The 72089-nt window shown below is 36.2% G+C and overlaps 1 protein-coding gene across 1 annotated transcript; it reads left to right on the forward strand.

The window, feature by feature from the left end:
• Window positions 1-1044: 1044 nt before the first annotated feature.
• Window positions 1045-36201, forward strand: LOC131152976 (membrane-associated 30 kDa protein, chloroplastic). The gene is made up of 11 exons (XM_058104963.1): window positions 1045-1397; window positions 21818-21933; window positions 22050-22160; window positions 22409-22473; window positions 22575-22656; window positions 29336-29410; window positions 31103-31173; window positions 31285-31367; window positions 34092-34156; window positions 34714-34788; window positions 35719-36201. Exons 1-11 carry the CDS (start codon window positions 1268-1270, stop codon window positions 35836-35838), a joined length of 993 nt encoding a protein of 330 aa, XP_057960946.1. The 5' UTR covers window positions 1045-1267; the 3' UTR covers window positions 35839-36201.
• The last annotated feature ends 35888 nt before the right edge of the window (window positions 36202-72089 follow it).

Genomic DNA, 72089 nt, shown 5'->3' on the forward strand with positions numbered 1-72089 from the left:
GTTACGTGAATTTTTTTTCTTTAATTCACTCGATTGGGAGCATTTTCCTATTGTAGATTAAAGGTTATTAAATCATTTCTCACTACTTCATTTGAAGCTATTTTAGACCTACCTTACCCCTTTTTGTACCAAAAACAAGTACTAACTCACTCATCCTCACACGTGCTCTATTAAGTCAGTGTTTCAAAATGTTCAAAACATATGAATAATCTCTCCTTTATCTTGTCTTTAATTAGTGTTATGCCTAAACTATTGCATATATGTTCATTTCTTAATTTATTTTTTAATATTATGCCACTCCGCTAGCTTAATGTTCACATTTTAATAACTTTTACTTTTTGTACATATTTTTTAGCCATCCAACATTTTGAACCCTAAATGATAATCGGCATTTTAGCTGTCTTATAAAACTTATCATTAATTTTAAGTCATTATTTAGTATTATTGTAAAAAATTTAAAAATAAAAAATTGAAACAAAAAATTGAAACAAAAAATTGAAAACCAAAACCAACAACGTGTTGAATTAATATTTGTAAAATTGAAACAAATTAAAACTTGAATCAACTAACAATTATAAAAATATGATTAAAATAATAGAAGTATAAAAGAAAAAAATTTAAAAACACTATAATAAAAATAAAAGTATTATAATTATTTACTTAGGTATTATATTTCAAAATAAAAAAAATCTTATTATACATGATAATTAAAAATAGTAAAAAAAAAACTATAAATGGATTTATTATTATTTTTAATTTTTTATAAAAAATTTATGGATATATATTTTTATTTAAATTCTTATGGTCATTATATTTTTATTTTAATTAAAAATTAAGTATAAAATAAATGATTAATTTAAAAACATTAGTTTTGCTTATTAAAATATTTTGACAACAGATTATCAAAATAATTAAAAATTATGAAATCTGATTTTAAAGTTTTTTTTTTTTATAAATAATTAAAAATTGATTTAAAAAACTAATAATGTAAATATATATTTTTATATTTGATTTTTATTATAAGAAAATTACCGAAGGAAAAGATGAGAATAAGACAGACATATTTTTTATTGAAAAAACCAACTGCGGGTGGGGAGGGGAACGACGAGAAATCTGATTAACTCTCACCACATAAAGAATCGAAGGGGAATAGACAATCGAAAGCACTCGCAGCTGCAAACACAGAGCGACCATTAATCCAACTCTCTTCTCCTTTCTTCCTTTTGCTTTGGAAGTTGCAGTAGCTTTGCTTGCGTTTCCTGACAATATGGCTACGAAAGCAGCCATTGCGGGGTTAACCTTTGCTTCGCAGCCATCTGCTTCATTTCAGACCTCTGCCAACAGGCTTGTTGTGGTCAGAGCACCGCCCTTCAAATCATCCTTCTTTGGTCGTGGAGGTTTGTGCCTTTAACTCGTCTATCCTAATTGCTTTCTGGGTCTGGGTCTCCTTCAAAATTTTCGATTCTGCTGTATGCTGAATGAGCTTGCACATCTTTCGCTTCTCCGAAGTTTTATGTTGCCGCTGTTATTTTGTGCTGTTTTCTGCTGTTGCTGCCTTTTTTCTTTTTCTTTTTTTGTTGCGGCATTAGATGTGTTTAGCAGGTAATTTGGGCTTGGTTTTGTATGTTGCTCATAACAATTTGAAAACTCGAGGATTAAAAATTTGGGTCTAGTTGGTTCTGATACATAAAACGTTTAAATACACAAATACCAGGTCGATTTTTAGGCGTATAATTGGTCATTTGGTGTAATATTTTCATGTGCATTTTTATATGAAGGGAATATTTAGAGGCAATGTGGTTCGACATCTTGTCAAGATTTTGGGAGTAAGACTTTATTTAGTTTGTATGTCATTTATTTTTCCATCAATTCATGCGATCGAGGGCATTTTTTTTGCCTAAATTTGGGGCTATTAAATCCTTGCTCATTACCTCATTCCATATTATTTTAGGTCAACCCCTTCCTCTTCTAGGCCAAAGAAATGGCTTTCCCCAACACCTCTCTAAGCCTCCTTGAATAGACCTTAGTGAGGATCTTGTAGATGCTAGTAACTAGACTTATCGGCCTAAAATTCTTCCCCTTTCTAGACTCTCTTTGTTAGGAATGAGAGCAATGAAAATTGAGTTAATGTTGTTACACACTAATCCATTCCTATGGAATTACCCAAAAAATCTTATCGTCTTTTATCACTTCCTAGTTGAAAATATAAAAATCATGGGAAACATGTCAAAACCCTTGTCAGTTTAAGGTAGACATGTGTGTGGCCATAGAGATCATAATCCAAACCCAACTCTTTTTCTCCCTTTATTCTACATGGCAATCCTTCTGAAGCTGCCAAATAGGTAGTCCACTTTGGGAAGGCTGTCCGCCTTTCAGGACCTCCCCTCACAGGTAGCTGCAAATCAAAAGGAGACTGTTCTGGAGCAGGAACCCCTAAATCTCAAACTAATGCCAAAAGACTAGTCCTTGTTCTAGCCTCTAGCACTGGCTTTGACACTTTTTGTGACAATCCCAACTTTGAGGATTTGATTGATAGCCCAATTTTGATACTTTGAATGACTTGGACTCAGATAGCACTTAATTCAAGAATTAGGTACCTGTTTGGGTTCTTCGGAAATTGAAATCAGTCAGCAAAACCATAGGTATGTCCTTCAAAGGGTTTAAGGACAAAGCCTTACAATTGTTTGAGGATGTTGAAAGAAAGAGAAGAGAGGAGATGGGAAGTAATCACAAAAAACCATCAAGCAATATCAGAAAGTTGGAAATGGATAGGGCATTTAAGCACTTGGAATGCATAGTGAACTATGGAAAAATAGGAGGATACTTAGAAATGGCAAAGACATGTAGCAGCCGGAGCCCTTGTGTTAAATCATGCTAAGTAAAATAATTTCCTGGAATGTGAGGGGTCTTAACGACAAATCCAAGAGGAGTGTAATTAAGTCCTTTCTTAAGGATTGGAGGGGCGATGTGGTGTTTTTGCAAGAAACTAAGGTGGAAGTGGTGGAGCAACTCTTGATCAATTACCTTTGGGGCTGAGAAGTTTGTGATTGGATATCCCTTGGCACATTAGGCAGCTCAGTGGGTATTCGTCTTGTAGAATCCTAGTGTTGTGGAATTGTTGGACCACTCCATCAACTCCATATCAGTCTCCTATTGCTTGAATGATAACTTTCAATGGATTTTCATAGGGGTTTATAGCATGGTTCGAAATCGCGGTCGCGGGTATCGCGGGACGCAGGAGACGCGGGTGTTACGTAACGGTTGTGAATTTTTTTCACGCATGCACAACCATGCCAAAATCGAAAAATAAGCATGAAATCCATTAATACATGATTTTTAATGAATTTTAAAGGTCTTCATTCAACCTACAAATGCTTTTTAATAGTCATTATGATTTTTATATTAATTTTAGTGTGCTGTTTACAAAAAAAAAAAACATATTTTTTAATAATTTACATTACTTTAAAATTTACAATTTAAAAAAATAAATATGAAATTGTAAATCTTACAATTTAATTATTTAAATGGTAATAGACTTGAACTTGAGTACTTAAGAGTTGAGACTTGACTAATTGTGTACAAATTAGAATTTATTATAAATTGTAGATCTAATATTAAATTAGTAATTGTCAATGACCTCAAGGTATTTAAAAAAATAAATATGTAGAATATTAGTTAATAATTTTTTACTAAATCTGTACTCTAAGTTTCTAAGTTCTAAGTTCTAGGTTCTAACTCTCTAAGAGTCTAAGTAACTCTATAAATTTTATATTTTAAAAACTTTATACTAATTTTTTTATTTTAATTAATAAATTCTACTTATACAATCATTAATAATTTATAATTGTTAATTTGTATTCTAATTAAATAATAAATAAACTAATTTTATATACTAATTATATTTATAAACTGAAATTATAAAACAAAATTTTCAACTTATATACTAATTAGTAATTAAATAAACTGAAATTTATAATTTATATAAACTATAAATTGAAATTATAAAACTAAATTTAAAACTGAAATTTACAATTTATATACTAACTAAATGAACTGAAATTTACAATTTATATACTAATTATATAAATTGAAATTTAAAACAAACTGAAATTTACAATTTATATAAAGCAATAAAGCATAAATTGAAGTAATAAAACAGAATAAACTATTAAGCAATAAAGCATAAATTGAAATAATAAAACAACATACATATTACATACCCACTGGCCACCACCCACTACCCAGTTACCACTTACCCAATACCCACTCCCGACTCCCACTCCCACGGAAGCTGCAAGCCTGCGACTGCGAGAGAGCTGTTGGCCTACTACAGCTGCAACCTGCAAGCCTCCAAATTTTGGAGGAATCGAAGACTTCGAATGGAGGAATCAAAGGCTTGCTGATTTTTGGGTTCTTGGACGAAGGAGATGAATGACGGACTGAGGGAGACGAAGCTGTACGAAGCAGATTTTGGGGGATTTAGGGATTTCGTATGAAGGAGATGAAGAATCGAAGAGTGATTCAGGTGAAGAGGGAACTGAACTCAGCTTGCAGACGACAGATGTAAGGGTTCGAAGGCTCGAAGCTGCGTAACGGACGTTACGTTCCGTAACGTTAGTGTAACGGCCGTTAAACGTAACGGCCGTTACCCATGTGAATTTTTGGCTCGCTGCTAATGTGGCCTGAAACAGTATCGGCGACTTATTTTTCCGTTATGTAACGACCGTTATTTAATACCATGTTTTATAGCCCAGGGTGAAGGACCTACCAAATCTTTTTTTTTTTTTTGGAATAAGCTCTTCAGATTAGGAGTAGATGGGATGCTCCTTGGATCATTGGAGGTGATTCAATATGATTGTGTATCACTATATCCACATAAAAGGAGCGGGGGCAGCCTTGAGACTAGTAGCATGAGAGAATTCCTTGACTTTTTCAATGTGAATGCCTTTATTGATCTCCCTTTTAGTGGCGGCAACTTCACTTGGTCCAACTCCAAAGAGCTGCCTTTCCTTTTCAAGGATCGATAGGTTTCTAATTTTAGTCAAGGATCAGAGTCTACTTCCTAAGCCCTTCTCAAATCACTTCCCGTCACCCTGACATCATGTGAGTTAAATGGGGGCCAACCCCATTCACTTTGAGAATATGTGGTTAAAGTAAGATGTCTTCAGGGAGTTAATGAAAACCATGTGGTCCTGTATTCCAATCATGAGGAAGGCTAGTTTTGTGCTTGTCTCTAAGTTGAAAGGAACAAAAGAAAAGCTAAAGATATGGATTAAAAACACCTTTGGGAGTGTCTAAGCAAAGAAGACTGTTATCGTTAATGGCATCAAAGAGCTTGGTAAGTAGGAGATAATCCAAAGTCTTGATGATGAACAGAGAGCCAAAAGAGCTATGCTTAAGAAGGAATTGAATGAGGTTATTAATCTTGAAGAAATATCTTGGAGGTAGAAATCCGTAGCTTTATGGCTCAAGGGGGGGGGACCCTAATACAAAGTTCTTTCATCGAACAGAAAATGCTATCTTAGAAGTAACACTTTATTCAACATTGAAATTGGGGAAATCATCCTAACCAGGGAAGAGGATTTTAGGAAAAGTATTTGTGATTTTTGTAAAGACCTTTACATTGAACCCAAAACTTGGAGACCGACAATGTATGGCATCAATTTCAAATCTCTCAGTTCTTTCACTACTGGGTGGGCTTGAGAGACCCTTTGATGAACAATAGTCCTCCAAGCTATTAAGAATTGCAATGGGATAAAGCGCTTGGACTGAATGGTTTCTCCTTGACTTTCTTTCAAGCTAATTGGAGTCTCCTCAAGCACAACATGTTAAACATGTTCGAGGAATTTCATAGATCAAGAAAATTTGTTAGTTGCATCAATATCACCTTTGTCACCCTTGTTTTGAAGAAAGATGGGGCTGTTAACATCTAGGATTTCTGCCCTATTAGCTTGGTGGGAAGCATTTACAAAATCATTGCCGAAGTCCTAGCTGAGAGGTTCAAAAAATGCAATTTCGGAAGTTATAGGTCAGTATCAGCATGCTTTTGTGGCTGGAAGATAGACTATGGTTGCTGCCCTTAATGCTAAGTGAGGTGGTGAATGCCTATTTGAAGAAGGGAAAAAGGGGAATAGTGTGCAAACTGGATATGGAGAAACATTTGATCATGTCAACTGGAATTTCCTTCTTTATCTCCTTTGGAAAATGGGATTTAGGGAGCTCTAGTGTAGTTGGATTGCTCAATGCATCAAAATCTCAAGCTTCTCGATGCTCATAAGTGACTGCCCTTCTAATTTCTTTCACTTCTTGAGAGGCTTAAGACAAGTAGTTCCCTTGTCCCCTTTTCTATTTATTTTGGTTATGGAGGTGCTTAGCCTCATCTTGATGAAAGTTATTAAAAGATGGACCTTTAGAAGTCTCACGGTGGGTAGAAATGGAAGGCTTATAGAAGTTTCTTATCTCCTTTTTGCGGATAATACCATCATATTTTGCGAAGATGACCCCTCCATAACCTCAACCTCTGATGCATTTTGTTAAGATTTGAGATTGTCTCAAGCCTGAAAGTGAACCTTGGTAAAAGTGAGCTCATTACAATTGGAGAGAACACTGAGTTTGGGGGGGGGGGGGAGGGGACTTTCTTGCTGGTCTTTTGGGTTGGAAGATGGTATCCTTTCCCATTAATCACCTCAGTCTCCCCCTTGGAGTCAAATTCAAAGACAAAGGAGTCTAGGACCCTATTATTGAAAATTTTGAAGGGAGATTGGCAAGATGGAAAAGAAATTTCTTATCAAAAGGAGGCTGACGAACTCACCCTCATTAGGAGCACTTTGACGAATCTTCTTGTTTATTTCATGTCAGTCATTCCCTTACTAGCCTTAGTTGCTAAGAGATTGTAGGGAATTTAGAGAAGGTTTCTTTGTGGAAGCTTGGGGGAGGAGTTTAAATATCACTTGGTTAGGTGAGGAGTGGTCAAGAAACCCACTTGTTCAAGAGGTTTGGGGTTGAAATCCCTCTTCACTCTCAATAAAGCCCTCCTAGGGAAGTGGTTATGGAGGTTCATGAAGGAGAAAGACCACTTTTAGTGGGATATTGTTTCTAAATATGGGCTTGAGCATAATGATTGGACAACACACGATGAAAGGGAACCCTATGGAGTGGGAGTTTGAAAATTCATTAGGAAAGGATGGGATGATCTTTTCCAATTTGTGACAATTCAAGTGGGAGATGGGGCAAAGTTTACTTCTGGCATCATATGTGGCATGAGGACAGTAACCTTAGAGCTGTCTTTCTTTCCATCTACAGCTTGGGTCATGACAAAAATGCCCTTATCAGTCATTATCTCGGAATCACTGATTAGGAAAATTCCTTTTACTAGGAGTGCGGTAGATTGGGAACTTCATGCATTCTTTGAGTTTTACAGAATTCTCTATAAATTCCATTACCAATTACCAAAACATATCGTACGAACCAGAATGGGCTTTGGACTAAAATGGTGTTTTCACTATTAAATCTTTCTACAAGAAACTCTCATCAATGGGAACAAATTGCAACAACTCCCTTGGTTTCTCATTTGGAGGACAACAGCCTCTTCAAAGGTAGCCTTTTTTTTGTCTGAGAGTCCGTACATGGAAATATTTTAATCCTTGGAAATCTGCAGAAAAGAGGGCTTACAGTCATAAATTGATGTTTTCTTTGTATGGCTGATGCAGAATCAGTCAATCACATTCTTCTCCACTGCCCCTGGACGAGGAACTTGTGGGATTTGGTTCTATCCTTGACTGGACAGCTGTGGGTTACGGCAAAATCAGTTGGAGGGGAGATTTGGGCTTGGAAAGGCATCAGAGAAACCAAGGAGAAGCGAAAGGCTTTGAACCTCATCCTTCTCGCCATCTTTTTGTGTGCTTGGAAAGAAAGAAATTAGAGAGCCTTCAAAGATACAACTACTCTGATTCAGACTTGCAAAGACCAGTGGATGGCAGCTGTCTCCAGCTGGCTTTGTGGGCAAATTGTTCACGATCATAATGTAATCTTTGATGTTTGCGACACTCTAAAAGAGTGGTTGGCATTTTGTACCACGGGTTGGCATCCCTTTGAAGCCTTGCTTATATACTAATATTGTTAGCTTTGGTGCAACCCCAAAGGGGGGGGGGGTGAATTGAAAATTTAAAAATTATCACTTAGGTCAATCGGTTTAACAACCGTATTACACAACCTAGGGTCAGTCTATGCAATCAACAAATAAACATACACGTGCAATAAAAGTAAAGTGCGGAAAAGTAAGCAATACATGCAATATGTTATCGAGGTTCGGCCAAATTGCCTACGTCCTCGCCTTGGCTAACAACTATAAGGATTACCACTATAAGCTCACTTAACGGGTGGAGCGGCACCTTAACAATCAGGTCAATTAGCACAGGGCTGACATCAACCTTTACAATCAGGTCAATTAACACAGGGCTGACCTCAACCGACACAATCCTTCCCGAGCTGGATTACCGCCCCCTCAGACCATGTCTGGAAATACAACAGTAATTTCTCAATCAAATGGTATATTGATTATGCTTTCATGTAAAGCATATATGTACCCAATACGCACAGTATAATCAATACACTACCAAAAGATAGGATTTGATAAGCTCAGTGTAGTCTAAGTGTTTACTCTCAAATATCTATGCAAATATTGCAATCAGTGCGTGAGAGTGTAAATGATATGATCTTTGTGTCAAATAATGATTTCAATCACAATGCACAAACAAAGATCCTTAGCACACTTTAAATATCTCAACAAATATATTTGTACAAATAAACCACAAGAGATATTCAGATTTAATTTATAAAACAATTTGATCTTTGTGTTCAATAAGATAAAATCAATTAAAGGATGTTTCAACAAAGATCTTTTTGCGTATGTACAAATATCTCAACAAAATATTTCTCAAAGTAAATCACACGAGATATTTGAAATCGGTTTATAAAAATTATTTGATCTTTTGTATTAAAATGATATTATCAATCAAGAGGTACACTAACAAAGATAAGCAAAATATCCCAAAAGTATTTTTCTCAAAAATAGGCACACAAGATATTTGAAAACGGTTCGTAAAAATTTATTTCACAAACAAAAAAAACAATACGAACTCTTGAGTATTGCAATGATGATGCAAAACTCACAAGCTCTGCGAAGTTTTCCTACGGAAGACTTATTAATGAAGTCTCCTAGAAAAACTCAAGCTTACTCTTGAATAAAATATATATCAATTAATTAGAACTAACGAGAGTGTAAGCTTAACTAGATATTCACAATAGTACTCTTACTTAGCAAAGTTTGCAATGAGGATGAGTAAGAATGAAGAAATGGAGCTTGGATGTGAGAAATAGAGCTTTTAAAAATCAGAAAAAATTTGCTAATTATTTTGCTAATCTTAATGCTAATCATTCCAAATGAAGGGGTATATATAGACTTTCCCCTGATTATAACCGTTAAGGATACAAATGGAATTATTAGAAAAGTTTTAATATTATTTAATTAAATTAACCCCATTTAAAAAAGTTAATCGCGGTAAAAAATATGGGGCAACCCGAGAGTACCGATCGACCGAGCCAAGTTCGGTTGACCGGGATTGGAAGTTCAGGGCGATTTTTCTCTTTTAGCGCGGTTTGGTCGACCGAGGACAAAATGAACTGACTCGGTCGGTTAAGCAGACCGTTGAGTTCCCACACGTGGGAACTCGGTCGACCAGGGCGTTGGTGTGTATTTTTTGCACGGTCGACCAGATGGTCAACTATGTTGACTCCAAGGGAGTTCGGTTGACCGGGGTCAAATGACCTAAGTGAGTTTGGTCGACCGGACTATGGTCAAACTGTTGACCTGGTTTGGGTTTGATCGACCGGGAGCATTCTGTGCATGAAAGTACGATTGACCGAATGTGCACATTTTGTGCATTTCGGTCCTTATTAAGCATGCAATCACCCAATTCAAATGATCATTCATATATGTGCATGAGTGAGTGTCCTAGGGTCATTTCTAGGCCTTTTTCGTTTTGAGGACACCTAAAAAATCTGGTGTCAGTCGACCTTTGGTCGACCAAAGGGTGTTCCCTAAGGTACATCTATGGTCTTGAGCTTATACATCCTACCATGTAGCTAAGACATTAATTATTAAAGACCATGTTCCTATCTTACTATTACAGACCCAAATGAATGATTAAATTACAATACAACATGAAATAATATTCAGGGTCTTCGGGTCTTCACATCATGTGCCATGTGTGTATACCATATGATACTTCTGATTGGTTCTGCACACAAACTCATCAACCATTAAATACAACAGGTATTTGTCATTATCAAAATCGGGTGTGACCTATAACATATATATATCATTATGCCAAAATGCTATTATGGTTGACATCTGGTATTTAATCATGAAATCCTCCATCCACCATTTACCTTTACTTGTAATATGCAGCTAAGTTGGCGAGCCAAATTTGTATCTCTAGTTGGATGAAAAGAATAAAGATGGTTCTTGAAATTATTAATTATTGTAGTGTTAATAATAAAAAATGTTTTCAGGATATTGAAGAATTCTTTGTGTAAATCAGTGTCAGGTTCAGAAATACAGAATATTAAAATGTAGAGACGGACATGGAAATTCAAAAATGAGTGACATGAATGACTTTATATTGGAGAAATACTCATGTCATTGAGCTCAACTATTGTTGCCTGTCCCCAATTCATTTCAAATTTCCTAGTCCTTATAATTTTGTTAAATAAACTAGATAGCCATATGCTTTGTTATCTCCTAAGCATTTCCAGAACCCCCCCATATAACTACTGAAAAATGCCCACAATTATGGAGCACACCCATCGCTCATGTTACGACTAGTGTAAATTAAGTAGAGTTAAAAAAAAAACATTAATATTAAGCTTAATAAAATCCAATAATTATTAATTATATTATTATAAGTATATATAATTTAATATTTAATGATATTATTACATGAATACATGTAATAATAAGAATATAAGATTATAATTGATAGAATGTTATTGTATGATAAAATATAATATTGTTGTGAAATTAACATGAAGCTGTTAATATTGCAAACAGAAATAATAGGACAGAAGCCTAGGGCGTTAAGATATTAATGTAGAAGCGATTAATCCTATCCTACTTTTGCTGTAGGGTTTTGCAACAGGCAATAATAGGAACAAATATAGTCTTTTTAATCAAGTGGTGAAAACAATTGGCGGCCTTACCAAACTATTTACAGTCCCAATCCTGAAAAAGATCAATACCCTTCTAGACAACTCATAAAATCCTGTAAAGAATTGAAATTTAGTCTGAAATTGCAAAATTTGATCATCCATAAAATCTCATAACATCATCTCAGTGGGAAATGGAAATGACTCAAAAATGGAGAATTACTAAAAATAACGAAGAACTGCCAGTTAGCTTTCGAAATAGGCCCAAGATAGATCCATCTCATAAATGATACTGTCCATGCTGTAGGAGAGGCTTTCTGTGCATATGCTATTAGGCCATAAGGCCCATAACTCTTTCTGGATCAAAAGTTATGGCTGTTCGAAGTGGGCCTGACATACTACTTCTAACGGGAAGACTTCTTGTGATACTATAACACATCACCATTTTTTTGATAAAAAAGGAAATTGAAAGCAGAAGAAAAAGGTACAAAAGAGGAGAACAAGTGGTCCTCATTAACAAAAGAAAATAGAACTACATCTAATAAAGCACTAGAGTCTCTGACGACATTTGAAACAACGGTGCTTAAAATAGCCTGCTGCATAAACCCAAAGCGAAGCCAAGTATCAAATCCTGTCCCAAATAAATCTGACTGATAATCTCCTCTGTAAAAGTTCTGGCACTTCTTTCGTGCTGAAGTCCCCACAACACAACACAAGAGCACATCTCCACAGCCTTTTAGCATACTTACTTTCCCAGAACCAGAAAAAGAGATGGTCAACACTAATTTCTTAATATTGGTACAACACCAACTGCATCATGTTTAGCCACTACACTAAGCCAGAAGAACTTTTGGTGAAGGAAAGTGCCCCTCATAGTATTTGGAGTCTTAAAATTGATTTATTTTCTTTATCTAGGAGTCAACTGCATTTTAGTAATTTTATATGCTGGAAATGGCTTGTAATTTTTGGTCATGTGGCATGATGCTGGCCTAGTTATCTTTTTGGTTAGATTTATGGGAAAATCCAGAAGAAGGTAAAAGTTTAGTCTAAGCAGTTGGGCACTAGTTGACCACCATGTATACTTGGTCATCAAGTGTGCAACTATTCGAGCTAGTCAAAACTTAGCCATCAAATAGTTTCTCCACTATGTATTCTTGATCACCAAATTTCGTTTCTGTATGAATATCCAATGCCATGATATTATTTGGAGTTGAATTATGAACTGAAATTGTGTGATTTGTGTGTATGCTTGCGCGATTGGTGATATCTTGTAAGGATAGCAATTTATCGTCTCCCTCCCCCCCTCCCCAAATTCCTATTGTCACCCCTCAGTTTGTTGGTTGTTCATGATATAAAGTCAACATTGTTGAGTTCCTGTTTTGTTGATTGTTCGTTGGAGAACTCAATGATTATCCACTACCCGCCATCGTTCCCATCTGTTGGTTGGTCATTCGAGAAAGAAATTGACATTGTTGAGTTCCTGCCTTCATTGATCATGTCCCAGAGAATTTGATGATTGTGCATCACCATGTTGCACAACCTTAAATTCATTCCCTCAAAAATATCTTAAATTTATTCCTTCTGCAGCACATTGATGATGCTGATGGCATTCATGAACCAGCTCCTAATTCAATGGGGTTGAGTTTCTTTGGGTGGGAGAGATATCATATAGCAGACACAACTTAGTTAGAGAGGTTATATCCACTTTGGAGGCCTAAAATGAGACCTTTAGCCATGAGACTATGCAAGAACAACTTTTGGTCTAAAGGATTGTGTCCCTGGTAGTGCGTAGAGTCTTAATTTTGATTTTCATGTTCTCATAGTCAAGGGCATTTTAGTAATTTACAGTTGCTGGATATGGCTTTTAATTTTTGGGTCATAGGTCATAATGCTGATCAAGTTGTCTTTCTGGTTAGATTTGTCGGTAAAATCTTAAAAAAAAACTGAAGTTTAGACAAGGTAATTGGGCACTAAGTTTCCTTGGCCACCAAATATTCTTGGTTGTCAACTGTGGCTATTCTAGCTAGTCAAAATTGGCTACCGAATTGCTTAGCCAATAAGTATTCTTGGTTACCAACCTTATTTTCCCTATGAATACATGATGCAATGATCTTCTTTGATGAAGTTCAATTATGAAAGAAATTGTGTGTTTTTGTGTGTGCGCTTGTGGGTTGGTGACCCTTTGCAAGGGTAGTTTTTTACTTGTTTATCCCTTTCCCTCTCTCTCTCTCTCTCTCTCACACACACACACACACACACATGTTCGTGCGTGCGCTCACTGATGCACATAATCACATGCTGCCCACACAGACACATTTTCTGCATCAGACGATTAGGAAGTTTTCCTGTGGATTTGACGCACAATACTGGTCAGATGTCATCTGTGTAGTGTTTGCAGTAGGTATGCGTCTTGAAACATGGCTTAAAGTTTATATGCATGTGGACGTTGCCAGAGAAATATTACTCTCACTTTGGACCTATTCAAATCTATAGTCCCAAGTGAATTAAATTGAACGGATGCACTGTTTAAAAGAGTTCGCTAATATTATGATAGATTAAGATCAATGTAAGTATCTGCATTTATTAATGCAAATGCATTAGAACCAAATATTTACCAAGTGCAACTGGAGTGATGTACAATGTTATTTGTATCCAACAGCAATATGATTTCATTATAAAAATAAATGGCAAATCGATACAGGTGTCATTGATAAAACTGAAAGAATAGAATTGTGCCCTCTTCTCTTGAAGTATAGTGTTCTTATTAAAAGCAAATCTTGAAGTAATAAATATAAAAAATAAACCGTTGGAGAGGGATTCTTCAAATGGATAGGGGGAAGATCTGTTTCCTCACGAGTCATGGATATTTACACTATAGTAGCAAAACATTGCCGTCTTTGTTTGTGTATCAAACAAAGCATATAGAGTGCGTTTGTTTTGTGGACTATAGCCAGGCTTAGCTAAGCACTATTAGCATGTGCTGGGTGCAACAAAAATAAAGGATGGGACAGTCTAAGGTAGGTCTCCTTAACCCATGCACGTGGGCTTGAGCTGGCAGCTTCCCCCTTACTGGCCAGCTCATGCTAAGGCATCTTGTAGGGATAAAAATAAAAAAATAAAAATAAAATTTTGCTTGTATCCTTATCCTGTCTCTTAGAGATGGCAAACTCAAACATAGGATGGGATAATTATCATAACTAATCAAGTCCAATAATAGTCCTTCAAAACCTCTATATATGTTCGTGCCTGTGTTATCAATGTAATGTGGTGTGTAATGGGTATAAATGGAATCACAAATCAGTTAATGTTTGTTCTTGTGCTGATATATTTAATTATGACATAAGATGCCAATAAAGTGTAGTAGTTAAGATCTAAGTTCAACATTATATAAAATTTCAAGGATTGGGAAGCTATCATTCATATACTTCTTGTAATTGTCTTTATTTTCAACAGAAAAAGGAAGATTTATAAGTTGTCTTGAAGCCATATTTTCAAAAAATTTCCTTTAGATTTTGTGATTTTTGACAAATTTTGGGTGTTTGCAAAATATTTTATGGGAGTATTTTAAAATGGAAGTTGACTGCCATTTTGATTTTGATAGTGGTGGAAAGTGGAAAATTCAATGGAAATTTCGGCAATTTGATGGAAATTTAAGACCATGATTATAGGCAAATGTCGTAGAGCATGTTGCAATCTCTTTTATCATTCCACATGTTGTAAACTGAACATTTTGCTGACCTCATCATCATCATTATTGATACATAATGTAATTCAAATCCTGTCACATTTATTATTTCTTTCTTTCTTTCTTTGCTTATGGCTAAGTATCAAAGGAAGTGCCATGTGTCAAACACTGGTTGACAATTTTCTATGCTTCTTAGCCCACTTAAAACACAATAAATGGAATATTGTAATTTGACTTCCATTATAATTTTTTTATAAGATAATTATAATATTAACTTATTTAAATTTATTATTTTGATTGATAATATTTGAACCCTAGATCTCCCTTAACTCTCCCATACCCTTGAACATCTGATCCAGGCCTCAGGATAGGTTATTTAAAATTATGATGAACTTGGTTACTTTGTTATTGTGTTGTTTTCTACATTTTTTAGCGATGTCCCACTGCTTGTGTCATTTTTTTTTTTTTGCAGAAGATAATTTATTAAAACTGGAAAAAGGAAAGCATAATATGGAGGACAAGGAGTACTCTCCAACCAGCTAGAAAAGCCATAAGAAAACTATAAACAAGGAAAGAATAAAATAAGAACAGAAAAATACAATACAGCACAAAAAACCATTACAAAAGCGCTGCCTTCCAGTCTCTAACGAGGTCAGACCTCAGAAGACCCCTGAAGAAACCCAAAGAGTGCACCCACAAAGAGGCAAGGAAAGTCACTCTATCCAACAAAAGTTGTGAGGTGGTTGATCAAATTTTGAAAATCCTATCGTTTCTTCCTATCCACAAGGTCCAAAGGATAGAAAAAAGGTTGCATGTCGTAGAGTTCTGCCATCATGCTCTTTCCAAAGCCCATGAAGTTGGCCTGAAGCAAGTCTCTCACATTTTGCAGAGCCACCCACTCTTCTGTAACTAGAGAGAAAAGGCCATCCTAAAGTTGTGGTTAGGGCTGTGCACATATCGTTTGAAGCCGATAAAACTGACTGAACTTAACCATTTCGGTCCAAACGGTTCAGTTCGGTTCAAAATGATAAAACTGAAACATTCGGTTCGGAGTCGGTTTTGCAAATCTAAAAACTGATTGAACCAAACACCCAAATACACACTTGAAATAAACATGATGTGGCATTCAGTGGTCAGCAATTCCGTAAGGCTCAAACTCCAGAAATCTATTCTTGCTCATTGCTTCTCTTCTCTAATTCCGCATCCTCCTCGCCTCAAGCCTTCCATGCCTCTTGAGGGTTTACAATCTTTGTCATCGCTTGCTTCATAGAAGCATTTCCAAATCCATATGGCTGATTTTCAAGACTCAAGTCTCAAATCTGGTAAGGATTCTCACCTCTAGGATCATAACTCTTGTCTCTCAAGTTTGATATCTTGTTCTTGGCCCTCAAGCTTCCCAAATCACAGATTTGGTTTGAGAATATTGGACAGAGAAGATGTTCTTTGAGAGTCTCAGACAAGTTTCTGAATTTAGGAAGAAAGCTTTGCAGTGTTGCCATCACGAAGGGTGGTATTGGGAAATCAAGAGGTTTGATTTATGAGTTCATGTTTTCTTTTCTTAATCTCAATCATCGTCAAAGGATCTCAAAATTCTGATTTTTTGTAATTTGATTCATTGGGTCTTTTTTCTAATCCCACCATCTAGACTAAGGATGACTTAAACAGTTGAACTTGGGTTTTGGTGGGTTTTCCTGGAAATCTCTAGCTATGCTCCAAGAATTAAAAGGATGTTTCTTGAGTAATAATTGCTTGTGTCATCTGCAAGAAAAAAATCTTTAGATATGCAGGCAGGGACTAATATTATAATGAAGGAGATTGTGGATGTTCCAGACGAAGGGAATTGGATTGTGATAATTGGTTCAGTTCGGTTTTCATGGAGCTCAACCAAAAAGTTTGCTTCTTCCAGTTCAGTTTAAGGGACAATTTTGGTTCGGTTTGGTTATGTTCTTGGCTGAACTGAAAAGTTCGGTTCCCTTAAATTTTGGTCGAAACCGACCGATTGTAGAGCCCTAGCTGCGGTACTAAGGAAAAGGATTTAGGGGTGTGGGTTTTAAGAAGGTAGGAGAGAAAAGATTTGGATGTAAATATACCTGAAGAATTCCCCTCCTACACCCTCTCATTCTCACTAAAAGAGGGGAATGTGTTGGTCCAGCAAGGAAATAAGGGCAGTGAGCTCTTCAACCTCTCTTTCGTTGAGATTCCTGAAGAAGTGGAAATCCCAAGAAGAATAACCCCCCTCAGAAGAAATAAAGGGACTGATAAGAGCATTATGAAGAGAAGAGAGGTTAAAAGAGGAACCTTCAGTTCTAACAAAATCTTCCCCACCCCACATCTTCCCAGAAGCAGGCTTTATTGCCAATACCCACTTTGAATCGAATGAGAAGAAAGAACTGACTAGCTACCTGAGAGACGAATTTCCAGGGACATGCATGAGATATGATGCCAATGCTCCTCGTCTGCCACCCTTCCCATTGTTTGTATCATGTTGTACTCATGTCCTTGTGTCATGTTAGCAATCATTTATTAAGTTTATCAAGTTTTATCTAGGACTTTGGCCACCTGTTGATGGAAATTTCGCAATGAAGGCCATGTGCTGCATGTTTTCAGAATAATTATATTCTGAAAGGTTTGGTGTATGAAATTGTTCAATGATGTCCCTTTGAATGTTAATAGGGGACATTTCCTGCATTGGGTGCTAATTTATCCGTACTTCACATAAATCATGCTTTCAAGTTAAGGAAGGCAAGTTATGAGGCCAATTGCGCATCCAGGAAAATTGGTTAGGTGGTTAGCCAACTTTAGACCTGGCCTGTTTGCTATTTGGGTGTTTGGCACCACCTATTTGTAACACTTCCCCAGAAAATTAAAAATTTACTTGTATCCTAAAATATCAAACATTTCTGCCACTGCTGATAAAATGGAGGCCAATCCTTCTAGGAGTAATGTTTTTTTCCTTTTTCTGGAACCCAGTAGTTCTTTGATCAATTTTCGTGTACTTCTGAACCATAGATGATCTTGATTCTCAAGAATCTAATAATGAAACCTGTATTTATATTTTACCCCCATTAGGTTTGCGGAATTAGGGCTGGAGTGGAATCAAAATTTTGACACTAATTCCTTTTCCTTTGTTTGGTTTGTCTAAAAATGAGGGTGGAATTGCAGTCCAGCTCAAAATGCTAATTCTCCTGTATCAGGACAAGAAGCAAGACCTTGGGAAGAGCCATGTTGGAGAATAATTAAGAAGAATTGGGCTAGTGGATTGTTGGGATTAATTAGTTGTTTATTATGAATTTAGTATAACTAGTATAGTATTATGTGTATTTTGGTGGCATGTTTGTAGTATTTGTGTATTCTTGGCGCATGTTTGTAATGTAATGTAGTTTTAGGGGGGTTTTTTTATGTAATTTCATGTGAAGAGGATTTCTTATAAATAGTGTGTGAAAGTCATGTTGTAAGCAGTTGTTGATGAATTTGAATTATTGAACGTGAGTTTTCCACCTGGCATCTTCTCTCTCCTCCCTTCCCCTTCCTTTCTCTTCTAATTTCTCCATTGCTGCAGTACCTTGATCTTGCTCCTGCATCATTTGGTGTCTGAGCCCAGTATTGATCTCCGTTCTTCCATTTCAACCCCCCATCTTCCCCATCTCTCCTCTTCTCTTCTACCATATCCTTCTTCTCCGTCTCTTCTTCTTCCTTCCTTCTCTCCTGTTCTGTAACTTCTCACTCCCTCTCTGCGGCTGCTTCTTTCTCCTCTTCTTGTTCTCTAGTTTTCTGTTCTGCCCCTGTTCTGTTCTGTCCTGTCACTCTCTGTTCTGTATTAATCCTCCCTTCTTTGTTCTTTCTCCTTTATTTTTCTTCTTCATCTTCCAATCTCTCCATTAGTCTCTCCTTCTCTGTTACTCTCTCATCTCATCATTTTTGTTCTGAAATTGCAGTTTAAAATAAATTATAAAAAAAAAAAAACCAAAAAGCAGTTCTGCGGTTTCTTAACTTTTTCAGAAATTCCAGTGGTGTCCCCATTTGTTCGAACACTGCTCCAGCCACCATCCTGCAACACCACCCATTCCATTGAAAAGTTTTTTGAAAAACCTTTCCACTCAAAATTTCATCACTGTCCAAGCAGTCGCGTGGCACCATGTGCCGGCCAAACTTCTCCAGGGAAAGTCCCAACCTCCTGTATTTTCATCACACCACCATAACAACTGTAACTCCCATCACCAGATCTACACTCGACTGAATTGTCATTGCTGGAGTCTTACTGCTGGCGACACACAAGCCCCACACGCCGGCGACCTGCTTGTGGGACTCTGCCTGAGTCTTCTCCTGCTTCCAGTTCTGCGAGAAATTGCTTCAGTCACAAGATTTTGGGCTTCCCCTATGATATTTTGACCTGCAATGAGATATTTGGTAGCAAGTGCGATAATTTGGCATGAAACCCTCGAAATTGTTGTGGTCAGCATAAAAAATCAGGTTTTGTTGCTCTAAGTTGTGAATTTTCTTTGTGAATTTGTTTCATTTCAGTAGGACAATCAATATCAAGGTGAATTGAAGATAGTTTTGGAGAAATTGGGAGTAAGGCTTGTAGGAAATTGTGTTAAAGGGCTGTTAGTGATATATAGCTGCTGCACATAAATGCATAAATTCAGCAACATGGTGACAAATTATAGGAAAAAGGAATGCCATTTGCCAAACTTTGAGCATAATTACAAGCTTTTCAACACCTTCTCAAATGCAGAGAAATGATTTGCAAAATCATCATTGATGGAAGATGTCCAATGAATGTGGTTTTCCATAAATGGAGTCACTCAAATGCAGCTTCATCCAGAACATCACCCAGAGCCTTATGTGAAATCTTGGGTTGATAACTCTACCTTATATGTTTATGAAAAATGTTTGGTTCCTATCCAAATGGGTGACTATTTTGATAATGTTTGGTGTGATATCATACCTATGAAGATTGGCCATGTACTGCTTGGTTCCCCTTGGTTGGATGATTTGGGTGTGACTCTAGGACATGAGAACACATGTCTTCCACTATAATGGTAAGAAGATCATTTTGAAGCCCACTCTACCAATCAACCAAGAAAAGGAATCAGACACAATTACTCAACTTGAAGACACCACAAGGAAATTAATGTATATGAAGACATCCAAAGTCTTTTAGACATACCAATTGCTGAGTTTGTCATTCCTGGTATGTTCATTGATGCTAACTCTGAAGTCAAGTCGATGGTATTGCCAATGGAACATTTTTTCCCGTCTCATTCAAGCACTGGCTTTTGAAGATTCCAAGTTTGCTTCTCCCTTTTGATCTTCCAACATTTCAAAATTTGAGGCCAAATTTTTCTGGGGCAGAGTTGATGTAGGACAAGAAGCAAGACCTTGGGAAGAGTCATGATGGAGATTAATTAAGAAGAATCAGGTTAAGGGATTGTTGGGTTCAATTAGCAGTTTATTATGTGTTAAGTATAATTGATATAGTGTTATGTTTATTTTGGGGGCTTGTTTGTAGTATTTGTGTATACTAGGGGTATGTTTGAAATGTAATGTACTTTTAGGGGTTTTTATGTAATTTCATGTGAAGAGACTTTCTTATAAATAGTGTGTGAAAGCCATGTTGTAAGCAGTTGATGATGAATTTAAATCGAATTGAATGTGAGTTTTCACCCTAGTATCTCTTCTCTACTCCCTTCCCCTTCCTCCTCTAAGTTCTCCATGGCTGCAGAACCTTGATGCTGCCAGGCATCACCCCGTTCAACGGAGTGGTGATTACTTCCCGTAGAGGTAGGAATTACAATTCCGTTCTTGACTTTTATTGTAAAAGATAATAATAATTATTGTAAAAAAATAAAAAATAAAAATAAATAAAAAAATAAAAGAAAAAATAATAAGAATAATAATAATTATAGAAATAATAACAGTAATTATTATTGTTATTATTTTGATACAATGGTGTCTATTCTTATTATTTTTTTGAAACTATGGTGTCTAAGGCCCTTTGGACACTCAACTAACCACTGGGATAATGACCCGCCCCCCTACCCTTCTCCACTTAAATAGTAATTATTATTTTAAAAACAGTAAAAAGTATTATTGATCAAACAACAACAAATAATAATAATTGTAAAAATGGTAAAAAGAATAACAAAAACAATGTAATAAGAATAATAATAATTTTTTATTATTATATAAAAACAACATAAACAGCAACAGCAACAATAGAAGGACAAAAAATATATATATATATATAGTGAAAACAGTAGTGTTGTCTTAGAAGGCATTTCAGGCTTAACCTCACCAGGGTATTGCTTGACCATGAGGCCAAGAGTAGCAATGCATGTGGCCGTACAAGCAGATCCCCCAAGACAAGTGCTCCTGTAGGCAATGCATTCTACTTTTCTTTTCGTTTCCTTTTTTTCCTTTTTGCATGCAATGTTCATATTTTAAATTAGTAATTATAATTACTGACGTTTTCATCATATAACTGAGGAAGATGTAAAAAACATTTTTTTTACTTCACCTTTATCGGTAACCTGATTGGACAATATTTTGTTGTTAAAAAGGCTGTACCCAGTGCACAAGGCTCCCACTTTGAGTGCGTTCTGGGAAAGGTGGATGTCAGCAAGCCTTACCCCCATTTTTGGAGAGGCTGCTCCCAAGTCACGAACCCAAGACCACCCGTACCGACGCGGAGGCACTTACAACAATATTTTGTTGTTATAATTAAAAATTTAAAGATGAACACTAATGCACCATTGGACTGCTGGGAAGTAGGAAGTCATTGTACAATAAAGGATTAGTTGGAATCTTACTACAAAATCCCGCTTGGAAGATTTTCCTCTCATACTCTAAAAGCTAAGGGGGTTATTTGTTTTCTATATTCCATGGCTTCACGTCTTCTCTTCAATTACATCATTTTTCTTGTAGAGGGAGCATTAAAAGTTGCTGGACCACAAATAGCTCATTCTAATAGATCAAGTTATGGTGGAGGTGCTCTTGGTGCTCGAATGAACCTTTTTGATCGATTTGCTAGGGTTATCAAGGTATGTCTAGAAAATCATATGTGCTAGCTTTTCATGGTGGGATGGTCATGGCTTCATATTTTTTCTTTTATGATTTTTAGGGGGCTAAAATAATTTTGTATATATCCTAAGTGTAGTCGTATGCAAATGCAATTATAAGCTCCTTTGAAGACCCAGAGAAAATATTAGAACAGAGTGTTCTTGAGATGAATGATGATTTAACAAAGTTGCGTCAGGCTACTGCACAGGTATGCCTTCTTGTTTCTTTTGTTGAATTAAATAGTTTTATTCTCTCTCTCTCTCTCTCTCTCTCTCTCTCTCTCACACACACACACACACACACACACACAACACATTTTCCTTCTTTTCTGGGATTTTAAGTGACATTTTAGAAAATGTGGCAATTTAATGCACTAGTAGATAATGAGATGGGGAAAGGGAGGTGCACGGAGGTTCCCAATCGAAATGCACATTACAAATTTTCATTTTTATGAAGGTTTTGGCATCTCAAAAGCAGTTGGAAAACAAATATAAAGCTGCACAGCGAGCTTCAGAAGATTGGTCAGTTTGTTGAGGATGCTTCACTTTAAAGTGCATACAACATTTGCATCTTGGTAGCTTACTGTGTAATTCCAAGTATTCATCCCCTGTTTTGGTTCTAGGTACCGAAGGGCACAACTTGCTCTTGGGAAGGGAGAGGAAGATCTTGCTCGTGAAGCTCTTAAGCGGCGTAAATCTTATGCTGTGAGTCTTTCTTCCCTGAAAATCCATGAATTTGTTTCTTTATTTGTGGGAAAAACATTTCAGTGACATTGTGCATATAATGTCTGAAGTTTGCATGATCAACTATGCTATTGCTCCTATTGATTGCCCTATTTAACGCTACTTTGACTAACTTTATATAATTAATAATTCACTAGCTGCTAAGAAGGTAGATTCCTAATTTATACCTGTATTTGGCTCTACTAGTGTCTGCCTTACTGACTGCCTGTTGGGGGGTTAAACTATATATTTTCAGAGCAATGGATATTATGGAATAAGGGCATTATTGTACCCTCCACATTGATTATATAAATATGTGACAGATTAAAAGCTGGTATTCAACTCTACTGTTGCTCGGCCATTGTCATGCCTAAGCCTGTTTCTGAAGGCTTAGAAAAATTGTCCAAAGATTTTCTTTGGAAGGGGAACAATTTCAATACTAATAGCTGCAGAATTAATTGGAAGACTGTTTTCTTGCCTGAAGTGGAAGGGGATTTGGGGATTAAGTTAGTTTGTGACTCTAACAAAGCCTCCATCTAGAAGCTTCTTTGGAACATTTGCTCTCTAAAGACATGTTTTGGATTATATGGGTTCATTCTTATGCACAGGAGTATCCGGGGAATAATAGCCCCCCCTCAAAATTCTATTTGGATCTGGAAGTTTCTAGAAACTAGATGCTTTTACTATTTCAGCATTCAACATACTGTGGGGAATGGGAAAAACACCTATATTTTCTATTATAAATGGCTTTCATCTGGCCCTCTAATGGATTTTTTTCGTTCTCATCTTCCACTTGAGTTTGGCCTTCTATTCAAGCCAAAGTCAGCAGCATTGTTAAGAATAACTGCTGGACCTGGCCTTGTAGACTTTCTGGCAACTTGCAGGCTATCAAAACCAGCTTGAACAATGTTTACTACCTGTTTGTGAAATCCTCCTTTTTTCTCCTTCTACTCCTTTGTTGTGCTTGACAAGTTGGAAGGTAGTGTCACTTCTACTGGTGCTGTGTTATAAACTTGAAAAAAATAAGGACACAAAAAAGAAATGACAGTTTCTCTGCATTAAGTAAAGTTGCCTTCGTTATGATAAAATATTTATTATTAATATTTAATTTATTATTTATACTTCCAGCCCACGTGTACGATGATACTACAGCAATTCAGAACATGATCGAGACAGAGCATGCGTATGATTTTCTTGCAAGGATTAATCTGGAGTATGACATGTACATAATGGTAAAAGACACTAACCTCCCTTGAGGTTTAGTGAAAAGACATGGACCTCTTGTAGTAACCCGAAAATCTGCTCTGATACCAATTGTAGTAACTTGAAAATTTTATACAGTGGAAGACCTCAAATATATTTACTAGAGTACTAAAAAACCTTTATACAACAATATCTTCAATATCAAATATTATCATCTTTAAAATTATAAAACATTAAGAATACAACTAATTTAAGATCTATTCTAAATAATTCTTACTATCCTACCCACGCTTCCGCTACGCTACTCTAATTTTAGTTAGGCTCCTTAGGGTATCTGAAATATATGAAAATAGATGGGGTGAGACACCTTTCAGTAAGTAAGGACTAGATTATTATCAGTATGTGGCTCAAATGAGGTTTAGTGTAAAAATAACTCAATTAATAAATTAATTGTTAAAAACTGCCTTTGAATAATTGTAAATCATTTTTATCCAAAAGACGTATGCATTTTAGCATCACATTTTAGCCCTACTACCTGGGTTTTGTTCACATATACGCGTATACTTTTCCTTACTGAAATCATCTGTTAGGCCCTTCAAATATGGCCATTTATAAACATATAAATATATGCATACTTCTTTCCCGAAACAACATTCAAGTTTGCCACATAATCCAAACCACATAAATATACAAATATGTATAATTAAATTCCTTTTGGCCTATGCATGTCATGTTTAACCCCCATGACCGGGTTGTGTGGTCCGAAGACTGGACTTAGCCTTGATTGGTTGACCAAAGCTAAATCAAAGGTAGCCCGTCTGTAAGTGTGATTTGCCTCCCCATCCTAGTCCAGAAACAGGTGGGTACTCCATCTCTACTTAGGCCAAATCCATTATCCACCGCCAACACTTTCACAACAGTGTGGCTGCACTACTACTCATCTGTGGCTGCGGTACTGAACATCCACCACATCCGACCCATCAGGGTTCTCAAAACATATAATTGCAATTTATGCAATATCACAACATAATACTCTCAGCAATTTCCTAACAAAAATTCATAATAAAATAAACTCATCACTTTTCCCTATGTAAAATTTGTACATAATATCATCATTATTCCCAATAAATCAGGTAATAGACTTAACATCACAAAAATCCTAAATTTTCTCAATTATGCAATAAAACAACATAACTCATGCCACACGATTTATATTATAATTATAATTTCATAAATTACTTGAGGAATTCTCATAAATATATACTTGGTAAATTTAAATAAAAATGTGGGTATGATCAACCCCCCGTATTTAAATTTAATCCCCAATATATTTAAAAACTCAGATATGATCAAATCCCTGCAGTTTAATTTAACTTCCAAAATTATTCTCAAAAATCCGCTATAATCAAACCCCTGTTGTTTAATTTAACTCAGATGAATATAATTAAATTTACGTAATCAATTAAAATCAGACATATTTTTAAAATAAAATCTGAACATGAATATAATTAATTTCACATACTCAACTTAAATCGGACATATTTTAAATAACATAAATCTAATTAGATTCACGTACTCAAATTTAATCGGGAATAATTTAAAATAAACCTGACATAATCTAGTCCACTTACACTAGCCCTGGAGTGGTGCCTACGGCATGCGGATGATGAAATCTCTCCGGTTAAATCCTTGGAGAACGGAGCTGGGATCCGGGAATGGTGTTCGTTTTTCAATTCGGCCAAAAAATGCAAGAAAAATTAAGAGAGAGATAGAGAGAGTGAAGAGAGAGAGAGATGAGTGCAGGGAGGGCGAGAGAGATATGAGAGCTTGTGAGAGGGGGGGGGGGGTTGTCTGAATCTTCCTGAAGCTACAGATAGCTTCAGGACTTAACATATATAATATAATTTAATTAATAATAATTATTTAATAAATAAATAAATAAATTAATTTTAATTTTAATTTTTTTTAGTATCATTCCACTAATCTTGTATCTATATTTTTGGGGTCGTTACACCTCCCTTGAGTTTTCAAAAATCCCTGGGACCTCCCATGAGGCTTCGAAAATTCCACTGAGCTCTATTGAGGTTTGCCAAAAAGACACAAACCGCCCTTTATATTTGGAAAAAAGACAAGCCTTTTGAGGGTTATAAGTATCCCAAAAATTAAATGTTAGGAGAGGTTTGTGAAAATTTTAAAACCTCAAGGGAGGTCCATGGGATTTTTTAACCCTTAGGGGTGGTCTGTGTCTTTTTTACCAAGCCTGTGAGGAGGTTAATGTCTTTTGCCCTTATCTTAGGATTCTTGGTCATGCACCCTTTGCCTTTCTGCAGCAAGCATATGCCATTGTCAATGCTCAGCAAGAGGAGAGTCAGGGGAATGCTATTTTACCTTCTTCTACACAAGACCGTTCTGCGTTGGTTGTTACTTCTATAAACAGGATACAAAATTAGGTCAAGACCATACCTCTAGGGGAGGATCTTATAAGGAAAACCAGATAAGTGAGACTATTTAAGGGCATTGTTGGAGGCCTCATGGTCATCCAACCTAGGGATTTTTTTTCAAAAAAAAAAGAAAAATCCTACCAAGGGATGTGGTGGCTGTAGTGGTATGCGTTAATGTGCGGTCACATGCCTATCTTTTTGAGACTTCCAAAGTTCTCTCACATTTGCAAAGTGGTGAAGCTCCATTGCTTTTTTAGGAGGGAATGCAAATTCTCAAGCATCTAATAACAGTTCTTCTCATGTTGCTCCATCCAACGTTGCTCATATAGGATATATATACGTTGCTCGTCTCATTCTCTACTACCTGGATCGTTGGTTCAGGAACTGCTAATCATGACTGGTTCATTTGGTGGTTTTTTTGTGTATACTCCTTTTTCTGGTAAAGGTAAGGTTAAAAAGGGTAGCAGATGGTACATTGCCCTCCTTATCAGGCAAATGTTCCATTCCTTGTCTTTCATTATATTACTATCTTCTGTGCTACACATTCCAAAATTCTCTGCTAATCTACTCCCTATTAGTTGTATCACCAACTCTTTAATTTTTTTTTTTTGTAATTTTCTTTCCTACCCATTGTTTTTTCAGGAACTGGAGATGAAGAAAATGATTGGCAATGGTAGGGCTTATGGTGGTCTATATTTGTGGACATTGGTTATCTTGCTTCAATTATGTTATCAACTAGATTAGTGCTTTAGGTTTCTAGTTTGTCTACAAGAACTTCACTTATGGCATAGGCGATGGTTTCTACACAACCATTAAAAAAAAAGAGCAGTTCGATGTGAAGGTTAAAGTTCTTCAATATGAAATGCTTTCGTCCTCCATCTAGAAAAGTGTTCATTAAATGGATATTACTTATCATGAATTCAAACTATGTATTGTCTTCCATGGCACATCTTCGAGGGGAGAATAAAAGCATGGAAAATATGTCTTGTCTTTGCCCTCAAATATGAATGTCATTTTCCATCTTGCCTCCTTGTGTGACCAATATCCCATTTCTAAGTTTGCCTCTTATTTTTTTCCTACATAGCATGTTTTGGTCTCATTCTTTCAGTTTGTCTTCTACTTCTATTCCCTATTGTTTGAAAAAGCGATGGAAATCTCAAAGTGGAAGAAAGCCATGCTAAAAATGAAAGGCCTCAAAGAAAAATGATGTGTGGGAGTTAGTCCCTCCTTCAGCAGGAATGTAAAAGTGGGATGGAATTTGTAAATGGATGTTAGTGTTAAGAATCAAACATTCAAACACAGAGCACAAAAAGATCAATACAGAGATACAAAAGAAGACTCATTGCCATGGGCTTTACTGAAGCCTATGGCATAGATTATGAACAAACTTTCCCCCCTGTTTCTTAGATGAATTCCATTCTGGTACTCCTTTTTGTGCTGGCACTTTCAGACAGATACTTCAACAATTGGATGTAAAGGTCGCCTTCGTCCATGGGGATCTATACGACGAAGTGCATATGGAGATTTCTCTGGGTCTTTCATCATCTGCAAATACGGGAAAATTTTGTAATTGAGAAAATCTCTTTATGAGTTGAAGCAGTCCCTTAGGAACTTTGGCAGATGAAAAAGGCATGTTGAAGTTTGGATTAGACAGAAGTCATGCTGATCCTACTATGCTCATCAAATGAGATCATGAAATCACTTTTGTAGTTGTGTATGTGGCTATGACATAGTAACGATAGGCAATGATGTGGAAGAGTCCTTTGAACTCCTGAAGAATATGAAATCAGATACTTGGGTCCATTGCACCTCTTCCTGGGAATTATGTTCTTGATCTTCTTGAAGAAATGAAGATGTTAGGTTTAACCCATTTTTTCCTATTGAGGCTCAACATGAACTCGTTAATTGTGTTTGTACTACCAATGAGGAAAGATGTCAAAGGCTTGTTGGGAAACTTATATTATCTTACCCAGACTATACCTGATATAACTTATCCATTAGGTGTAATTAGTTAGTATACTCATTACCGTCATGAGCTTCTCTTATGAGTTATCTATCTGATATTGAGCTATTTGAAGTCTGGCTCTGCGAAGTGAATCTTGTTTTCAACACATTGATAGTTAACAATAAAGGCCTTTTCTATGCAGATTGGATAGGCTCAGTGGATGATAGGCATTCCAAGTTGGCTACTGGACATTTGTGGGTGGAAATCTAATGACTAGGAGAAGCAAGAATCATGAAGTGGCAGCTAGATCCAAAGCATAGACAGGGTACAAAGCCATGGCTTGTGGGGTTTGTGACTTATGTAATCCTTATTGAGAGATCTCATAGTTAGTACTCTCACCCACCCTAGGCGATTATACTGCAACAGCAAAGCTGATATCAGTATTGCACATAATCCCGTTCAATATGGAAAGACAAAGCACATAGAGATTGACAGAGATCTCATCGAAGAAAAACTAAAAAAAGGCTTGATTTTTATTTCCTTTTTTTAGTCTGGAGAACAGTTTGCTGAGATGTTTCCCAAGGGTCTTAATAGCAAACATTGTTATCCTGTTCTTTGCCAGTTGGGCTTGAAAGATATCTGAGCATGAACTTTGTGGGGAGTATAGGAGTGACAGATACTCTGCAATAACAGCTTAATTTTACTTTCTACATGGATAATAATATATATAAACATTTGGGTTTTGTAATTTAAATAGGATGATTTAATGAGCTACAACACTTATACATTCTCTCTCTCTCTCTCTCTCTCTCTCTCTGTTTATATATATATATATGTGTGTGTGTGTGTGTGTGTGTGTGTACATATATGTATAATGCAAGTTCAGCTGTAATGCCAATGAGATGTCTATATTGTTTAGGGTGCTCAAGAATTTTCAAGAAAATGGCCATGAACTTCCAAGTGTTTGAGATGTGTGTTTCCCCCTTTTTGTTGATTGATACTAAGTTTGGTATTTTCATATAAGTCTGTGACATGATTACTTTCACTTCACTGAATTTTTATTGTTTTGCAGGATAATGCGAGTTCTTTGAAAGCTCAGCTCGATCAGCAGAAAACTGTTGCTGAAAATCTTGTCTCTAATACACGGGTATGTGCTTCTTGCATTTTGCATATTACACCAACCTATGACAGTGGTTTTATCGTGCATTTTTTTGCATGATTAATTTATTTTTTCATTGATGTATGCTTGGAATATCCATAATTACTTAGTCAATCAGCTGTGCTCATGTTTCTTTAGCTGGTTGTTTTACCTTTGATAATTGAAAGAAACACCAGATTGCTACATGTGTGTGTGTGTGTGTGTGTGTGTGTGGGGGGGGGGGGGGGGGGAGTGGGTGTGGGTGTACTGAGGCTGCATCCTGGGTTCATTGATTCTACATGCTGATATAATTATGTCCTTTGAATTGGAAAGACAGTGAGGTTATAGCTGGCAAGAATTAAATAATAAGATAATGGAATTAACCATTGATGTACAAATTGATGAAATATGAAGTATTATGGTGAAACAATTTATGTCATAAAGAGAATATGATGGCAGATACAAGAGCCCTGGAAGCTCAAGTTAGATTCACTCTCCATATAATATTTCTTTAGAATCTAGCTGATGTATATCTTGACTATAAAATATTATTAAAACACTGGAATTTGGATTTTTGTTTTTATTTTTATTTTTAACCATCACCTGTCACTTGACATTATTGCAATTTTAAATGTCTCTCCAACATCATGGTTTTCCACTTTCATGAGGTCATGAAATTAGAAAATGTAACTGAGACTGGATTTGTGCCTGTTCCTGTTAAAGTTTGATATACATAGTTGGCCCACTACCTAATAGCTTAAGCTTTTAGGTAAAGTGGTAACCACATGGTATCAGAGTTGGTTACCAGGAGGTCCTGGTTTCTTGTCTTGTTGCCTGTGTCTAATGTAAGTTTGTTAATAAATTATTATAATCTCTGTAATGTGTGTTATTTACCGTGTTTTTATCTCTCACACATAGCCAGACTACACATGCAGGGGAGTGTTAAAGCTTGATATACATTGTTGGCCCACAACCAAATAGCTTAAGCTTTTAGGTAAAGTGGTAATCTAACAGTTTCTCATGAAGTTTTGTGGCTAAAATAATTTATCAAAATCTGGATGAGGGAGCACCTACAGTGAAAAAACTCATTTTACAACTTACAAGTTGCGCACAACACTTAAAAGTATACCTTCATGGTGAAACTCATTTATCTTTGCTAGAGCCCAAGGTTGTCCCCTTTCTCTTGGGAATGTTGTTCTGTATGCTAGTACCATCTTCTGTCTAACATGAAATATTTGCATGAGGTCAACTCAAGAACATCTTCCACATTGCAATTTCTTAGTTATAATTGAACAATTTGTTTTAAACAGGAATAGCCCAGTTTCATTCAACCTAGTTCAATCAAATAGCGAGTCATTTTGATTGGCAAAAAACATGGAGAGTATTTATGAAGTTGGGAAAAAAAGAAACATTCAAGCAATTATATCAGATGGTGATTTGAATGTCATGTTTTGTTTCAATATTCTAATGTGGCATGGGTTTGCGTTGCAGTCAAATATAGGATAAAAAAGTAGCAGTAATTATTTATCTGTTATACCATGTTAAGGAAGTAAAAATGCATTTTAGGGATACAGGATATTTTTGCATAAACTTATCCCAAGTCATAGAATGTTGCTGAACTATGCAGAAATTAATTGACACATTGTCAGGCCTTGTGAAAATATGCTATGTTATCCTTAAAAAGAAATTTTCTTTTGACAGCTTTTAGAAAGCAAGATACAGGAGGCAAGGTCGAAGAAAGATACCCTCAAAGCACGTGCCCAGACTGCAAAGTTCGTTTTGATCATCCAGTTCTCATAGCTCCATTTTTTATTTATTTTTCTCATTAGGCACTGGCAGCCCTTCATATAAATGCTAACTGGCTTCTTCTAAATTATCTGAAGGACTGCGACTAAAGTAAGCGAGATGTTGGGAAATGTAAATACAAGCAGTGCCCTTTCAGCTTTTGAAAAAATGGAGGAAAAAGGTTTGGCTCTTGAGTTTTCTTAGATGCATTTGTAAAATTTTTTTTATCATACATAAGTTTGCATTAGTATTTGCATGTAATCATGAAGTCAGTTTCCTGGCAGATAAGTATGCCCAAAAGAATCCTTGAAGATCTCAAGTTTAAATGCAAAATTTTCCCATCATGACAAAATTATTGAAGTGGTGTTTAAGGGATTCAGTATGGTTAAGCATTACTGAATGTATGCCTGTGGTTGCAACAGTGCTCCCCTATATTTTTGGATGTATGCTATTTTCTGGTGGGAATTTATAATACTGCTGGTGAGCATTTTCTGAATGCTTATCGTTTCTGATTGCAAAGCACAGGAGCCAATAAGCCAAGGTCCTCAATGCATGCCTGGTGCATAACCCATGCTATTCAGGTTCATAGCTGGAGTTGAAACAATGCAATTGTGGATTATATTAAACAAGTTATAGATTGCCTGGTCTAGAAGATCATTTTGTGCATAGCATGCCCTTGTGAATTTTTCTGCCATTTAAAAGAGTGAGGAATGCAGATCCAAACGTTGTGTTTATTAGATGATAGCAAACTTATGACAAATTGGCATGCAATTATCACCAAATGAAACCTTTTATCCAATTAAATGACCAATATTCAAAGTGGTTTAGAAGGACCGCACAAAAAAAAACCTCTAGAATGACTGTCTCCTTTGATTGGCTCCTATAATTAAGTATTCTAGAATCCTCCCCCTCCCCAACCCTTCTTCCCCAAGCAAGAAAAAAAACCCTTCCTAGACTGAAGTGTTCTAAACCAGCCTTTGCAGTTGTCCCCCCTTATTTTATTCGACCCCGGATTAACCCATGCCTACCAATGTAGAAAGCTGTATTTATCATATTGCAGCTTGGAAAGAGACTCTTCTGACAGCAAACATCCTCAAGTTAGCACCGCTTACCATCATTCATATGTATTTGTAGGTTTTTGACTCATCATCTGCCCCCACCAGACCTTGTTTGTGTCAGCTCCAGACATGACACGAGATATCACATTCACATGCTATAGATATCAGATAATCCCTCAACTCAAACACAATAAATAAATGAACAAAATTCAAGTCAAGAGTGAGCAGGAAATTGATTTGGGTCTTACAAAGCCATAAAATGACTTAGATATGGTGCAAATATATTGACCTTTTTCTATATAAAACCATAATTTTACATGTAATTTCCACAACTGGTGTAAACATATTTTTATCTGTATAGACCCACAATTTGCATCTAGTTTGATCGTATGTCTTGTGCTGGAACACCCATATACAATGTCCCAAAATTTGAGCAAGAGGCAAGCCAGAAACCTAGATGCATCCCCCCATCCAAGACCAGAATCGGAACAACATAATGTATTTGATATATTGTTTTATAAATAAATCCGTTAGATACATCTTACTTCTTTACAGTGCTGAACCTCATTGTTCACCTCCCTTAGTGCTGCAATGACTAATTTTTATTTACTAGTCAGTTCTCCCAGAGTCCTGTTGTCTTTTAATCAGTTGCATTTGATTAGTGTCTTTACTTGGTCTTGCCCTCTTGCTTTTTGTTGGATCTTCATTTGGGGATTGAGGAGCTGATCTTCTCTTAATGTCTCTCATAAAGTCTGGAGATTGGTTCCATTTCCACTGTAATAGAAGACTGCAGAATCTTGTCCATTTTACTTCTGAAATGCAAAATGATGGTGATTTTTCAGAAGTTCCATGGTTGGGCAATCACTTTTAATTGGAAGACAAGCATCTATCTTTAATTTTGCACTCTCTGGTGAGATATATGGAAGCAACAATATCATAGCATTGCATGTAACACCAAACATTTTAAAGACCGCAGTTAGTTTACTTTAATCTAGATATTCTGCAAGTATGAATTACTAATTTAGAAAAAATAAATGAGGATGCATCCTCACTTGAAAATGTGTGGAATCACCTTTTTTTGTTTATGAGTTCTGCCCCAGTTATTACATTACAGCACAAACATCGTATAATGTGCTTGCACTGGAAGCTCTTCTTGGGGCAGTATCAAGTTCATGACACTCAAGATGATCGCCAATCATTGGCCTTCAGTTATAATTAGTGATCGAATGTTAATTTCTGTTATTAGCTATGCTGCTTGTGTGCCTATTTAGCTTGCTTGTGACAATTTGTTGGGTCTAGATTATGTAATGCAATATGGAGAATTAATTCTTTTCTCTCTAGGAGCTTTGAAGGATACTGCACCGTCGCTACTTATAACATGGTAGTTACAGGGTGCAAAGAGATATCTGTTTGTATAATCAGTGGAATCTAATAAAACTTTTACATGATTAGGCTTGCAAAGAAAGTGGTAACTGCACAAAACATGAATCATGAAAGTGGATGTTATTTACTAAATGGAAAAATAGATTTATTGTTAGGGAAACAACCCCCCCCCCCCCCTCCCCCAACCCGGGGGCGCCCCCCAAAAAAATTCAAATTTAGATGCATTTCTCAAAACTAATACAAGACAGTAAATGTTTTCATCTCCTTGCGAAATCCTATATATACTTCTGTTACGCAAATTTTCTCATCTTTGTGCAATGAAAATTTATCCTGTAGAATCCTGCTATGAGTCCCATCACTTAAAATTTGTGCAATAAATGAAACAAAGTGATACCACATTTGTTTATGTTAACGTCTTTGAAATGACAATAAAATCGCTGACTAGACATTTCCATGACTGATAGTTTTGGCCATGGAGTCACAAGCAGAAGCGCTTAATCAGTTAACTACAGACGATCTTGAAGGAAAGGTAGCTTTCTTTTTCCCTTTTGTTTTGCTTTGCACCCCTTGATGTCCTTTTTTCTTTTTTATTATTTTGCCTCTTTTGAATGTAATGTTTGGAACTTAGGAAATCAAATGAACCAAAAGAAGGGTAGGGATGTCATATTATTTGCAAAATAGATGGTTTTTAACCAAGAAATAATAAAATGTCTGTTTAATGGCAAAGTCTTGTCTTTGCCATTATTTTTTAGTATTGCCAATTATTAATCATTTAGTGAAAACTCTTCTTGAAACTGAATGGGTATGTTCCAGTTAGATTATCCAATTTGAAGAGAAGCATGTCTACTAACATGGCTGTGTTCATATGTAAATAACCTCTTCTCTGTCACCTTAGGATATGGGAGAACAAAATGTATTTTTCATATTTTTCTATGAAATTGGGGCACATTGAAGAGATATTTAGACTTTTTATGAAACCATTTACAACCTAGGTTTCAATACCAAATTTTCAAGTATTTGTGGCAGTCTGCCTGCATATGAATTATCCTTATAGTTCCAACTTCCAAGCCTTTTTATGTTTCACAGTTTGCATTGCTAGAGAGCTCTTCAGTTGATGATGATCTTGCAAATTTGAAGAAAGAGTTGTCTGGAAGCACCAAGGTATTCCTCAATTCATATCAGTCTTTCTTATTCTTCTTCTTCGTTTTTTATTTGTTTTTATTTTTATTTTTTTATTATTTTTTTTTTCAAAGAGGGGGCTTAATAGTGGGTGAGGAGGGGAATATTTTCATGGGGTTAAGGTTAGTATGGCCCTTAGGACAGGATCATCCTGTCGTCTCCTCTATATGCTGCTAATGGGAATATAGACTTCCATAAACACTACTTGATTTAGGGAGGAACAGGAAAAATAACATTTTTCATTTTTTTTTTCCGCATTTTTTTGGGGGAGGGGGGAGTGTGGAGGGAGGGCTTAAGCTACGATGGAATTAATATGAAAATGGGAATGGCCATAGAAACAAAAATTAAAATAAATAAAAGAAATAAAATAACGAATATTGGAGTAGTCCTTTTGGGTTATTGCTAATGATACGTAGTCTTGTAAGAGCTTCCACCCAAGTACCATTTTTGTGCAAAATGAAAGCCTTTCCCTGATTTAAGTTTCCTGAGCAAGCCCTGGGAAAAGAAGCAAGGAAAAATCAAAGGAATGAAAGGGAGAAGAAAAATGACATTACTCCATGATCCCTACATATTTCAGACTCTTTATCTAACAATCTTTCTTCTAGTTAAACCTCAAGTTCTATTGTGGGGGGAGAGCTCTTTTTGTATTCCTATTTCATTTTGTGCTTCCAAGGATATAGATGGAGATGGAACTTTAATGTTGCAATTTCTTTAGGGGAACTATGATATTCATTGTGGGGAGTGGCATCACTAGCTATCACGGGGAAGAGGGAGAAGGCAGTGGACAACACGCATGACACACTCGCCCGTGATGGCCCTGTGGTGGCTATCTCCCTGTGACAAATACCATTTTTGTTTTTGGGAATAACACAGCGGCTGAGAGGTTACATATATTTCCTGTGTGCCAAGCAGAAGGGAGCGCTTCCACCTGGGAGATCAACTGTTGCCAACACAAGTTCAGCATTTCCGTTTCGAGACAGTGAGATTGAGATGGAGCTGAATGAACTTCGGAGAAAAGCCAAGGAATTTTAAAATTCCTATCCATGTCCTCTCTGAATCTGTGGGAATCTGTTCAGCATTTTCTGCTTCGTCAAATGGTTCACTTGGTCTCATAACTGAAGAAGAAATGGCCTCGCAATGGAAATGTCGAGGGGCCAGGCTTGATTTTGGAAATGAATGAAAATTATGTAACTGTATATGTTACGAACTTTATTTATCTGTGAACCATCGTTGGCAATTCTGTACATTATTTTCGAGTGTATTATACTCGAGACTATCTAGCATCGTCTCTGATTTCCCGCTACCTCTGCCTGAGCACCGACATTTTTCAACATTTTTTTTTTTTGGGACGTCTTGATGATAAATCAATCGATAATATTTTACTGTTTGTCATCATTTAAATTGCTTATCCTTTGACATGTTTAAGCCTATCCAATTGTGACAAAATGATAGTATTATGAAATGATTATTTTGATGATTTATTTGGATACTTGTGTTTGATCTGGCACTTGGTGTTGCATTCCATGGCCAGAACAGTGATGATGGTGCCTTGGCTCAGAAACCTTATTGGCATACAAGACCCTTTGAAAATGAACGAATTCCTTTAGAGGTTTAGGTGAATTATTAAGAAGATTATTGATTTGCTTGATTCTCCTACAAAAGTAGAATTAAACTTGATATCCGTTGATTCTTCCAAGAAATTTTCAATTCTTATGGATAGATTTGCGATTATTTGTAGCATTTGATTTGTATAATTATTTTGACTTATTATTTGATCAAATTCATTATTTGTTTCCTTGACCTCTTTGTATGGTGAGGCTATCACCTTTGTTCCTTTGTAATCTATTTTGATTGAGTCTGTGGGCGGATGTATTGAGGATAGATTATTGTTGTCTAAAAGCTTTTAATTCTTTTTATTATTATGAATGACATTGACGGTTTGTCTATCCTTTAAATATTTGAAAAATAAAATATTCTTTTGAGTTTTTTGCATTTCCTCTAATCAATCAGCTCTTATTTTTTTTTTCTCTTTCTTCCTTATTCTATTTTTTGAAAATTCAACTCTATTCTTTTGATTTAATTTATGCTTATAGTCATATTTGGTTCAAATTTCTTACTTGTAGTTAATAAATTATTTCTTTGGCTTTCTTCTAAAACTTTTTTTTGATCTTCCTCTAATGCTTGAGACATAGTTGGAGAAATTGATTCTTCAGAATCCTTTTGATAATGTCCTTGTGGTATTTCTGGTTCAAAGTTAACTCCTTTAAGTTTGTAAAATTTATTTGGTTCTGTATAAACACTTGAAATACTTTTTCTGCCTAAATTTTCAGATTGTCTTGAACTTGAACATTGAAAACTAATTTTGACATTTCCACTTGGGTCTTGAATAATACTTGTAGCCATTGTTTTTTGAATTGTTTGAATTTTTTCATCATTGTTTTCATTTAACTCATTAAATTTCCATTTTCCCCCAGTTTGAATCTCATGTCAAAGAAGTTTCTTTGGTTGAGATACCAATGAGGTATGTTCATTGTTAGCTTGTAATAATAGTGTTGACCCTTTTGGACTTTCTTTGATATCATTTGGAAACACTATTTGTAGTAACTCGAATCAAGAGATAAAGGAATAAATTAATAAAAGAGAAGGATGGAAAATTTAAGAAAAAGGAGCAGCATGACCTCATCGACGAATCCCAGTTTTCGTTGACGAGCGCCCTTTTAGGGATCGTTGACGAAGTTCAGGTTCTCGTCGACGAAGAGATCTTGAGAGTTTGGGATAAATTCAAGTTTTAGGTTCGTTGACGAAGCCAGGTGGTCGTCGACGAATGCTCTTCTGCGGTTTGTCAACTAAGATGTCATCTTGTCGACGAATGTGACTGGGTCAAAGACCTAAAGGTGAAGCAAACTTTGAAATTTTAGAAAAATAAATTTCACTCTCTCTAGAACCATGAACCAAACTCTCTCTCCTCGATTTTATCGCCAATCGTCGTCAGATTCAATGATCGGAAGTTACCACTACGATCTAGGAGCAATTTTCTACATATCTAGCATAGTGGATTATTGATCCGGGCATTTTGGGCCCCACTCCCAAAAGTTAGGGTTTCTGCCTTTCGGGGCGTTTTTCAAGAAAATAGGTAAGAGGATTATATTATGTTAGCTATGTTTATGAGTTTTAACCAGATAAAATGTTAAAATGGTTTATATATATTTACAACTTTTCTAGGGTTCTCGAGCCTAGGGTTCGGTTAACCAACTTTATTTCCAAAACCAACCGTGTAAATTTAAATATGATATTATTAAAGTATAGTATTGGACTTTTTGAACGTTTTCACCGGTTAGAAAATTGTTCATTCAAACCATAGGCTTGTTTTAAAACCAACCAAAGACGGTAGGGTTGATTATCTTCATTTTTTCCGTATTTAGCTATATATCTATATTTAGTAAAAATAACAACTTGGAGATATTCATACCCCAGTTTTAACAGTAGTATTTACTTTCTTAAGCAGATGATTTATTTATGAGTTACCAGATGAAAAATTGTGTGGCATGAGTATAGTTTTTAATTGGCATTAAATGAGCAAGTTTTGTGTAATATTGAATGTAACAGCTATATGCTGATATATGAGATATGATGACTGTATGCAGAGAGAAGAGATATGATGGCTAACTGTCGAGTTTATGAAATGTCGGTTTTTATCAAGCCAGTTTATAACAGATATGATACGCCGGTTTTTATCGAGTCAGTATCTAGCAGATATTTTCACAGAATTATATATAGCTTATGTTCTATGCAGTTTTATGAAATGAATTATGATTATAGTTTTATACGATGTAAATTGCCATATATGATAATAGAACCCTATTGTTATGATCTCATGGTTAGAGCACGATACCGTGGCTATATGTATGTAAGGGTGCAACCACGCGTCTTAGATAGAGTGTGGATGGGAAATGCAATTGGTGGCTTGGGTAAAGTACTCCCTAATGCATAAATTCTGGGGCTCCATCCGATACAGTAATTTCGAATGACTCTGCCTTCGGGCACAAGGCAGGCTTCATCGTACTACTATTATATTTGACTTAGCTATAGTCGGCCGGCTATATGCTAGGTCTAGTCTCTGGACCGCACAACTCGTCATGGGGGGAAGTATGTCGCACGTGAATGTGATGACGTGACGACGCTAGTCCTATAGACCAGGTTGTATCTTCTAGGCATATATGGACATATTTACTATAGAAAGGGCTATATTGAGCCAGCAGTATGTATTTTTAGATTTGTAAAGCAATACAAATTTTAAAATGCTAATTAAATGTATTTAAATGTTAGCAGTATATGTACACACGAAATCTCATGCTAGCCACACACTAATGATAATATAATCCATCTTACTGAGTGGTGTCTCACCCTAGCATACAAATGTTGTTTCAGGTTCTCTGAGGGATCAAGCCTAGCGTTCTGTTGGGTTAAGTTTAAACAGTAGACAATCCTTGCCAGAGCTGGTGAGATGTTAGACAATGTTTGTCTCTTTTGGGAATTGTAATAGCAAATTATGTCTTTAGTTATGTATGAATGTATATATGAGACAATTAGATACTCTGGTAACTTTTTAAAGGATGTATGTTTCCGCTGTGTATGTTTATACAGATTAGTATGGAACACTCATTTTTCCCTTATTTCGACAAGTTGTATATGTATGGTATTAGAGAGATGTATGTTATATATGTTTAGTGGCACTCTGGGCCCACCCAGAGGGTTGGGGCGCTACTGGTGGTATTAGAGCTTAGGTTGCTAGGTTCTGTAGACTAAGTTAGATGGTCTTACCAGAGTATAGGTGTTAGAGTACTTTCGAGTTTTGCTTCGTAAGCTTGGAGGTAGAAATCCATTGGTGGACTTCTGTGTTTTTCTGGATCAGTTGACGGGTTCAAAAAGTCACGGCCATCCATTGACGGTTTTGTTTCCAAGTGGAGGGGCAGAACTTGAGTTAGAATGAGGGTATTAGGTTGGCAGAGTACGTGGTCATTAGGGACGTTGGTTTATTAAGGTGAGTCTTATAGTATTGTAGTTATAGTAGATATGTAAGGTACCAAGATTCTAAACAATTTTCTTAATTGTCTCTTCAAGATGAAGTCCAAGGAGAATATTGCTAACGCTGGAGGCAACAGCAGTGAAGGGGTTGGCCATGAGGCTGGCAGTGACTCCACAGTGGTATTGCGCGACTTCGCCCAGTAGCTTATGTATTGTAGTTATAATAGATATGTAAGGTACCAAGATTCTAAACAATTTTCTCAATTGTCTCTTCAAGATGGAGTCCAAGGAGAATATTGCTAACGTTGGAGGCAGTAGCAGTGAGGGGGTTGACCATAAGGCTGGCAGTGACTCCACAGTGGTATTACGGGACTTCACCCAGCAACTTATGGCTGAAGTTGTGCGAACTTCTAGGGGGTAGGACCGTCCCACGACTGAGCTAGGAGGTTCTATTAATCAGTTCACCCGACTAAAGCCTCCTACCTTTGTAGGGGGTACAGACCCGATTTGAGTAGAGAATTGGATTCAGGAGATCGAGAAGATCTTGGTTGTTCTACATTGCACGGATGAGCAGAAGGTGCTCTACATGACTTTTTAGTTGACAGGCGAGGCAGAGAGATGGTAGGAATCAGTGAGGATGTTGGAGGAGCAAAGGCCAACACAAGTGGTAATGACATGGGGCCATTTCAGAGAGGTGTTCTTTGAGCGGTACTTTTCGGCCTCCGTCAAGAACGCGGAGATGGAGGAAGTCATGAACCTGACTCAGGGTCAGCTCACGGTTCAGCAATACGCCGCCAGATTCATGGAGTTATCGCGTTTTGCTTCTTTTATAGTACCGGACGAGGCGAGGAAGGCCTGGAAGTTTGAGAGGGGTTTGAAGAAGGAGATCCTGAAGCAGGTAGCAATACTGCAAAATTAGGATTTTGCTGCGTTGGTGGATAAGGTCACGGTGGCAGAGGAGAGCCTGCAGGGGGATTCAAAGGTTCAGATTCTGAAGAAGAGGCCAACACCTTCCAGTTCTTATTCAGGTGCGAGGCAGGGCACTTGGAAGAAATATGGTGATGGCGAAGGCCAGCGGCGAGAGACTGATGGTGGTACATCTTAGGGAACTTTTTCTTCCTCTACTTGTCCTATTTGTGGAAAGCGGCATTCAGGGAAGTGTATGTGGGGATCAGGTGTTTGCTACCGGTGTGGCAAACCAGGGCATGTGGCGCGTGATTACGGCATGCCGGGGAGCAATGCACCCCCGCAACAGCCATATCAAGGAGGTGCTTAGACACCACATGACAGATATCAGAGGGGTACAATCTAGGCAAAGGTGTATTTCTTAATTCCTGGCAACGCAGAGAATGCAGGAGATGTGGTGACAGGTAATATTTATATGCTTTCAAATAAAGTTGTGGTTCTATTTGATTCAGGAGTGACACATTCCTTTATTTCTCGGGTATTCGTTAAATTATGTGGGTTAGAGACACAACTATTAGATGCTGAATTAGTAGTGACTACACCATCAGGGTCAGTAGTCGTATGTAGTAGGGTGATTTGGGATATCCCAGCAGAGATTCAGGGGATAATATTACCAGTTAGTTTAATTGTGTTTGATATGCACGACTTTGATATCATTCTCGGGATGGATTGGCTAGTAGCCAGTTATCCCAACATCGATTGTCACAAGAGAGAAGTAGTATTTGAGCCTCCCGGGGAGCAGGAATTCAAGTATATGGGGTCATGTGTGCGTCCTGCACCACGTATCCTTTCATCTATTCAGGCTAGGAGGTTACTTCTGGAGGGATGCCAAGGGTGCCTAGCGTTTGTGAAAGAAACGCCGAAAGAAGAACTTAAGTTGGAGGAGATTCCCGTAGTAAGTGAGTTCCCAGATGTGTTTCCAGAGGACTTGCCGGGATTGCCTCCTGATCGTGAGGTAGAGTTCGCTATAGAGTTGACTCCAGGCATGACACCGATTTCAAAAGCTCCGTATCGTATGACTCTAACAGAACTGAGGGAATTGAAGGAGCAGCAACAGGATTTACTAGATAAGGGTTACATTCAACCGAGTGTTTCACACTAGGGAGCACCGGTGTTGTTTGTGAAGAAGAATGATGGGTCGATAAGGATGTGCATCGACTATAGAGAGATTAACAAGGTGACAGTGAAGAATAAATACCCGTTACCCAGAATTGATTATCTGTTTGACCAGCTACAGGACAAACATATTTTCTCTAAGATCGATCTGCGATCCGGGTATCATCAGTTGAAGGTGAAATCGGAGGATCTACCGAAGACTGCATTCCGAACGAGGTATGACTACTATGAATTTCTGGTTATGCCTTTCAGATTGACTAATGCTCCTGGAACATTTATGGACTTGATAAACACGGTATTCCACGAGTATCTAGATCAATTCGTGGTCGTTTTCATTGATGACATCCTAGTTTATTCGAGGAGTCCTGAGGAGCATGCAGTTCATTTGAGGTTGGTACTTCGAGTGCTCAAGGAGAAGAAGTTATTTGCAAAATTTAAGAAATGCGAGTTATGGTTAGAGCAAGTGGCATTCCTAGGTCATGTAGTATTAAGGAAGGGGTATCAATGGACCCGAGTAAGATAGAAGCTGTTGTGGACTGGATGAGACCAAAGAATGTTTAGGAGGTCAAAAGTTTTTTGGGTCTTGCAAGATACTACCGACGGTTTGTAGCAGGGTTCTCCAGATTATCAGGTCCATTGACGTGACTCACGTAGAATAACATAAAGTTTGAATGGACTAATGAGTGCGAGTAGAGTTTTCAGGAACTGAAGCAGTGGCTAGTTACTGCTCTAGTTCTGACCATTCCGTCAGGGGATGGTGGATTTGTTATTTATAGTGACACCTCTAAGAAAGGTCTCGGGTGTGTTCTAATGTAACAGGGAAAGGTAATTGGTTATGCTTCTCGTCAACTCAAGTAGTATGAGAAGAACTACTCGACACATGATATGGAATTAGAAGCGGTAGTGTGTGCATTGAAAATCTGGAGGCACTACCTGTACGATGAAAGGTGCGAGATTTTTATCGATCATAAAAGTCTTAAGTACTTTTTCACTCAGAAGGAGCTGAACATAAGGCAGAGAAGATGGTTGGAGTTGATAAAGGGCTACAACTGTATCATTAGTTACCACCTAAGAAAAGCTAATGTAGCTGATGCTCTGAGTCGGAAGTCGGTAGATGCATCAGTTTCAGTAGTAGAAGTTTAATATCAGATTAATATGGATCTGGAAAGCTTGGGTGTGAAGTTAGTGGAAGGAAATTACCAAGCCTTCATTGCTAGTTTGGTTGTGCAACTGACCTTACGGGAAAGAATCAGGATGGCTCAAACGAAAAATACAGAGCTAGTGGAGGTTGTAAAGGGAGTGCAAAATGGGTTGAAACCGGATTTTAGCATCTCAAATGATGGGGTGTTGAGATTCCATACCAAGATCTGTGTACCGAATGACGCCGATATTAAGTAGGTCATTCTATAGGAGGCATATTGTTCACTCTACACAGTACCAAGATGTACATGGATCTGTAGGAATCTTTCTAGTGGTCTAACATGAAAAGAGAGATTACCCGTTTCGTGGAGCAATGCCTGATATGTCAGCAGGTGAAGGCCGAGCACCAGAGGCCAGCGAGACCATTGCAACCACTTCTTATTCATAAATGGAAGTGGGAGCATATTTCCATGGATTTTGTTACGGGATTGCCATCAGTACTTCATAGACAAAATGAGATTTGGGTAGTGGTGATAGATTAACGAAGACTACCCATTTCATTCCGGTTAAAGTGAGTTATTCCATGGATAAGTTGGAAGAGCTTTATGTTCAGGAGATAATTAGATTGCATAGGGTGCTAGTGTCGATTATCTCAGATAGAGATCTACGGTTTACTTCCCGAACCTGGAAAAGTCTTCAAGAAGCGTTGGGATCTCAACTTACGTTCAGTACTGCATTTCACCCACAAACCAATGGTCAATTAGAGAGGACCATCCAAATTCTAAAGGATATGTTGCAGACGTGTGTACTGAATTTTGGAGGCAGTTGGATCAGATCTCTACCATTGGTTGAGTTCGCCTACAATAATAGTTACTAGTAAAGTATTGGGATAGCACCGTATGAGGCACTGTATGGTCAGAGGTATCGATCTTTGTTGTATTGGGATGAGTTTGGTGAGTGAGAGATTTGTCAGAGCTGATCTAGCAGACCTCAGAGAAGGTCAAGCTCATTAGGGAACAAATTAAAGCAGCTCAGAGTCGGCAGAAGAGCTACGCAGATACATGCCGACTGGAGCTAGAGTTCGAGGTGGGTGATGCTATATTTTTTAAAATTGCTCTGATGAAAGTAGTGATGAGGTTTGGTAGGAAGGACAAGTTGAGCCCTAGGTACATTGGACCGTTCAAAATTCTGGAGAGAGTCGGTTCGGTAGCGTACAAGCTAGCATTACCTCCCACATTGTCTAGGATTCACGACGTGTTCCACGTGTCCATGCTTAGGAGTTATGTTCCAGATCCTTCGCATGTGATTAGTTACAAGTCATTGGAGCTCGGGGAAACGTTAGCATATAAGGAGATACCTGTTTAGATCCTAGATCATAGAGAGCAGGAGCTACAAATGACGAGGATTCCGTTAGTAAAAGTGTTGTGGCGTAATTATGTAGTGGAGGAGGCTTCATGGGAGTTAGAGGCAGAGATACGTTAAAAGTATCCTCATTTTTTCAAAGATGCTCAGAGTTAGTCAGGTGAGTAGATCACTCGGTAAGTGGTTTTTATGTATGCATAGTGGTTAGAGTAGGTTTGGTTATGATTTAGCGTATGTTTGGTCTTCAGGAGAGTTTTTTTGGATATTGTAATCTCCTGAGACATTATGTGTAACCACGGTATTCCTCCACCATAAGTGAGGGCAGGTAATAAATTTGGGACCGGGCTGCTATGTGGGTGGCCGCCGGCTCTTTCTAAAGTCAAAGTAGTGATAATTTAGATGATGTGATAGAAAATAGTTAGCAAATTTCAGGGACGAAATTTTTTTTAAGGAGGGGAGATTGTAATAACCCGAACCAGGAGCTAAAGGAATAAATTAATAAGAGAGAGGGATGGAAAATTTAGGAAAAAAGAGCAGCATGGCCTCGTCGACGAATCCCAATTTTCATCGTCGAGCGTCCTTCTAGGGATTGTCAACGAAGAGATCCTGAGAGTTTGGGATAAATTCAAGTTTCAAGCTTGTCAACGAAGCTAGGTGGTCGTCGACGAACACCCTTCTGCGGTTCGTCGATGAAGACGCCATCTCGTCGACGAATGTGGCTGGGTCAAAGACTTAAAGGTGAAGCGAGCTTTGAAATTTTAGAAAAATAAATATCTCTCTCTCTCTCTCTCTCTCTCTCTAGAACCACAAACCAGACTCTCTCTCCTCGATTTTCTTGCCAATTGAGTCATATTCAACGATTGGAAGTTACCACTAAGATCTAGGAGCAGTTCTCTACATATCTAGCGGAGTGGATTATTGATTCGAGCATTTCAGGCTCCACTCCCCAAAGCTAGGGTTTTGGCCTTTGGGGCGTTTTTCAGGAAAATAGGTAAGGGGATTATATTATGTCAACTATGTTTATGAGTTTTAACCAAATGTGTGTGTGTGTGTGTGTGTGTGTATATATATATATATATATATATATATATATATATAGATATAGATATACGACTTTTCTAGGATTTCTGAGCCTAGGATTCGTTTAACCGACTTTATTTCCAAAACCCACGATGTAAATTTAAATATGATATTTTTAAAGTATAGTATTGGACTTTTTGAACATTTTCAACGGTTGAAAAATTGTTAATTCAAACCATAGACTTGTTTTAAAACCAACCAAAGACAGTAGGGTTGATTATTTTCATTTTTTTTTCCCGTATTTAGCTATATATCTATATTTGGTAAAAATAACAACTTGGAGATATGTATACCCCATTTTTAGCAATAGTATTTACTTTCTCAAGCAGATGATTTATTTATGAGTTACTAGATGAAAAATTGTGTGACATAATTATAGTTTTTTATTGGCATTAAATGAGCAGGTTTTGTGTAATACTGAAATGTAACGTGATGTAGGACGGGAATGGTCGACCTATGTCCTACGATTCAACCCTCACACAAGCACATACATTTAAACACTTTAATTTAAGAATTTAATTATCCGAACATAAACACAATAAATCATGTTTTATTTCACATGTTCAAGGATTTTGAAATGGTGTATGACTTGTCCAGCGATTAAGTCTCGATTGGTTCTTTCACAAAGGAATCAAGTTATATACTGAAAAGTTGTTATTTCAAAGATTCAAGAATAAAAGTTCTATGTTAGCAAACTAATATTCATACAATTGATTTTAACTAACAAGTACCAATATTGCAATCTATGGATCAAATGGACTATTCAAAGATGTGATTTTAATCTACTAGCAAGGGTTCACAAAATATAAAAAAGATTCAAACACAAGTATTGAAGTTACCAAGATATTGGTTTGGATGACTTGACGTTGTTCCACACGTAGTTAGGTCATACCGTTGGTCCTTTGTACAAGCTTTGAATCACAAGATGAACACAACAATGAAGTGTAGATGATGATCGTCGTGTGGGTGTATGAAGACGTTGGTCGTGTGGTGTTGATGGGGGCCGTGAGAATATTAGATGGAGGAGGGGTTGATGGAGTCGTTGGATAGTTTAATGGTCCCTCACCACTTGATCTCCGGAGAGAATGTCGTTGCCTCACACTACTCACTCACAAGGAGAGGAACAAGCTTTACAAGCTCAAGCAAAGAGATGCTTCTTCAATATTAAACTTCAACTTCATGTCTTGTTCTTACGATAAGAAAGCTATTTATAGGCATAACTTAGGAGACAAAGCTTTAAACATTCAACAACTCTCAAAAATTTTCAACAACAACTCTCAATAACTTTCAACAACAACTCTCAACAACTTTCAACAACTATTAACCTAACACAATTAATACTTACTAAAAAAACAAGGAACTCCAACTCATAAGCACACAAGTCAAGCTTAGTTGTCTTGCATTATTACAATTCAAATTTGAAATTTAAACACATTCCAAAAGGAAGGCCAAAACCGTGTGGGACCCATTGGAGCCATGTGGGGGCCACATGGGTTTTGAGTTGGACTTTGCTTCAATACTTCACTTGGGTCTTCAAGCACCTAGTAATCTTGAAATAACATATACACGAAAAATATAAATTAACACAATAGCAAAGTCTTCACATAAAAAAAAATCTTCCATCAAAGAAGTAGATGATCTTCAATTAATCCCATGTTTTCCTGCAAAATAGATATAAACAATAGTGGACATCTGGAGGTCGTCCACGTGTCACCATGTCAGCAAAGGAGTAGAGATCGGGAGGTCGTCTATGTGTCATCATATCAGTAAAAGGGATACATAAGGCATGTTGATCCCCATCATCTCTCCCGGGCCCAAAAGAATTCTTCTCCAAAGATTTAGAGGTGATGTATTGGGAATACAATTCTGAAGTGTGATGAAAAAGGTCTTCTTTAAGTATCCAGCTTCTCTCAATAAGTGGTTTGTTTCTCCACTTGACAAAGAACTTTTGATATGATCCTGCTCGTGTGAACTTTAGCTTGTCATCCAAGATTACATCAAGGTACTTGGGCATGGGTAAGGGTAGAGGCAAAGGCAATTTCGGGTTTTCAGGGTCAAAAAGAGTGGGAAATGGAGTGGGGTCACCTACAGGGTTAGAATTTGAAGGTTCCATAAAATAAGATGCTACAAGAAAAAGGGTTAGATTTTCAACATTAAAAACATTGTCTATGCTAAAATCAATAGGAATATTAAGCATGTAAGCATTAGAACTAGTTTTCTTGAAAATTTTGAAATGATCCATCTTGTTAGCATATAACTTCCTCACCTTTCCTACAAGAATCTGCTCAGGATGAATCTGGACCATAACCATATCACCTTTTGAAAATTCTTTCAACATGCAATGTAGGTCAGCAATAGATTTATAATGTTCATGATTCAAATTAACCTTCATTCTTATTTCAGAGTATAGATTGTGTATATGCTTTGCAAAAGCATCAGTCGGCTCGCTCACTCTAGACATAAGTGGTAGTGGAATAAGATCTACAGGCTTTCTAGGACTATATCTTGTAATAACCTGAAATGGGCTGAGTATTGCGGTCCTATCCACTAAACTGCTGAATGCAAAATTAGCCGCATGAAGGCATAAATCCCAAGATATAATGTTTTCAACTACCTTACATCTCAATAGGTCCCTACGGGTCCTATTTATTAGTTCAACTTGACCAGTAGTTTGGGGATAGTAAGCACTAGAACATTTAAGTTTGGTGCCTAACATGGTCCTTAAGGCTTTCAAGAAGTAACCTATGAGTTTTACATCTTTATTTGAAACAATGGTTTTGAGAAACCTATGCTTGATGAGAATCTTGTTGGTTGCTCTATCATTGATGCATGTGCTCAAAGTGTTATCTTCCTTGGGATTAGGGAAAGTAAGGTAGGAAAGTGGACCTAAACTCTTATGAACAAAGTCATGTTCATTCAATTTATTCACTTGTTTCAGCTCCTCATGTTCTATCGGGTTCACTTTATGATGTGGTAAATGAGGCAGAGATGAATAAGGAACAAGGTCAGTGATATGTTGATTGTCTCTCGTGGGAGATAACTCACTAGGTAACTCAAAGATGACATCCTTAAATTCAGAAGGTAGGGATGATACTTCTACGAGTGTTTCTTTCTCAGAAAGGGCCATTTCAGTCTCCTTAGTAACAACCACCAACACTTGTTGTGTATCTTGACTTTCCTGCTCAAACGACTCTTCAATTATGATATTCAAGGTTTCTCCACTAGTTTCTTTCTTTTCCTTCTTCTTTTTCTCACCATCTTCCTTATCAAGTGCCAAGTTCCTAGAGGGACATTGTTTGGGAAAGTGTCCTTGTTTATGGCACCTAAAGCACACTGCACTGCCAGAACTCTGGTGAGAGGATCCAGTCATAGGTGCTTTCCCTTTGTCCATAGGTTTTTGGTCCGTGGGATTGCTCCCTCGGGAAGCAACTTGACCTGATTGCGCTGGTTGAGACTTTTCATAACTCTGAATCTAGTGAGAGTATGATTCATTGGAAGAGGTATCAAACCGTTTTCCCATGTGCCCTTTAGTCATTTGCTCAAATTCATAAGCTAAAATATAGGCATGTTCAAGGGACTTAATGTGATATGGGAATAGTTTTCTCCTCAGTTTAAGCTTTAATCCTAGGCAAAATCGAGAGGTCTGTTGACTATCAGTCTCATAGACACCACATCTTACAGTCAGCTTATTGAATTGATTCATATATTCTAGAACAGTCATGCTACCTTGATGCAAGTCGTAAAGCTGATCTATAAGGTGCTCTCTATAACTAAGGGGGTGCATACTTCTCCCTTAATCTGTCCTTCGTTAGATCCCAATGCTCAATGGGTCTATGGTTTAATCTCGCTTCTTGCCTCTCAACGTTTATCCAATGGAGTTTGGCTTGCCCAATTAGTCTCATTTTTGCAAACATCACTCGGTGTGAGTCATGCATCTTACACCACTCAAAATAGGCATCCATTCTAGTCAACCAATCTTGGAATACTTTAGGATCCTTTTGTCCATCAAAGGTAGGGGCTTCTATCCTCATTTCATCATTGTAAGGATCACAATGGTCCCTATGGCAAGGTCTCCTAATATGAAGGTCATCAACGTCATAGTCCTCATCATCCCAATGTTGGGCATAGGGCTCATGACGTGGGGGTATCCTAGCAATGTCATCTTGGCGACTCACTCGCCTTTGTGGAGGGAGGGAAGGTCTTTCTCTAGGAGTCATAAGTGGCTCGCTCTCAACATGAATCCTATGACCTCGGTGAGGATTCCCGACTTGAGTAGACATCCTAGGGGTTGGGAAAGGATTCGGAGAGCACTAGGGCAGCCCTTTGGAATGGTGTTTGGTTACACAAGGGAAGGTCAAGTGTAAACGTAACATAATTGAGGTCCAAATACCCAAAATTCAGAGTATAGATGGGCTGTTGTTGGCAAAACTGTCACCCGTTTTTCTGGAAATCCGAGAGCTGCTAAAGGATTTTCAACTGCAAACACCTTTTGGTATTTGGGGCATAAATTTTGCTACAGAACTCCAAATAAGGCGATCTTAGTGTCAAAAGAAAGCTAAGAAAATTTTCCACAACTCTTGTGTTTAAGGTTTTTGAAGATGGTAAGGTTTTGATAGTTAAAATCGCACATCAATATGGCAGACGGAAAATGAAGATGTTGGGACTTAGAGGGTTCACCTAATTCGAACTAGGCTCTGATACCAAGATGATGTAGGACGGGAATGGTCGACCTATGTTCTACGATTCAACCCTCACACAAGCACATACACTTAAACACTTTAATTTAAGAATTTAATTATTCGAACATAAACACAATAAATCATGTTTTATTTCACATTTTCAAGGATTTTGAAAAGGTGTATAACTTGTCCAGCAATTAAGTCCCGATTGGTTCTTTCACAAAGGAATCAAGTTATATGCTGAAAAGTTGTTATTTCAAATATTCAAGAATAAAAGTTCTATGTTAGCAAACTAATATTCATACAATTGATTTTAACTAGCAAGTACCAATATTGCAATCTATGGATCAAATGGGCTATTCAAAGATGTGATTTTAATCTACTAGCAAAGGTTCACAAAATATAAAAAAGATTCAAACACAAGTATTGAAGTTACCAAGATATAGGTTTGGATGACTTGACGTTGTTCCACACGTAGTTAGGTCATACCGTTGGTCCTTTGTACAAGCTTTGAATCACATGATGAACACAGCAATGAAGTGTAGATGATGATCGTCGTGTGGGTGTATGAAGACGCTGGCCATGTGGTGTTGATGGGGGTCGTGCGAATATTAGATGGAGGAGGGGTTGATGGAGTCGTTGGATAGTTTAGTGGTCTCTCACCACTTGATCTCCGGAGAGAACGCCGTAGCCTCACACTACTCACTCACAAGGAGAGGAATAAGCTTTACAAGCTCAAACAAAGAGATGCTTCTTCAATATTCAACTTGAACTTCATGTCTTGTTCTTACGATAAGAAAGCTATTTATAGGCATAGCCTAGGAGACAAAGCTTTAAACACTCAACAACTCTCAAAAATTTTCAACAACAACTCTCAATAACTTTCAACAACAACTCTCAACAACTTTCAACAACTATTAACCTAACACAATTAATACTTACTAAAAAAACAAGGAACTCCAACTCATAAGCACACAAGTCAAGCTTAGTTGTCTTGCATTATTACAATTCAAATTTGAAATTTAAACACATTCCAAAAGGAAGGCCAAAACCGTGTGGGACCCATTGGAGCCATGTGGGGGCCACATGGGTTTTGAGTTGGACTTTGCTTCAATACTTCACTTGGGTCTTCAAGCACCTAGTAATCTTGAAATAACATATACACGAAAAATATAAATTAACACAATAGCAAAGTCTTCACATAAAAAAAATCTTCCATCAAAGAAGTAGATGATCTTCAATTAATCCCATGTGTTCCTGCAAAATAGATATAAACAATAGTGGACATCTGGAGGTCATCCATGTGTCACCATGTCAGCAAAGGAGTGGAGATCGGGAGGTCGTCTATGTGTCATCATATTAATAAAAGGGATACATAAGGCATGTTGATCCCCATCATAATGGCTATATGCTGAGATATAAGATATGATGGCTATATGCTAAAAGATGAGATATGACAACTAACTACCGAGTTTATGAAATGCTAATTTTTATTGAGCCAGTTTATAACAGATATGATACGCTGGTTTTTACTGAGTCAGTATCTAGCAGATATTTTCACAGAATTATGTATAACTTATGTTTTATGCAGTTTTGTGAAATGAATTATGATTACAATTTTATACGATGTAAATTGCCATATATGATAGTAGAGCTCTGTTGCTATGATCTCATAGTTAGAGCACGATATTGTAGCTATATGTATGTAGGGGTGCAACCACATGTCTTAGATAGAGTGTGGATGGGAAAGGCGATTGGTGGCTTGGGTAAAGTACTCCCCGATGTAGAAATTTCGAGGCTCCATCTGATGCAGTAATTCCAGATGACTTTGCCTTTGAGCACAAGGTAGGCACCATCGTACTACTATTATGTTTGACTTAGCTATAATCGGCCGACTATATGTTAGGTCCAGCCTCCTAGCTGCACAACCCGTCATGGGGGGAAGCATATCGCACGTGCATGTGATGGCGTGACGATGCTAGTCCTACAGACCAGGTTGTATCTTCTAGGCATATATGAGCATATTTACTATAGAAAGGGCTATACTGAGCCAGCAGTATGTATTTTCAGATTTGCAGAGCAATAAAGATTTTAAAATGCCAATTAAATGTATTTAAATGTTAGCAGTATACGTTCACTCGAAATCTCATGTTAGCCACACACTGATGATAATATAATTCGTCTTACTAAGAGACGTCTCACCCTAGCATACAAATGTTGTTTTAGGTCCTACGAGGGATTGAGCCTAGCGTTCTGCCGGACTGAGTTTAGACTATAGACAGTCCTTGCCAGAGCTAGTGAAATGTTAGACAATGTCTGTCTCTTTTTGGAATTGTACTAACAAATTATGTCTTTAGTTATGTATGGATGTATATGTGAGATAGTTAGATACTCTAATAAATTTTTAGAGGATGTATGTTTTCCGCTGTATATGTTTATATAGATCAGTATGGAACACTTGTTTTCCCCTTATTTGGGCGGGTTGCATATGTATGGTATCAGAGAGATGTATGTTATGTATATTTAGTGGCACTCTGGGCCCACCTAGAGGGTCGGGGAGCTACACTATTAAAGTTGTTAATTTGTAATAAAGTCTGTAGATCATTTCAAGGTTTGAAGACCTATTGTCCATATTATAATTCTTTGTTTGAATGTCTAATGTTAAAAGTTTGTATATTGATTCATCATGAAGATTTGCCTTAATGTTCGGATAACATTCAAAATATATTAGGCCTTCTGCAATATTTGACTCTAGCATTCCTAATAAGGAATCGTTAAACTCATGATGTCTGGCGTCTCTAAGTAAGACATAGACTAGCTTATTCAGACCGGCTCTTGTAAGAGGAAATAGTCCTACTTGTACCATTCCAATATGAATCCTATTATAGTTTGACTTATGGGCTGCTAAATCATCTAGACTCAAGAGTCTCTTTTGTTGTCTGGCTTCATTTGTTACTAATGAGATAGACTTATTAATAACTTTGACAAGATATTCTTCATGAACTTTTATTGAATCCTTTTGTTTAATGATTTGATATTCTGTTCTTGACATTTTCTAGATTTCTTTTCGATCTTATTTAGGTAAATCTTTACCATTCCAATTGGCTAATCTCTTTTCAATTTTTTCCAATGAAATTTGAATTTCTTTTTTGCTTGAAGTGGATTCTCTTTGATTCATTTTAATTTCTTTTAAAAACTTTCCTATTCGTTTAATATTTTGAACCAATTTATCCATTATCTTTCTTGATTTTTCCTAGTTTTACAAGTTTTGATATCCTAATCGGGACCACCCTCATGCTCTCCTGGCAAACGGGCTGACCATCAGGTTTCCACAGGCTGACCAATGCTTAGTGAAATCAAACATGCAATTTTCAGAAAAATAAAGAAGATCTAATACCAAATTGGGGCAGGATCGCTTCTAAAATGCAATTAAATAGAACAATTCAAATCAACTTAACTTGTCCAAAATCATCTGATTTTTCATGGTATAAAGATATCTTTCTTGCAGAAGTTCTAATGAGACCAGATGGTAGAAGTGGTTTTTGGATAGAAAAGTTTATAGGAGGATTACCAAAATTATTTGCTCAAAGAGTTAGGGATAGAATTAAAGATACCTTAGGAACAAATTATGCAACAATCACTTATGGTCAAATAATCAATGTCATTAATCATGAGGGTTTAAAACTGTGCAATGAACTTAAAATACAATCTCAAATGAAAAGTGAATTTAAAAGAAATAAAAGTGAACTAGGAGATTTTTGTGCTCAATACGGGTATGAGAAAATCCAAGCACTGCAAAAAAGCATGAGCATCATAAGTCTTATTATAAAAAACCTTCCAAAAGATATTATAAAAATTATGATAAAAACTATTATAGACGAAAAAAGAAAAATTACTCCAAACCATCAAAAGAAAAGTATAAGTCAAGATATAAAGATAAAAGAGAAAGAACTTGTTTCAAATGTGGTAAGAAGGGACATTATAGTAAAGAATGTAAGGTTAAACAAGAGATTAAAACATTAAATTGTAGTGATAAGCTCAAAAGACAATGCTTGCTTTAATTGCAGTAGTGATTTTGAATCATGAGTCAGAATTATCTTCTGAATCAGGAGAAGAATTTATTAATGAGTTTCAAGAAAATTCATCAGATTATTCAATAATTGAATCATCATCTAAATCGTGTAAAGAAGATGTAGGATTTTGTTTCTGTGATAAATGTTCAAAGTCAATAAATGTTATTTCAAAAGAAAGTGAAGTTATGTTAGAAATGATAGAACATATTGATGATCCAAGAGTAAAAAATAAATATTTAGCAAAATTAAAAGAACAACTAACAAGAGATGAAAAGCCAAAATTTCAAAAAGGTTATGATATTATAGATATTATCAATAGGTATAAAGAAAAAGAAAATTTAGTCAACAATACAAACAATCAACTTACTATACAAGACTTACAACGAGAAGTTAATAATACCAAGGAAGAAATAAGTAGAATAAAGAAAGAAATGACTAATTTAAAAATCAAAGCTAATTCATTTTGAGATAAGGGAAAAACCAAAATAGAATCAGAAGATGAACAGGAAGATGAAGCAAATGATTTTCAAGTTGACTTTGAAAGAGAGGCATTTTTAGGATACTTATCAAAGGTAAATATACATAAATGGTATACATAAGTTAAATTAGTAATTAACAAAACATTTGTTCTTGTTACTTGTGCCTTACTGGACACTAGAGTAGACATGAACTGTGTTCAAGAGGGATTAATTCTGACACAATATTACGAAAAAACTACAACTCAATTATATGAAGCAAATAATGCAAGGTTGCAAATACAAAACAAAATATCTAATGTACATATATGTAATCAAGATATTTGTTTAAAAACTACATTTATACTTCTCAAAGACATGCAACAAGAAATCATTCTAGGAACACCATTCTTTACACTTATTTATCCATTTCAAGCTAATGAAGACAATATTCATACGCAAATAGGAGGTCAAGAAGTGTTGTTTGAATTTTTAGATAAAATGAAAGAAAAAGAGGTCAATACGTTAAAAGATTTAGCAGTCAAAAGAACTAATTTAATAAGACAAAAAAGGAAACATGCTAAGCAATTATCAAAAGAAATTTATCATAAAAAAAATTGAAGAAAGAATACAAACCTTAGAAATAAAAAGTAAAATTGAGCAATTTAGAGAAAAATTAGAAATAGAAGTTTGTTCGAATTTACCCAATGCTTTTTGGTCTTGGAAAAAGCATATGGTAAAGTTGCCTTATACAAAAGATTTTATAGAAGACAAAATACCTACAAAAGCAAGACCAATCCAAATGAATCAAGAATTATTAGAATATTGTAAAAAGGAAATTAAAGATTTGTTGGAAAAAAAGCTAATAGGGAAAAGTAAATCTCCTTGGAGTTGCTTAGCATTCTATATTCAAAATGTAGCTGAACTAGAACAGAGAGCTCCAAGACTCGTCATAAATTACAAACCCTTAAACAAAACTTTACAATGGATTAGGTATCCAATACCTAATAAGAAAGATTTATTAAATAAGTTATGTAATGCTGCAATATCCTCAAAGTTTGACATAAAATCTGGATTTTGGCAAATTTAGATTACTGAAGAAGATAAGTACAAAACTGTATTTGCGGTACCATTTGGACATTACGAATGGAACGCAATGCCCTTTGGGATTAAAAATGCACCCTCAGAATTTCAAAACATTATGAATGAAATATCCAATCATTATGCAAAATTTACTATAGTATACATTAATGATGTCCTTGTATACTCTGAGTCAATTGAACAACATTTTAAACATCTTAACATTTTCCTTGAAGTAATTAAAAGGAATGATCTTGTGGTTTCTCAACCAAAGATCAAATTATTTCAAGTAAATGTTAGGTTTTTAGGTCATAAAATTTATCAAAACACAATTACTCCAATACAAAGATCATTAGAATTTACAGACAGATTTCCAAATGAAATTAAAGATAAAAATTAGCTTCAAAAATTTTTAGGATGTCTTAATTATGTTGTAGATTTTATTCCTAATCTTAGGATAATACTCAAGCCACTATTCAAAAAATTAAAAAAGAATCTGCTAGCATGGGCGGATGAATATACTCAAATAGTTATTAAGATCAAAGCCTTAGTCAAAACCTTACCTTGTCTCAATCTTCCTGATCCAAAAGCCTTTATGATAGTAGAAATGGATGCCTCTGATGTTGGATTTGGAGGTATTCTCAAAAAACGGTTAGGATCAAAAGAAACCCTAGTCAGATTTCATTCAGGTGCCTAGTTAGGTCCTCAAGTCAACTATTCAATAGCCAAAAAAGAAATTTTATCAATATTTTTATGCATTCAAAAATTTCAAGATGATTTATTTAATAAAGAAATTTTTCTTAGAGTTGATTGTAAAAGTGCAAAAGATATTTTAGAAAAAGATGTCAAAAATCTTGTTTCAAAACAATTCTTTGCTAGATGGCAAGCCATTCTTTTGTTTTTTGATTTTCAAATTGAATTTATCAAAGGAATTTCAAATTCAATGCCAGATTTTCTTACAAAAGATTTCTTACAGGGGAAAAATGCCTAGACAGAGAACAAGTGATTATTATTCAAAAGTCATCTCCTCAAAAGATGTCTCAACTGAAAATAGATTTTCACCCCTTACCAAACCATCAACAGTTCAAACCCCTTCTTTCAAAGAAATCATGGAAGACCAGCAAAGTTCTTCCTCTTCTCAGCAAAAGTCTGCAAAAAGTTACATTAATAAGGATATCATCGAAGATCTGTTTCCCATTGAACCCGAATGGGAATCATCTTCCCCCCTTGATGTTATCAAAAATTATTTTTTCAGAGGATGTCACTTTGACACTCCTGACACTTTAAACGATCGAAAGTTTTACGAATTAATTCTGATTGAAACAAACTCTGTTTTCATAGATCATAACTATGATCTTCAAGATGTTTCAAAAGTTATTTTTTCAAAAATCAAGATTTTAAAAATTATTACTCCTTTCGAGTGGGGTCAGCACCCACATGTCTCAAGACAGTTTTGAGGCGTCTTTTGCCCTCAAAACTATGATTACAAAAACTACATTGATGCTTGGTTCAATACAATGTTCGTTCGTAACTACAGTTATTCATGGTTTATCCATTTTGATCAAAAAATTTTGAAAAAATTTCCCAAATGGTTTTTATCATGGTTTTGGTTCTTCGGTCTTGAAAAAGGTATTTTTCCAGAAACAATTCAGAATGACTTTGAATTATTTCAAAAGAATTTTCATCATCCTCAGGATATGTCTGACAATTCTTCAAGCCTTCTACTATTCTATTCATATTTCATGATAACCTGGATTTTTTGCTGGGACTATGTTATAGTTCCTCCAGAAGAAAGTTCAACATGCTTTTCAAAAAACTATCAGAATAATTTACAAGGTTAGATGGTGGGACAAATCACCATGCTAGAAGGAAAAGTTCGTGTCGTGCCTAGCTTGTTCAAGCTATTGGTCATGATTCTCCTTTACAAAAGTTCCTATCCAAAATCAAAAGATAAAACGAAAGTCTTTGAAGAAGATGATACTGTTTCACTATGTTCAAGAAAATCCAAATCTAGCAGTCTGAAGTCCAAATTAATCAAGATGATAGCATAGCTGGAATCAAACGACTCTGATTCTTCCAATGATCATGATCCTCATAAGACTATTGATTTGAATTTACTGGGATCAGATATTGAGAAATGGTATGACTTTATTCGTAAAGAAGATCCAATGGTTGAGATGGCTTCGAGATCGAACTCTAAAACATCTTCAAAGAAGAAATAATCATAACAATTGTCAAAAGTTACGATTGAATATTTCCTCAGCATTCAAGATTTTAAAGATAATGGGTCAGCCTCCAGACCTATTTTTCAAAAGTTGCTGCTACTTTACTCAAAAGATGATAGAAATAATTTGTCTTAGCTTGTAATTATGAGAAAGTTTGAAAAGTGATTTTATAGTTGTCCACATTTATGCCAGCTTTGTAATTTTTTTTTTGAGTCTGTTCAGAAAGTACTGCGTGATAGTGGACTTTCCACCCAAAGGCGACCGTCCATGTGTCGTTATCACCTTTATTTTATTAAAAGTATTTTGTTTTTTGTGTCGGCTCGTTTGTCCTGTAAGATTCCAATGTTGAATTTAGTGGATGATGGGGTCCAATGAGTGATGGGTGGAGGTGATTCACTTAATCACTGGTTTTGATTGAAACTCAGTGGGGATTGCACACAAATATATTCAATTAATTTCTATCTGAAAATATAGAGAACTTCCAATAATGAAAAAAATTACATACAACTCAAAATACAATTTCTCTCACTGGTTATTCACCCTCTCTACACCACATATTACATTACACACACACACACACACATCTATCTATAGCAAGGCTAGAATAATATAATCAACAATGGTGGGCTGGCTAGTGAGGTTGCAGCCGACTCTAGTGCAAATTCAACAAAAGTGGGCTAGGATTGGTGGAGCTGCCACCGTCCCATCGTCAAGTTTAATCTTTGACATCCTCTCTTAAACTTGACTCTCCTAACTTTGTCATTCCAAGCATTGTCTTCAGTCTTGCAAAAATATCATACCTGAGTGGCTTTGTGAAAATGTCAGCAATCTGATCATACGTTCTGCAGGATATCAGTTCCATTTATTTTTTCTTGACATGCTCCTTGATAAAATGATATCGAGTATCAATATTCTTGCTTCTTTCATGGTAAACTGGATTCTTCGCAAGTGCAATCGCTGATCGGTTGTCGATGTAGACATCTATGGCGTTATTTTGAAGAAATCTCATATGCTTTAGTACATTCCTAATCCATATACCATGACAAACAGCTGAGCTGGTAGCAACATACTCAGCTTCACATGATGACAACGTTGTAATGGGTTGCTTCTTTGATGACCATGTAAATGTTGTATCTCCCATGAAGAATGTGAATCCAATCGTGCTTTTTCTTTCATCAAGATCTCTTCCCCAATCGTTATCTAAATAGACGATAAGTTTGCAATCACCTCTTGATGAATAGAACATACCATCTGTGATGGTAACCTTGACATAGCGAAGTATCCTCTTCCCTGCATTCAGATGAGACTAGTCAGGAGTCTCCATGTATCTACTGACAAGTCCAACTCCATAGAGTATGTCTGGTCTAGTGCACGTCAAATACCTCAAACTTCCAACTAGACTCTTGAAATATGTGGGCTCAATATCTCCTTGCTCATTCTTTCTCAACTCCAATCCCTTTTCAACCGGAGTTGTTACAGGATTGCATTTGTCTATCCCAAACTTCTTTAATATTTCTTGTGCATAGTGGCTCTAGGAGATGAAGATTCCCTTCTCGTTTTGCACAACTTCTATGCCAAGAAAATAAGTCATCTTGCCAATATCCATCATTTCGAATTCTTTTACCATGCTCCTCTTGAAAGCGGCAAACATCTTTAGCTTGTTACTGGTGAAGATTAGATCATCAACATATAGACATACAATCAGCATGCTTCCGTCTGTCTCCATCTTCATGTATAGCGCATGCTCGTAGGGACACTTCTTAAATCCATTCTTTTGGAAATAGTCATCAATCCTCATGTTCCACGCACGACGTTCCTACTTTAAGCCATAGAGTGCTTTCTTCAGCTTGTAAACTTTATCTTCATTGCCCTTCTTCACATATTCAGGTGGCTGATCGATATAGATCTCTTCTTCTAGAAAACTGTTCAGAAATGCTAATTTCACGTCCAGCTGGTAAATCTTTCATCCATTTTGTGCTAATAGTGAAATTAGTAATCTGATGATTTCAAGTCTGGAAATCGGGGCAAAGATTTCTCCATAATCAATCCCTTCTTTATGCTTGTAGCCTTTGGCGACAAGTCTTGCTTTGTATCTCTGAACTTCTCCTTGAGCATTCTTCTTGGTCTTGTAGATCCATTTCACACCAATAGTGTTGCGGCCCTTCGAAAGATTTGTCAACTCCCAAGTCTTGTTCTTCTCGATGGATTGAATCTCCTCATCCATCATTTTTTTCCATTTGTCTTCTTCTTAGCCTCCTCAAAGCTAACCAGGTCGTTGGTCAACAATAGAAAATATAGTGTAACATACTCTTCTATTATTTCTGTAGTTTCATACAGATCAGCTAGATTACGAGCTCCTCTAGGCCTCATGTCTGAGATTTCACGCTCAATTGGTGATGGAGATTCATTCCCATGTGGTGAACCATGTGGAGGTGTCGGCAACACAGGAACTTGTGACTCAATAGCCACTTCTCTTGTTTGCATGGGTTCTTCTCCTTCAAACGTCAATTCTGCATTTTTGGAAGATTCAACTTGGTCCCACTTCCAGAATTCATTTTCTTCAAAAATGACATCACGACTGTGAATGACTTTCTTGTTGATGGGATTGTAAAGTCAATATCCCTTGGTGTTGTCGCTGTATCCAACAAGGATATACTTCTCTCCTTTATCTTCCAACTTTATCCTTCTTGCCTCTAGGATCTTAGCGTAGGCTATGAAGCCAAACACTCTAGATGACTCACACTAGGCTTGTGAGTACTCCAGATTTCATGTGGTGTCTTTGTATCAAGACTCTTTGTAGGACACATGTTGAGTAGATAGACTGCACATGACACTGCTTCTGACCAAAAACTTTTTGGCATATTCTTATCCTTTAACATGCTCCTGGCCATGTTAAGGATCATACGGTTATTCCTCTCAACTACACCGTTTAACTGGGGAGTGTAGGTTGGTGTGAACTGTTTTTGAATCCTTTGTTGCTTAAGGAATTCTAGGAAAGTTTCATCCTTGTACTCTCCTCCTTGGTCTGATCGGAGTAAGTATCAGTTTTGTCAATTTGAAAACAGCCTCAATGGACCACACACGTTTGTGTGTACTTGCTGGAGCAGCATGTTAGATCTCCAGTTGGTTTGCTTTCCAAATCTATTCCTATGTCGTTTTCTTAGAACACAACTTTCACATATCATATTTGGGTGGTGGATGTTGGGTAAGCCTTTCACCATCTTCTTGCTTCCCAAGAGTTTCAAACTTTCAAAGTTTAGATGTTTGTACCTGAGATGCCATAGCCAGTCTTTGATGATGGCGCTCAAACAAACATTCAATTTTTGGCCATTTGTACTCGAGTAACGAGCTTACCTCGAGCGTCTGTTATCACCATCTGCTTATCTCTAAGGCTAATTCGGTAGCCTTTCTCCACAAGCTGTCCAAGACCAAGTATATTAGTCTTATGGCTGGAACATAGTACACATTGGAGATAAAAGCTTGGTCTCCATCTTTCCTCTTGATTAAGACATTTCCCCTTCCTCGAACTGGGACTTTAAAGAGATCACCAAAGGATATTTCTCCCTGAACTTTCTCATCAAGTACATTAAATAGGTTCTTTCTACCAATCATGTGATTGCTGGTTCCAGAGTCAAGGTACTAAACATTTTGGTCCTAGTGGTTTGAATTGTGTGCCATTAGAATCAACGATTCTCCTTCAGCTTTCTCCTTTTCTACAATGTTAGCATTTTCATTTACTTTGTGATTTTGGGGATTACCTCTGCCCTTATTACTATAGTGTCTATACCTGTGGTAGTTATAGCACTAAATGTTTCTCTTGTCTACATTCAGACGGTTATTGTATCTCCCTCTTTTTCCTTGTCCTCTACCTCATTGGACAAAGTTATGTTGATTGCGTCCTTCACTAGTGGGACCTCTTTTGCCTTTGCTACCTTCTCTGGATTCAAAATTTCTATAATTTCTTCCATAAGATCCTCGACCTCGTTCTCTTCCTTGTTGTGACATCCCCCCTTTGTTCTATCTATCTGTAGTGAGGGACAACTTCGTTTAGAGGGCTTGCTCCAGTGTTTTATCATCACTTATTCTGTTGAATTTCTGCTCATGGGCTTGAAGTGAGCCCACAAGTTCTTCTACGGACATGGTTTCCAAATCTTTTGTTGTTGAATCAGGTGTAATCCCAAGAGGTGGGTGAATTAGGTATTTAAAAATTCTGACACTTATTTACCACTTAATCCCTTCTTATATATTTATTAATGAGTTCTTATTACTCAACTGATTATGTGCAATGCTATCCAACCTATACATGCAATATAAACAATTTAAATGCAGTGCTGAAAGTAAAGAGTAAAGGGAAGAGAGAAGACAAACACGGTTTTTACAAGGTTCAGTCGACTTGGTCTACGTCCTCGCCTTAAGCAACCACTCAAGGATTTCACTAAATCCTTGCTCCTTAAATTGGGACGGAACTTCCCTTACAATCCGCTGCATACAAGAGGTACAACTTCCTCCTCACCCACTTCTTACATAAGATACAGCTCTCTCCTCAAACCCCGGTTCACAAGCCAAACCGTGAATACAATGAATCTGTAAAAACACTCAAGATTGCTTCCAACAAAAGTTTGTGATTACAATTCAAATTCCTAATACATTAACATATGATATAACTTGAAGCTCAGAATGTATGAAACGATACAATCGTTTATGTATATTTAATGTGAACTTAATAATAAAAAACTTTGTCTTGAATATTAAATCAATCAAAATCACAAAGTTTTCTTTCAAATATTCAATCACAACACAACCTTTGCAATCTGCAAATATATATAGATATGAATTCCAAAGATCAAAAACCAATGTGATCTATTTTAGAAAATATCCTTCAACTATATATGTATTTAAGAACTCCAAGGATATCTAATCAAGTGGATTTGTACTATTAAAAGTATCGAGTCTTTGAATGGAAAAACTCACTTGAACCTACAATATTTAATCAATAGCTAAAGTTCTTTTCAAAGTGATTATATATATATAATCTTATCAAAGTGATTATATATATATATATATATATATGCACACTCAAGATCAACCTCTTAATACTTAATCAAAAATAGATTTTGCAATAATAAGCTCTATGAACAATATATATATATATATATATACATATATATATATATATATTTATATACTCTTGAATCAAAAACCAATCAACCAATAGCTAAAAAACTTTCTCAAGTAATGATCTTTTCAAAAGCAATTTTTATATGTATGTGCACACTCAAGATCAAACTTTCCTAACGATATTCAATAACAAATGATGGGATTAGAAACTCTTAAAAAAATAACTTGAATCACCAAACCTCAAAACCAAGAAGAAATAAAGTTGAATGAATGAATGCCCTTTAATTTCTGGAGTAGATTTGCCCAAAGAAGATGAATGAAGAATGAAGTGCAGGCAATCGTATAGCAATCAATTCAAGTTTCTCTATGTTCTTGCAATTAGGTATGTTCTTCTCTTGTTGTGTGTCTTAGCTCTTTTTCTAGGGTTTAGATATTTAGTATATATAGTGTCTTACCCTTAGAATTGATCTCAACCGTTGGATAAAAGAAATAGCTCTCGAGTTCTTTTAATAAAAATCAAATTTTTAAGTTTTTCTGCAAGTTCAGCCGACCGAGGTCGAAGCTCAGGCGGTCAAAGTTCCTTAAACCTTTGAAAAATTAACTTGAAATACAGGTTCAGGTGACTGAAGAGTGGTTCAGGCTTCTGAAGTGGCGAGTTCAGGCGCCTGAAGTCCCAAGTTCAGGCAACCAAAGTGCCTCGACCAATTTGTTGTGTTTCCCATTAATTCTTCAGGCGACTAAGGTTGAGTTCAGGCTACCGAAATCCCCTATTTCTAAATTTTTCTTTTAATTTAAAAATCTGTTTTACTTTCTTTCTTGGCTCTTTTATAAAAACATTTTCCAAGGTTTTAATAATATTTCTAAGTCCATGAAAGTCCCCTAATTATGTTCATGAAATGCATGAAACCTAAAGTCATTCTAGGTATATGTTGAGCCACAAATTAAATCATACAACAATGTAAATACATAAGTTCTAAATACCCATTCCCAATATGTTCTTGAACTTTCCCTTTTGCATCTTGATTCTTGTACTCATTGATTTCCATGGAACTAGCCAAAATGTGTTAGCTTTACTTTATGGCTTCCATGACTCGTTATCTTTCTGTGCATGCTTAATATAGGTCTTATTCACAAACTCAATGCACAGATCAAATACCAAGTGATTTTTCATTATCAAAACAGGATTGGACTCGTAGAGTCAACAATCTCCCCCTTTTTGATGATGACAAATACATGAGTAGAAATACATAATGGGTTATAGCTAACAAGGCTCCCCCTCAAATAATGCATCAAATATTCTATGAATGACAATATGTTCATGCTCATGTTCATACACAAAGTGTTTACCCTGAATCCAAATAAAATGTGAAAACAAGTTTGTGTGTGCAATTTTCCTTCTCCCCCTTTGAATGTCTCAATAACAATTTTGCTCAAGCTTCTATTTCAATGACAATTTTATTTTTGCTCATTCTTCTCCCCTTTTTGATAGCAACAAAAAGGTGTAAAATAAGAAGTCATGAATGGACATAACCTTATGTTCTTCTCCCCTTTGAAATTTTAGAGTTTTAATCTTGTTGAACCATTAGATTTTGGAAAAATTGTACTACTCCCCTTTTTACACCAAGCATTTCCCTTGCTAATGCATAAGTTTCAGTGATTATGTGAGAATATCAAATATTGATTGATGAGATCCCAACTGTGGACTAATGTTATGTCGAATGCGCACACAAGTTGATCGATTAATTTGATATCAAATGTTAATTAATGTGATGCCAAAAGATGACTGATTTGATATCAAGTGATTAGATCTTAAGTGACGTTGTTCCCCCTGAATTATGTTATCTAATATAATTCTAAGCAACCTCTCGACTATGCATCAGACCTAATTCACGCCTAATTTGGTTAAACCGATCCTCCGCAAGTGGTTTCATGAATATATTCTGCCCATTGTTCATCTGTGCATACAAACTCAAGTGTCACATCCCCTTTTTGTACATGATCACGAAGAAAGTGATGTCGTATCTCTATATGTTTAGTTCGTGAATGTAATATGAGATTCTTTGAGATATTTATTGCACTCGTATTATCGCATCTTATAGGGATTGTTTCATAACTTAATCCAAAATCCTTTAGTTGTTGTTTCATGTATAGCGTTTGAGCACAACAACTACCTGCGGCTATGTATTTAGCCTCAGCGGTGGAAAGAGCATCTAAATTTATTTCTTGGAAAACCAAGAGACTAAGGAATGTCCTAAGAAATGACAAGTATCGCTCGTGCTCTTTCTATCCACTTTACTACTCGCAAAATCAGCATCTGAATAGCTGATAATCTCAAAAGATGTGTACTTAGGATACCATAATCCAATTTCCACGATTCCTATCAGATATCTAAGTATCTGTTTAACAGCTAGCAAATGAGACTCTTTTGGTGCAGACTGAAATCTTGCACACAAACATACGCTAAACATTATATCAAGTCTACTGGCAGTCAGGTATAACAAGCTACCTATCATTCCATGATATAGCGTGACATCTACTGGTATACCTTATTCATCTTTGTCTAATTTCAATGAAGCGCTCATAGGTGTACCTAGTATTTTTCCATCTTCCATATTAAACTTTTTAAGTAAGTCTCTAATATACTTTGATTGATTTATGAGTATTCCATGTTTTGCTTGTTTGATCTGAAGTCTTAGGAAGAAATTTAGTTCACCCATCATGCTCATTTCAAATTCATTTTGCATGGCATTGGAAAATTCATTACACAATTCTTTATTTGTAGAGCCAAATATGATGTCATCTATATATACTTGCACTAGGAGAATATCATCTTTCTCAGACTTTATGAACAGGATTGTATCTATCTTTCCTCTTATAAATCCATTTTCTAATAGAAAATCGCTTAGTCTTTCATACCAAGCTATAGGAGTTTGCTTTAAACTGTACAAGGCTTTTGTCAATCTATAAACATGGTCAGGATTTTTATGGTTTTCAAAACCTAGGGGTTGTTCTACATACACTTCTTCATTTATATAGTCATTTAAAAATGCACTTTTGACGTCCATTTGATATAACTTGAAATCCTTAAAAGCTGCATATGCTAAAAGCATTCGTATGACTTCCATCCTAGCTACAGGTGCAAAGGTTTCTTCAAAATCTATACCTTCTTCTTAATTATATCTCTGAGCTGCTAATCTAGCCTTATTTCTCACAACTACTCCATGTTCATCTTTTTTATTCTTATATATCCATTTGGTCCCTATGATTAATTTATCCTCATGATTGGGAACTAATGTACATACTTTGTTTCTCTAAAATTGATTTAATTCTTCTTGCATGGACAACACCCATGATTCATCCTCTATAGCTTCACTCACATTCTTAGGTTCTTCTTGAGATAAAAATGTGAAATGACTAATCATATTCCTAAGTGAGGATCGAGTGGCTACTCCATGTAATGGTTCACCTATTATTTGATCTATGGGATGATTCTTTATATATTTCCATTCTTTAGGTGGTAGATTAACCTCATTTCAGTTTGATCAATTTCAATGGATGGTTCCTTAAATTCATTTTTCTTTTCTAAATCATTTTCAATTGATAGTTCTTCAAATTCCTTGTTTAATTCAATTTCATCTTCATCAGTTCTTTTGGAGAAGGGATTTGACTCATCGAACACTACATGAATAGATTCTATGACCGTTAATGTTCGTTTTTTATATACTCTATAGGCTTTACTATCTAAAGCAAACCCTAAGAAGATACCTTCATCTTATTTCACATCAAAATTCCCTAGATGCTCATTGTCTCTAAGCACAAAACACTTACAGCCAAAGACATGAAAATATGATATGTTTGGTCTATGACCATTCCATAATTCGTAAGGAGTTTTATTAATTGATGGTCTAATCATAACTCTATTTAGCACATAGCAGGCGGTATTCACTGCCTCAGCCCAGAAGTACTTAGGTAGTTTATGTTCATTAAGCATAGTTCTGGCCATCTCTTGTATAGACCTATTTTTCCTTTCAACTATACCGTTTTGTTGTGGTCTTCTAGGTGCTGAAAAGTAATAGGCAATTTCTAATGAATTACAATAGTCTTCCATGCCTTGATTTTTGAATTCTCTACCCTATCACTTCTAATTTTAGTAATTGTATATCCCTTTTCATTTTGAATTTTCTTGCATAGGTTTATAAATTTTTCACATGCTTCATCTTTACGCCCTAAGAATAATACACATGTGCATCTTGAAAAATCATCATCTATGACAAAGGCGTATGATTTTCCTCCTAAACTCTGAATTGGGTTTGGTCCAAATAAGTCTAAGTGTAGCATTTGGAGTGACCTAGTAGTGGAGATCTCTTTCTTCTTCTTAAAGCATGCATCCATGCATATATGGCCCCATTACTCCCTCATTTATGTCAAATTTATTTTGTGCACTTTCTCTTGGAACTCTACTCCTTTAACTTTTCCTATGGGTATTTCTAGCTTTTTCTTCCCAATTATAAGAAGCGTGTTCACATCATGAATTAATTCAACATGATCAACTCGATAAAATGTGTATATATATATTTGGATGTATGTATGTATGTATTAGTAATGAATATGTTCTTGCTTGTTTTCCTAGTTGGCATGCATCACAAATTTTATCTTTCACAAATTTAGTCTTAGGCAATCTCTTAACTAATTCTTTCTTAACTAGTTTTGAGATTAAATCCATGTTTGCGTGTCCTAGTCTCTTATGCCAAATCCATCTAATTTCATTCATAGCAGAGAAGCATGTCACACTCTGTGAAGTTAAGTTATCAAAACTTGTGGTATATACGTTTTCATGATGCTTAGCAATGAACAATATCTTATTATCAGTTTTGTGTTCAACTATGCACTTGTCATGTTCAAAAGACACTTTGTAACCTTTATCACATAGTTGACTTATACTTAGTAAATTGTGCTTTAAACCTTCCACCAGTAAAACATCATCAATAATTAATGAAGAATTATTACCAACTTTACCTACACTTGTGATCCTTCCCTTAACATTATCTCCAAAGGTGACAAATCCTTCATCCTTGGGTGTAATGGATGTGAACTTTGCTTTATCCCCATTCATGTGACGTGAGCATCCACTATCCATGAACCATCTATCTTTTGAGGATGTTGATCTTAAACATATCTGCAAAACACAATCAAATAACAAGCTTTGGTACCTAGATTTTCTTGGGCCCAGGGAGGTATATGTTCTCCTTTGACTTTCCATACTTTCTTGATTTTGACATCTTTATTTTTGAAAGGACAATCGAATTGTATGTGACCCAACCTTCTACATTTAAAGCATGTAGTATTTCTATAATAATTCTTAGTTGGAACAAATGACTTTGACTCTCTTCTAAAATAACCCATGTAAAGATGTCTTTTCTTTAGATTTTCCTTACCAATAAAATCGAGCCCTCCCTTTTCTAGGGAATTTCTTTGAGATCCTAGGAGCTTTTCAAAATTGTTTTGTCCTTCAGTAAATTTACAAATAATTTCATATTTGTCTTTCAAATCCTTTTCTAACTCCTCAATTTTCAAATCTTTATTTTTTACGAAAGATGCATGAGATTCATTTTGACGTTCAAGTAAGTTTGAAAGTTCTTTGACTTTACTTCTTAACTCATAAATTTTCTTTGTTTTCTTCTCAAGCATTTTAATAGTGTACATGTATTCTTGTTTCAGTTCATCATATGAAATCATATCATTTTCATTTTCAGACTCACTAGAATAATATGAAGATGATGAAAAAGATGATTGTACATCAAGGTCATCATATGCCATTAGACACAGATTGACAACCTCGTAGTTACTGGATTCAGATTCTGAACCGCTAGTGCTGTGAGTATCCCAACCGACTTTCAGAGCCTTGTTCTTTTTCTTTGAGGCTTTCGCTAGCTTGGGGCACTCAGGCTTGATGTGTCCAACTTCTCGGCAGTTGTGCATGTTGGTGGATTCTCCTTCTTTTTCTTCATGCTAGTCTCTCCTTTTTCCGATTTAGAGTTCCGAAATTTTCCGTTGAACTTCTTGTTCTTCTTCAAGAACTTCCCGAACTTCTTTGTTAGCGAGGTCATGTCGTCATCCATTTCGGAATCACTTCCTTCACTTGAGTAGCTTGAGGATGCCTTAAGTGCAGTGACCTTCTTTGCTTTACTTTGCTCATTTTTCCTCTCCTTTATTGCCAGCTCATAGGTGATGAGCGATCCAATGAGTTCGTCCACCGACATCTCCTTGAGATTTCTCTCTTCTGCTATTGCCGTAGCTTTCGCTTCCGACACTGGAGGTAATCCTCTAAGTATTTTCCTGATCAACTCATAAGTACGGTAAGTCTTTCCAAGTGCATTTAAGGAATTAATGATGTGTGTGAATCTAGTGTACATGGATTGTATAGATTCATCAATTGTCATTTTAAATGCTTCATATTCACTGGTGAGCATGTCAATCGTACTATCCTTGACTTCCTTAGTACCTTCATATGTAACTTCTAATTTTTCCCAAATTTTTTTAGCTGAGTTACTTGTCATTACCCTATTAAATTCATTTATATTTAATACACAGAAAAGTAAGTTCATGGCAATGGCATTGATTTGTACTGACTTCCAATCTTCTTCATTATATTCATCTTCAATTTTAGGTACATTAATCTTATCAATTACTTTCATGGGAATGTGATTTCCCTTAATCACTATTTTCCAAACCTTCCAATCTACGTTTAGTAGATATATGCTCATCCTACATTTCCAATAGGTGTAACTTACACCACAGAAGATGGGTGGTCTAGTAGATGAGTGTCCCTCTCCGAATGGAGTTACACCAATGTGTGCCATGCAATCTTTTTACAAATTAACTATCAAGTCTATGTAGACCCGCTCCGATACCAATTGTTGAATCAGGTGTAATTCCAAGAGGGGGGGTGAATTGGGTATTTAAAAATTCTTTGACACTTATTTACCACTTAATCCCTTCTTATATATTTACCAATAAGTTCTTATTACTCAATTAATTATGTGCAATGATATCCAACCTATACATGTAATATAAACAATTTAAATGCAGTGCTGAAAGTAAAGAGTAAAGGGAAGAGAGAAGACAAACACGGTTTTTACGAGATTCAGCCGACTTGGCCTACGTCCTCGCCTTAAGCAACCACTCAAGGATTTCACTAAATCTCTGCTCCTTAAATTGGGTCGGAGCTTCTGTTACAATTCGCTGCTTGCAAGAGGTACAACTTCCTCCTCACCCACTGCTTACAAGAGATATAGCTCTCTCCTCAAACCCCGGTTCACAAGCCAAACCGTGAATACAATGAATCTGTAAAAACACTCAAGATTGCTTCCAACAAAAGTTTGTGATTACAATTCAAATTCCTAATACATTAACATATGATATAACTTGAAGCTCAAAATGTATGAAACGATACAATCGTTTATGTATATTTAATGTGAACTTAATAATAAAAAACTTTGTCTTGAATATTAAATCAATCAAAATCACAAAGTTTTCTTTCAAATATTAAATCACAACACAACCTTTGCAATCTGCAAATATATATAGATATGAATTCCAAATATCAAAAACCAATGTGATATATTTCAAAAAATATCCTTCAACAATATATGTATTTAAGAACTCCAAGGATATCTAATCAAGTGGATTTGTACTATTAAAAGTATCGAATCTTTGAATGGAAAAACTCACTTGAACCTAAAATATTTAATCAGTAGCTAAAACTCTTTTCAAGTAGTAATCTTATCAAAGTGATTTAATATATATATACACACTCAAGATCAACCTCTTAATACTTAATCAAAAATAGATTTTGCAATAATAAGCTCTATGAACAATATATACTCTTGAATCAAAAACCAATCAACCAATAGCTAAAAAACTTTCTCAAGTAATGATCTTTTCAAAAGCAATTTTTATATGTATGTGCACACTCAAGATCAAACTTTTCTAACGATATTCAATAAAAAATGATGGGATTAGAAACTCTTAAAAAAAGAAAACTTGAATCACCAAACCTCAAAACCAAGAAGAAATAAAGTTGAATGAATGAATGCCCTTTAATTTCCGGAATAGATTTGCCCAAAGAAGATGAATGAAGAATGAAGTGCAGGCAATCGTATAGCAATCAACTCAAGTTTCTCTGTGTTCTTGCAATAAGATATGTTCTTCTCTTGTTGTGTGTCTTAGCTCTTTTTCTAGGGTTTAAATATTCAGTATATATAGTGTCTTATCCTTAGAATTGATCTCAACCATTGAATAAAAAAAATAGTTCTCGAGTTCTTTTAATAAAAATCAAAATTTTAAGTTTTCCCGCAAGTTCAGGCGACTGAGGTCGAAGCCCAGGCGACTGAAGTTCCTTAAACCTTTGAAAAATTAACTTGAAATACAAGGTCAGGCTACTGAAGAGTGGTTAAGGCTCTTGAAGTGGCGAGTTCAAGCGCCTGAAGTCCTAAGTTCAGGCGACCGAAGTGCCTCGGCCAACTTGCTGTGTTTCCTATTAATTCTTCAGGCTACCGAACTTAATCTTTAGGCTCCTAAATAAATTCTTCAGGCGACTGAGCTTGAGTTTAGGCTACCGAAGTCCCTTTTTCTAAATTTTTATTTTTTTTTAATTTAAAAATCTGTTTTACTTTCTTTCTTTGCTCTTTTATAAAAACACTTTCCAAGGTTTTAAGAATATTTTTAAGTCCATGAAAGTCCCCTAATGATGTTCATGAAATGCATGAAACCTAAAGTCATTCTAGGTATATGTTGAGCCACAAATTAAATCATACAACAATGTAAATACATAAGTTCTAAATACCCATTCCCAAGATGTTCTTGAACTTTGCCGTTTTCATCTTGATTCTTGTACTCTTTGATTTCCATGGAGCTTGCCAAAATGTGTTAGCTTTACTTTATGGCTTCCATGACTCGTTATCT

Source organism: Malania oleifera, chromosome 4 (assembly GCF_029873635.1).
Source record: "Malania oleifera isolate guangnan ecotype guangnan chromosome 4, ASM2987363v1, whole genome shotgun sequence".
In the NCBI taxonomy this organism is placed as follows: domain Eukaryota; kingdom Viridiplantae; phylum Streptophyta; class Magnoliopsida; order Santalales; family Ximeniaceae; genus Malania; species Malania oleifera.

What these genes read in the sequence shown, in the direction of transcription:
- LOC131152976 (XM_058104963.1), top strand. Translation starts at nt 1,268, where the DNA reads ATGGCTACGAAAGCAGCCATTGCGGGGTTAACCTTTGCTTCGCAGCCA. An exon ending in GCACGTGCCCAGACTGCAAA is followed by an intron (nt 31,174 to 31,284) that starts GTTCGTTTTGAT and finishes AATTATCTGAAG; the next exon opens with GACTGCGACTAAAGTAAGCG. An exon ending in CAGACGATCTTGAAGGAAAG is followed by an intron (nt 34,157 to 34,713) that starts GTAGCTTTCTTT and finishes TATGTTTCACAG; the next exon opens with TTTGCATTGCTAGAGAGCTC.